This window comes from Simochromis diagramma, unplaced genomic scaffold, assembly GCF_900408965.1.
Source record: "Simochromis diagramma unplaced genomic scaffold, fSimDia1.1 OVJJ01000107.1, whole genome shotgun sequence".
Lineage (NCBI taxonomy): Eukaryota > Metazoa > Chordata > Actinopteri > Cichliformes > Cichlidae > Simochromis > Simochromis diagramma.
The window spans coordinates 2791045-2855491 of record NW_024387209.1 but is presented as its reverse complement, the minus strand read 5'-3'; the positions used below and the strand labels follow the sequence as shown (position 1 = coordinate 2855491).

Genomic DNA, 64447 nt, shown 5'->3' with positions numbered 1-64447 from the left:
ATTGTTGAGTGAAACAGATGAACCAGAATTGGTTTGTAAAAATGGTGCAACTTCAGTGATGTGGAACTGGTTTGGTGTTTGTCCGTCAGATACACAAGAAAGCACATTTTTTTGCAGAACACGCAAGCGGCCGTCGTTATTGTCGTATTTGTCGGACTAAGATGCTCTTAAATCTGGGAGTAATCTGGGTCCTAAACTCCGTATATTTCAGGTCAAACGAACACTGCAGCATCACTGAGAGTTAAAAACTGTTTAAATTCTTTCATCTTTAATAAAACGATCAGCATTGCTGCTTTACCAGGTGTAACTATGAAGTTTAACTTCCAGGCATCCATGAAAACAAAATGTATTACATGTAACGGAGTTAGAAATTAGCAGGAAGCTAGCGGAAGTTAGCTTGCTAGTTTCGCTAGTTACCTAAGCATGATATAGCATGTTCTGACAGAGATTTCTGGAAAAATTCAAACGTACAGCTCTGCTATCACGTCCAACATAAATGAAGACAGGAAACTAAACAGCAGTGACGTTTGTAGGGTTACTGAAGTTGGGCTAGCTGGTATATAATGATGTGCTACCTGATCGCTAGCGACACAGCTATGTTAGCGTAACATAAACAGTGAAGCTGGAGGACGAACACTAACACTTTTCCACTTATAAAAGTTAACGTGAAGGTTCCTGATGGTTAGAGACAAAAGCTATCGCATGGCAGGATGCTGTAAACGGACCAAACTTCAGTCAGGAGAACAACTGAGATAATCCATCCACAATACGAGGTTAGTCATTAATATACTGCAACAACATGGGAATAGAGCAGCTGCCAGAGAATTCAACATTAATGAATCAATGGTAGCAAGAAGAATGAGTTTAATAAAGTTTGATTTATCTGACTGCTGTGTTTCGCTTAATGTGCCTTATAATCCCGTGCACCTTATGGTCCGAAAAATGCGTACTGCACGCTGCAGTTTAATGTTGCAAAGCACCTCTTTTTAACTTCAGTGGATATTATACATGGTTATGCTCAGGATATGTCAGCCCATTTCTACTGGAAATGCCTTTTGGTTAAACTTTCAGCAAGGAATTTGCATTTGCACTGTTACATTTTTATAAAGCTTTAATGTACATAAAAAAAACAGCTTCTTGTTTAAGTGAAAATAAATGGAAGGTTGTCTTTTTGCGCTAGTAATGTTGTGGAGTTGTATTTTGTCTCGCATCAATTATATCGTCAGTTATATCGTTATCGCAAATTTTCAAATATATATCGTGATAAATATTTTTGGCCATATCGCCCTGCTCTACTATAACCTCACATTATCTTCTTCAACCAGACTATCACAAGGCAGAAACAGATCCAGGCATGCTAGGATAACACAAAGACAACTTTATTATCATTAAGTCCATTAACCACAGGTCCTCAAAGCCTCACCGGATGTACCAACAACCACTCTTTTATAGAGATCCTCATTCAGCAATCGTTTCTAATGGATGTGCTTCTAGATGTATCACAACACACATTACATTATGAGCACATATTTTCCAGATTTAGGTGGTAACAATATTTCAGTCCATAACAAAATCACAAACCATTCAACCATCAGAACTTTGTCCTTGTGCTACTGTCAGGTTTCCTGGGTCCAGCGTTTTCAGTTTTCTCATGTTCAATTTATTTCCCACATTCAGTTTTCTCGTTTTCTGTGCCAGCATACCGCCTGTATATTGTGTTCCAGTTATTTCCATGTATCATTAGTCAGACTAAGTTCAGCTGTGTACTCACCGGTTTCTAAACATTCATCACCCAGCCTGTATTTAAGTCCTCAGTTCCATCCGTTCATCTTCGCGTCATTGATGTTGTCCTTCCCGTCTGCATTCCGTTGTTCAGCCAGCCGTTCAGTTAGTCAGTCCTGCCGTCCCTGCTCTGTTCACTCACTCGCTCTAATAAATCATCATCATTCTGCACCGTGAGTCCTGCGTTTGGGTCGTCTCTTCCTCGCCTCCGTACACGACAACCCCTGACAGAATGACACGACCCGTGCCACGAAGACACGCGTATGACCCAGCGGACTCGGACCTTTTCTTCGAGCGGCAGGACGCAGCCCTCTCCATTTGAGCGGAGAAGCTCAGGTGGAAACAGCGGCTCTGCTCAGAGAGGGAGCACGTCTTTGAGGGGACTCGTCTGGCTCTGGGCGGGCCTCGGAGACCCCGCGGTCCTCCACCTGCTGCCTCACCTACATCGGAGCATTCGCCGCGGAGAGTGGGCGTCAAAGGCCAAGCTTCGCCCGCTCGCTCTCCCGCCACCCCGCTCCTCGCTCGCAAGCCAGCTGTTTTATTCTCCGGCTCTTCCACTTCACCATGCCCAGCGACTCCACCTCCCACCTCGGCTCAGCGGAGGCTCTCCCGCTCGGCGGCTCAGCTGTGTCCGCTAGGGAGCAGCTAGGCTCACGCTGCCGTCGCTCTTCCCGTTTGGAGCAGCAGTATCCGTCCATGAGCGAAATGGACTTTTTTTCTTTTACCTCACCCAGAGACTGTTCACCATCCACCCAATCAAAAGACTGTAAATGCTGACACAAATATCCATTGTCAATTTTTTTTTTTTACTCAGTCTTCTTACTTTCTACGGATTTTTTTTTTTTTTTTTTTTTTTTTGGCAACCTTCAGTATCTTTTATTATTTCTATAATAGTTGTCATCCTCATGTATTTGTTTATTAATTTACTTTGAACCTAATTCACAATTGTGTGTATCTTTTTCCTCTTCATTTATTCATGAACACATTTTCAGACAGGTTTTTCACCCATGTTTGGCGACCACCGCCGCCCTCTGGTGGTCAAAGTGCGAAACCACATACTTTTCCCTTTAATTTTTTTTAACTGTTGCCAGAAACAGATGGATGTTTGTTTGTTTGTTTGTTTTTTTTGTTTTTTTAATTACAAAACAAATAAACAGAAAAGCATTTTTAATTTTTTTTTTATTTTCAGCTTGTACCCAATAGTTGGCATGAAGCCTACTTTATTTGATGCTAACATAAATGAGCTGTGTTTATCTGGATATCAGCTGTTTAAACTTCACTGACCTGCTACAACGAATAACCAGATTGAGAGGCAAGCTAAAGCAAATTACTTCTGTTAATATACTTTATTGATGATGGTGATGAAGTTTTATTTGTCACTTGCAGTTGCCTGCAGCAAAACTGGACCCATTCCAACCACACATACATTTGTGCTGTCTGTCTTTGCATTGTCTCCTTATAGTCTTCTGTTAGCTTACCAGAAAGGTTCCAGGTCATCTGTGACTCCACTGAGCGCATTTAGAATCAGGTGGTTTGATCTTTTTAATCACATCTTCATTTGACATTACAAATAAACGGACAGGAGTGGAGAAATGTCTGACTCTTCCAACATGAGCTCTGAAATCTCTGCAGCATGCTGCAGGTGCTTTTTTTCAGTGAGAAATATTAGCACAATTGGCAGTGAAGTAAATCAGTCTGAGCACTTGATTTTAATATTCCAATTCCTTTAATTTAACACACCATCAGTTGTGTTTGAGGGATCAGAACAATAAACCCTGAAAGACAGCCTCTCCAGATGACACTTTCAGCTCAATTAGCTGCAGACTAGGAATTTGTAGACTTAAAGATAAGAAGCACTTTAAGCTTTTCTAAGAAGGTGTCCAAACATGTCAAACATAATGTAGCTGGAAGTGAAAAGTTAAAAAAAAAAATGCCCATGAGAAAAGTGATCTGGAAAGAGTGTGTCTTAAAAAATAGATATTAAGGTCAACTTTTGATATCTTTTCACATGAAAAATTAAACAACACAGAAAAATTAATTCAGTCACATCAGCGATTATGTAGGATATTAGTATTATATAAATTAAATTAATTAAAAAATAATTTACCCCAGGGATCAATAAAGTATTCTGATTCTGATATATATATCCTGTAGACAGTACCTGTTATTGGTTTATAAATGTATTTTTATCCATAATTGAATAATTGTGTGTCTTTTGTCTTTCCTTTAAACATTTAACAAACATTTTTTAAGACTTTACAGTAAGTTTTATAATCAGTATGTTTGATATATGCCGCCCTCTGGTGGTCACAACGCGTAACCACATTGGGGCCTTTTATTTTGAAGTGTCAGACCGGATGTTATTTCCATATGTAATTTCTCTAGATGGATTATAGAGATTGACAGACCACGTGACTTTCGCGCATTGCATGCCGGGAACTCGTGGCAAAACAATCCAAGTACCTGCATCAAATGCAAGCATTTGCAGCACTGCAAAACGTTCATTCTTCGATTCCAATAAATTCTTGCTTTTTCTTTGCCCCCCAAAAAGGTATGTACAAAACGAAGAGAACAATGCCGGTCCGTACAAAGACAGACTTGATGAAAAGTCAAAGAAAAGATACGAGGAAAAAAATCAAACCAGTGAAAGGGTCAGACCCTTAGGAGCACACAGAGGGACAAAATACGTTAGCGTGCTGCCCAACTTTCACCACGCTCATATTTATAATTATACGCTTCTTGGAGTGAGTGCATACACTCATGAAGTTTAGTAACTTCAGGTCACTGCAACAAGCCCAGGTACAGTTTACCGACGGATGGGTACAGGACCTTGAAATGCACCGTGTAGAAAGTAAAGACCATCGTACGAACAGAGGTAAGTTTACCAGCCTCACAAATCGTCTTCATAAATACACATTCGTTAACCGTTTATTAATATAACCTTTGAGCTCAATGGTAATTAATTAGTAGTGGAAATAATTTCTGGTAGCATTACAGAAATGTAGCAGTGACAATAATATTGTATGCTGTAATCGTACTGGGCAATTAGTGATACAGAACAACTGTTTTATCCTGTGAATAAAAGTATATATTTTTGTCAATGTACCATGGTAATAACAGAAGCGAAACACAATATTGTGTCAGGACAATTTACTATTTATGCACAATAAACAAAGGAGCATAGCGTGACAATTTCTGTTCAGCGCCAGACTTGCTTGTAACCTATATCACCAATTATGTTAAGAAAAATGACGTATTAACTACTACAGCAGACTGACCTTTGTGGAAATGCTTGGAGCAGACTAACATGTGAGCTGGAGTGTTCTGGGACGTTATATTTTGTCTTTGAATGGCTGCAATCCAGTCGCCTCTTTGTTACTTCGGAAACATGGCTCGAACAATTTCTCTTCAACGACGTAATCCGATAACAACCGATCTCTTTACCCGTCGGCTTCCCGTGGCTGTCATGCGACCGGCTATTGCAGTTAATAATACAACAGCTTCTTGCCATTTTTTGTGTTTCTTTTTATCGCTGTATAACTGATTTCAATTGAAAGCCTGCGTGCGCTAGTACCTCTTGCCACGAGTTCCCAGAATTCTTTGCGGTTTTACCCCTGAGTGACGTCACATTTTCAATCTCTATACACATGCAGTTGTCCATTAGAGCAGCGGTCCCCAACCCCGGCCCTGGGCCTCGGGCCGGTATTGGTCCGTGAGTCGTTTGGTACCGGGCCGCGAGAGTTGAGGCTCAGGTGTGAAATGTATAGTTTTCAGGGTTTTTAATCGGTTTTCAGCGTTATTTTGTTATCGTTTACTCGGTTTTCCTGGGTCTTTTCACGTGTGTTATGAATAAATTTTCTTTTTTTCGGTACCAGTACTAGTTTTATTTTGTTGTATTTATCCGCGACACCTTAAAGGCCAGTCCATGAAAATATTGTCGGGCATAAACGGGTCCGTGGCGCAAAAAAGGGTTGGGGACCGCTGCACTAGAGGGCAGGGAAAATCCTGTAGTTTATGATCCACGGACATAAAGTCAAAGAGGATACAGCGGTGTAATTCATGTGATCAGCGGCTGTTTTACTCTTTAAACTTTACTAACACTTCTACAGAAAGTAATCTGAGGTAGCAGTGAAGCTAGCTAGTGGTAGTTACAACTAAGCTTCAACTGTCATCCTACTGTCTTCGGGTTAGCTTGTGCCAGTTAGCGAGAGCTAGCTTAGACGGCTGAAAGAAAATTTTTTCACACATTAACATCTTCAGCCCATTGTCACACATTAATGTTTTAAACAGTATCAGATAAAGCCAAGCTGTAGTACTTTGGTCGAAAACAATAACCTTCACTAAAATCGCTAACAGGAAGTAGTGTTTGTGTTGTTTTTCTAAACCTTTACTGTTTTTGTAGTTCCTACTTCTCCCGCACGAGGGCCGTTGTTCTCATAATGATCTTATTACCAGATCCGATGAAGTAACAATGAGTTTCTTTCTGTTTTTTAATAGCAGTATATTTTTTATGTTGTTAAACAGGCTGTATACAACATTTATTTATTTTATATTTAACCTCATCATAAATAATGTTCTCACAAACCTGAATAAAGTGATGTGTCACATTCACACAGATCAAACTTGTCTTAAAAAGCAGGTGACCCCTCAGCTGTCCTATAAAAACACCTGCACCTCCTGCAGCATGAGCCAAACAGCGTTCACCAAAGAGCAGACAGATCTTTGTTGCCATGAAAACCTCTCAGACATAAAGGTTTCTTCATCCTGTTTTAACAGAAGACATGAATACTGAAACACCGAATAGAGTGTCGATGGTACTACATACGGTGTGTATGTGAGCGAGTGCTGACAAATGTGCATTATTCTACCAAGTCCAGCAGTAAATATTTGTAGGGAAAACAAATTTAACAGTAAAGAAAAATATTTAAAAAATAAACTACAAAATTGAGCCACCCTAACAGGAAAAAGGATTTCCTTCATGCATTAACATAATTTAATGCATGCAGGTCACCTCTGGCTCTATAACAGCTGCTGATGTTCAGAACTGTCCTGGGTGCCCTTTAGAGGAACCAGAGGAGACCTCAGTACACACCACTCACACCTCTTTGTCCCATAAAAATATTCATAAGAGAACTCTGTCCCCTCAGAGGAAGCTGCCTCTGATCGCTGAACAGGTTGCGTCTTTTAGTCCACAGACTTTCACGTGCTGACGTGTCATCAGCTGAGACGCCAAATCCAAATTTCATCAAATTTTGATGCCGGGCGAGCAGCTCACGTGGCTGTGTGTGAGAGGGTGAACCATGAAGTGATTTCATAGCTGTTGAGGTACAAGGTGTCACACAGAGAGGAAGGCTGTGCTCTGCTTTGTGATCTTTGAGTTCTGGTCCTGGTTCTTGCTGATGCGGTAGAAGTGCTGGATGCACCCGGACCGAACCAGCAGCTGCACAAAGTCCTCGTCATGAGTGATGATCAGCAGCTGGAAGTGATGCTGCTGAGAGCGAGTCCTTATGATCCTGGAGAGGACAGAGGAGACAGAGAAGTGGAGAGGATTCAAGAAGCAGCCTGAATAATGCAACAGATGAAGCTACGACTCTGTAAGGTCTGGAGTGTGTTTAATGTTTGTCTTGTCAGGCTATCTTTGAGATCTTTCATCCATTTATTATAAGTTTGTACTTTGAAGCTGTGAGCTTTTATTTACACCGTCTGCTTTAGGGAAAGTCACAAAGTCAGAGGTTCAGCTTTAGGCTGAACAAACATCAGGTTTCTCTGGGTAACACATCGTTTGCATGCACTGACTCTACGAGAGCGTCTGCCAGGGACTCGATGTTCTCCCGGTCCAGGTTGGTGGTGGGCTCATCCAGGGCCAGGATTCCACAGTCAAGACAGAAGGCCTCTGCCAGAGCGAGCCGGATGATCAGGGATGCCAGCACCTAAACACACACAGGATCAATCCATCCAACTAAACAAGAGTTTAAGTGACGGAGGCGCTGACACAGAAAATCTTTTAAATACCTTCTGACCGGCACTGCAGCGCCCTCTCATATTCACGTCTGCGTCTCCTCTCATCATCACTACTCTGTAGTTGTAGCTCCTCCGCCTCTCCGACCTCTCCTCCACCTCAGACCTGATCTCGATGTACTCGATATCTGCAGAGGAGACACGAGGTGAAGACCAAACACTCACATTTACCCACTGAGCAGTTTTCTGGTGATCAGACGTGTAAAATGTGTCTGAGACGTCTGGATCACACTCTGCTGTAGTTTCATAGATACAAGCACGTCTTCGATCACTGAGCTGATTTTTGTCTGAGGGGGTCAGTGAGATGCACCTTGACCCCTATAGGTGCTGCGCCACAGGTCTCTGATGTTCTGGTTGATCTCATCCATCTTCATGCTGTGGAACTTCACGATGGCTCTGTGGAAGCAACAGAGAAACAGAAACTCTGGTGACCTTCACATGGTTTCTGTCCCACACTGATGATCAAGCGATGACCTGCGGTAAACTTACTGATCTAGAGCCTCTTCGTAGAGTTTCAGGTCTTTGCTGAGCAGCTGTGTGGTTCTCATCTCAATCATCTTGTTTCTGTGGAGCTCCTCGGCTTTGCCATACTGATCTTCCTCCAGCTGTTTGCTGCAATCAAAGGTTCAGATCAGAGATGAGTGAAAGTGAGTGAAGGGCTCTTGTTTCATGTGCTCATGTGAACTTTCAGGGAGAATCAGGGAATTTCTCAGCTCTGTCAAGGCTCCACACTCAGCGTGGAAGGAAGAGTTTTTCTAGTGTTTTGCACGTTTCACATGTGATGTTGAATACTGAAAATTGTCGCCTTTATTGTGTGAATCATGTCGTATAACCCTGAGATACCCGAAGTACTCTGGGTTACAGCGATGAATTATGGGAAATGTGTTTAACCTTCCTGTCGTGTTTACAAATAAAAAAACTCATAAATATTGTGTTTTACATCTGATTGCCTGGAGGCCTTATGACATCCTCCACACTATGCACTTGAACATATAAAAGTGATGAGCACCTCTTTCGTTGGTGTTTTAATCAACTTTGTTACATCTGTGGTGTTCCCGGTCAAAAGCCCACCATAGAAAATGAATGGGAATCTACCCCCCCTGTTGGCCTCTGACCCCCTGAATGGGCCACTGAATGACAAAATGAACGACCCATTGACCCACCCACTGAACTGAATTTGGTGGTGAAAAATGTTTCTTATGTCAATTTAAGAGCTGTTAAAACTGACCAGTCAATTTTGACTGGCAACACTAAAGTAAGGGGGTGGGGGTGAACACAACCAGAGGGTTAAGTCATGAGCACAAAGTCAAAGGAATTTTATTGATTTCATTGTTGTTTTAACATTGATCACTGAAATGATCTTATTTTAGGTACAGGGCTGTGAAAAGGTTTGAGCCACTGTCCAAAGAAACACTCTGAAAGACCTTAAGAAAGGTCACTGTTGCTCCAGAGCACGTTAACACATTACACAAGCTTTGCTCCTTAGAAGTAAAATATAAAGAAATGACAGGTGGCTCAAGACTTTTGCACAGTGCTGTATATCTGTGTCAAAGTAGAAGTGATTGCTTAGCAGAAAATGTGACTGGGTATGAAAATAAGTTAGCAGACAGAGTAAATGTGGAGCAGAAGGTGGTGGATCGCAGCCAGTACACAACCTCACAGTACTGTAGAGGCAAAGCCAGCGATTCCCTTTGTGCAGCATTTGGTGACAGCAAGGAAAAAAGCCCTTAAGAGGAAGAAAAGTCCAGCAGAAGCAGGCTGAGGGTGTGCAGCAATCTGCTTTAACCTGATATGGTGAGAGCCGAAGAAAGAGCAGCGTAACAAACCTGTATTCCAGTATCTGCTCCTCCAGGGGTTTCTGTGCGCCCTGCTCCCGACTGCGCTCGCTCTTCAGTTCGGCCAGCTTGCTTTCCTCTTCCTCATGTTGTCTGGACACCCACAGAAAGACACATGAGGGTAAAAAACTGAGTCTGACTTGGCCCTGAGTAATCTTTACCACCTGAGGTGTGACACTGCTGCTTTAGCAGAGGCTGGGGCTGACAGTGCAGCAGTCTCACCGCTGAAGCAGCGAGACTTGCATGTAGCTTAGATCTTCCTGCAGAGCCTCACGTTTGGCCGCCATGTTCTTCAGCTTATTAACGTGCTTTCTCAAGGTCAGGTTGTCCCATAAGCAGCGCTCTTTGACCTAAGGAACATTTCAATAATGGCAGCATTGAAGTCAGTGAGCACACAAAGTGTCAGTGTGATAATAAAATAGACTTTTTTATGCTACATTCTTCACAAGAATTTGGATGTTGAAGAAGTTTTTCTGCAATTAAAGGACAACGAGCCCAGAGTTTCCTCATAGACTGTATATAAAAGATGAATGTAGCCACTGTGACGTCACGATTTAGTAAAGAAATCAAAGTTTTAAAGGCTTCAGTAGAGTTATTAAACTCCTGGCATCTCCCTTTTTTAGCAACAAGCAAGAGTGACGAGCAAGCTGTGGATCTGGCTGAGAAACAGGGCGATCGTGGCTCAAGAGTTGGGAGTTCGCCTTGTAATCGGAAGGTTGCTGGTTCGAGCCCCGGCTTGGACAGTCTCGGTCGTTGTGTCCACCAGTAGGCACTTGACCCGTTGCCTACTGGTGGTGGTCAGAGGGCCCGGTGGCGCCAGTGTCCGGCAGCCTCGCCTCTGTCAGTGTGCCCCAGGGTGGCTGTGGCTACAATGTAGCTTGCCATCACCAGTGTGTGAATGGGTGAATGACTGGATGTGTAAAGGGACTAGTTGTTAGGGACGAGTAAAGCGCTGAGAAACAGCAGCGACCTGTCAATCAAAAGGTAGACCCGCCCTAATGCATTCCCTGCTTTATCAGCCTAATGAAGACCATAATTTACAAAAATATTTAAAATAAGATTCTATTCAATAAGCTTTAAACTATAAACTCAATCAGGAAAGAGTCGCCCCCTGCTGTTCATTAGAAGCAATGCAGGTTTAAGTCACTTCTGGACTGATTTCATGGGGCTAAAACCATCTTGTATATCCAGTTTGTGGTTTAACTTTTAAATAGATGCAAAGGTGGGTGTGACATCAGCAATGAGAGTAAATAACCCTAAGTTTGAATCAAAACACCGACTCTGATACCTTTTGAGTGTCTATGTCCTGCTGGATGTTTCCCATCTCTGTGCTGATCCTCTCTTTATTCCTCTCAGCCTCTTGGAGCTGAGTCATTGCTGCTCGATACTCTGACTCTTTGTCCTGCAACATTGGCAGACAGATAGTATAAAAAAATAATAAATCAACATGATTACAGTCCACATTTAAAATAAATGGATACAGTTGTGGTGAGATAGTCCTAACTGAAGTGCATATTAGTTAGGAAACTGGTGAAATCCTCTAAACACTCAGGAAAGGTGCTTCAGTGCTTCCTTTGTTTAAACAGAAGCATCAAATCCAGTTTATCCAGCAGCGATCATCACGTTACCTCTTTGTATTTGTCTCTTCCCTCATCAACATATTTAGTGACGTCTCTTTGCAAAGCAGTGATTTCCTTCACTCTCTCCTCAGTGTTACGAATCTGTCAGTAACAGTTACAGCAGTTACTTCATAAACATTCACAACTCTGTTTGATAGAAATGCTCTAAGAACATTGCACACATGATGTTATGTTTTCGTCTTAACCACGGTTCTACGTGCAAATGTATTTTATAACTGTGTGTTATTTGAACTGTGTTGATTCATTGGTTTTGGTTACGAGCAAAGGAACCTGACAATGTGCAGCAGATAGAAAGAAGGACACGTTCCCACTAAAAGAGCATGTATGCATCCACCTTCTTCTGCTCTTCTTCCTCTCTCTGCTTCTTCTGCTCCACCAGCTTTTGCTTTTCTTGCTGCAGCTTCTCCAGAGCAGCTGATAGAGGGCACAGTTCTTCATTTCCCTCCTGTTCGACCACAAAGTCAGAGGAAAAAATGCAACGTTAAATATTTGTTTCCACTTACAGAGAAATAAAAATAGGTAAATGAATAATAATAATAAATAAATAAACAGCACCCTGATCTCTGTGGTTAAGGCCTCCATCCTAGCAGCGATCTCTGCACTCAGCTCCTCCAGGTGCTGCTGCTTCTGTTTGTCTCTGATCAGCTGAAGCTGCTCGTCTCTCATCTCTATCGCTGCACTTTTCAGCCTCTGAATCTGCTCCTGCTGGTCCTGGATCTGTTTATGTTTACGCACAATTGTGCTGTAAGCTGCAAGGACACAAAAGGCCAAAGGAAAGGAAATCATGCTGCAATGCAGAGACGCAGATATAAAAGATATGAAGTAAGTCCAGTTTTTACACAGTTTGTAAAAACTGTCGTGGGTTTCATGGGAGAAATCAAGGGTCGGAGTTAAAATCAGGGCTGAAAACAGAGCTGGTTGTCTTACTGGTGTCGAGCTGGTCCTGAGTTTCATGTTTGTCCTGACTGAGCTGCTGAAATGTGTTGTCCAGGTTTACTTCCTGGAGTTTGGATGCCTGCTGATCAATTTTCCTTTCCACCTCTTCAAGGTTTCTCTACAGAGAAGGAAATCCAGATCTCATCACTTTTTATGTACTTTCTAAACTTGATTCTTTGTCATGAAAAAAGCACAGATGTGTGCAGGTCCTGGCTGTGTCTGGCACATGTGGTGAGAAAGAATGAGACAGACAAATGTTTGGTACCAGGTATGAGTCCATGAGGGAAATGCCCTGCAGGCAGTCTTTGGCTTTTTCCTCCTCAGACCTCAGGACGGCGAGCAGAGCCTCCTGCTCCTCCACATCACCCTTCAGCCTCTCAGCTTCTCTGTCCACAGTCTGCAGCCGCTTCCTCAATGCTGGCAGCTCATTTTCCTGAAACTGCACAATGGCCTCCCTGACATGAGACATAAAAGAGAAAAATCAATGAATCGACAGTGGATTCTTCGTTTTTATCTCTTACAAAGAAATGAGGACAGACTGGACTGTTGGTTTGACACAAACGTCTCTGACACTGTACCTCACAGGCCTGAGAGCCACTATCTCCTCTCTCCTCCTCTCTGTCCTCTCCAGGTCCTGCTCAGTGATCTTCAGTTTCTCTGGCACCAGGTGTAGTTTAGACTGCAAGACTCTGACGACTTCCTGCACCTCAGACTCTGAGGGAAACGATCGTCGGCACACGGGGCAGCAGGGCTCCCTGTGCTCGCTCAGCTCGCTGATGAACTGGGTGTACACCACTTTAGTTCCAGCTAGTAGAGCTAAACCAGGACAGAAGCAGAAAGAAGGACACAGGAATCATGTTTATTCATATGGATACTACATTAGGAGGCTTAAAGAAACAGTTCTCTTCTAAATGGTGCTTGTCCTGTGGTGCTTAGAGCTTCATATAAATAATAATAATTTAGAAGCAGTGTCTCATGACAAAAAACCAAACATTTTTGTGAGCAAGTAGAAACTACAGGGAGTGCAGAATTATTAGGCAAGTTGTATTTTTGAGGAATCATTTTATTATTGAACAACAACCATGTTCTCAATGAACCCAAAAAACTCATTAATATCAAAGCTGAATGTTTTTGGAAGTAGTTTTTAGTTTGTTTTTAGTTTTAGCTATTTTAGGGGGATATCTGTGTGTGCAGGTGACTATTACTGTGCATAATTATTAGGCAACTTAACAAAAAACAAATATATACCCATTTCAATTATTTATTTTTACCAGTGAAACCAATATAACATCTCCACATTCATAAATATACATTTCTGACATTCAAAAACAAAACAAAAACAAATCAGCGACCAATATAGCCACCTTTCTTTGCAAGGACACTCAAAAGCCTGCCATCCATGGATTCTGTCAGTGTTTTGATCTGTTCACCATCAACATTGCGTGCAGCAGCAACCACAGCCTCCCAGACACTGTTCAGAGAGGTGTACTGTTTTCCCTCCTTGTAAATCTCACATTTGATGATGGACCACAGGTTCTCAATGGGGTTCAGATCAGGTGAACAAGGAGGCCATGTCATTAGTTTTTCTTCTTTTATACCCTTTCTTGCCAGCCACGCTGTGGAGTACTTGGACGCGTGTGATGGAGCATTGTCCTGCATGAAAATCATGTTTTTCTTGAAGGATGCAGACTTCTTCCTGTACCACTGCTTGAAGAAGGTGTCTTCCAGAAACTGGCAGTAGGACTGGGAGTTGAGCTTGACTCCATCCTCAACCCGAAAAGGCCCCACAAGCTCATCTTTGATGATACCAGCCCAAACCAGTACTCCACCTCCACCTTGCTGGCGTCTGAGTCGGACTGGAGCTCTCTGCCCTTTACCAATCCAGCCACGGGCCCATCCATCTGGCCCATCGAGACTCACTCTCATTTCATCAGTCCATAAAACCTTAGAAAAACCAGTCTTGAGATATTTCTTGGCCCAGTCTTGACGTTTCAGCTTGTGTGTCTTGTTCAGTGGTGGTCGTCTTTCAGCCTTTCTTACCTTGGCCATGTCTCTGAGTATTGCACACCTTGTGCTTTTGGGCACTCCAGTGATGTTGCAGCTCTGAAATATGGCCAAACTGGTGGCAAGTGGCATCTTGGCAGCTGCACGCTTGACTTTTCTCAGTTCATGGGCAGTTATTTTGCGCCTTGGTTTTTCCACATGCTTCTTGCGACCCTGTTGACTATTTTGAATGAAACGCTTGATTGTTCGATGATCACGCTTCAGAAGCTTTGCAATTTTGAGACTGCTGCATCCCTCTGCAAGATATCTCACTATTTTTGACTTTTCTGAGCCTGTCAAGTCCTTCTTTTGACCCATTTTGCCAAAGGAAAGGAAGTTGCCTAATAATTATGCACACCTGATATAGGGTGTTGATGTCATTAGACCACACCCCTTCTCATTACAGAGATGCACATCACCTAATATGCTTAATTGGTAGTAGGCTTTCGAGCCTATACAGCTTGGAGTAAGACAACATGCATGAAGAGGATGATGTGGACAAAATACTCATTTGCCTAATAATTCTGCACTCCCTGTATTTTCTTTCAACTCTCTGACTACCTCTGCAGAAGGAAGCGTGCATCAACTGTGACGAGAGCTTCTGACAGCGTGACAGGATGTAAACGTTCATTCTGCACCTCCCAGACGACCTAATGTCACATAGCTGCAGTATTCTTTTGGTTGGTGGATGAAGACAGTAGTAAGAAAATAGATCCCACGTAAAACTGATCGCAAGGTCCAAAGAAGCTACCACTCTTCCTGTTTGAGACCATTTACCTTTTGTCTTGAATATCTCGTCCAGCTCTCTCTGCAGGTTGCTCAGGTCCTGCTCCAGATCTCGACTGCTGCAAACATTCAAGAACTTCTCTTCATCTGTGGCTAACTGCAGCTCCTTCTTCAGCAGCTCAGCAGTAATGTGGCTTTTATTCTGCTCATTTGATGCCAAGTCCATTCTGAGATGAAAACCACAATGTAACAGTGGTGAGTGTCGGGAAAAGATCCATCTTAAAAGCATTGTTTTCTACTTAAATGTTACTAACTTGAGCTTTGTAAGTCTGTCCCCGGTGCTGCTGATTTCCTTTGACTTGGAAGAGACCCAGTCCTCCAGCTCTTTCTTGTTTGGAAAGTGGCCCAATAGAGACACCAGATCCTCACAGTGACGAGACCGGATCTGAAGAATCTGCTCCTCCATCTCGGCCTGGAGGACAGAAAGAGGAAAGATGAGAGGGGAGAAGGGAAAGAAGGGAGATGATCAGTAAGAGAAGTAGAAAAGCAGCAGCAAGTGAGTTTAGGTTCCTCATTACTTTGCCCTTTTTCAGTATGTCCATCTGTGTGAGTGCAGCTGTGTGCATGTTGAGTGTCTCCATCTCTTCGTCGAGCTGCCTCTGTGTGCAGTCGAGTTCAGCCTTTTCTTCCTGGAGCTCCTCGACCTCGGCCTTCAGCTCCTCCACGCTGGAGCTCTGAACTGCATCCTCACGCTCCTGAAGAGAAACACACACAAAACACAATCTATGATATAAGAACATGAAAGAGGCTCAAGAGGAGACAAGTGTCAGACAAAGAAGGACGCTTTTGAACTGTGATTCATACAAAGCAGCTGTAACAGAGTCAGTGGTTAAATACATCAAGCTGTAAAAGAGTAGGATCAATGTAGTGTAAGAGACACGCATGATATATCCAGTCTCTGATCCAGAAAAAGAGAATATCAAAGAAATCAACCTGTGACAATTTCACAACCTCAAAAACATCATGATCCGTGTGTGTGTGCATTCTCACCACTTCAGCCAGTTTATTTTCCAGCTCTTGCAGTCGACTACATGAATCCTGCAGTCGTTGCAGCTCTTCTGTGATGTTTTTCAGCTCTTGCTGCTTCTTTTGCCGCTCGTCTCTTTTCATCTCTACCGTTCTCTCCATGTACGTCTTCCTGTCCCTCATTTCATCAACAGACTGCTGCTTCTGCTGCTCCAGTTTCTGCAGCTCTGCCTGATCGAACCAAATATTAAGAGGAGGAAGAAGAGAAGTGAAGAGCACAAATATCTCATATATGATTGTTCAGATGACTTTTTTGCAGGCATCTCTAGCTAACGTGTATTTTATCTTGGAATTCTGTTTTCAGTTAAATTTAATTTTTATCACACCAGATCACAAAAACAGTTATCTCAAGGCAGTTTATAATGTAAGGTAAAGACCTTACAATAATACCGAGAACCAGAGAAAACTCCGACAGATCGGATGATCCCCCTATGAGCAAACACATTGGTGACAGCGGGAAGGAAAAACTCCTTTATAACAGGAAGAAATCTGCTGAAGAACCAGGCTCAGGGAGGGGCAGCAATATGCCATGACTGGTTGGACATTATTTTATCTGTGAAAAATTACACACAAATACTGACAAAAACTGAGAGTGACAGAGCACTTCTTACCAAGAGCTGACTGACTCTCTCCTTTTCCTGCTCCAGCCTGTGTGTGACTTGATGGTAAAAGCTCTCGAGTTGAGAAACAGTAAACGGCAGCTGGTCGTAACCCTCCATCTCCAGACAGGATGACAAAGAGTGGACCTGTGACACAGATGACATGTGAATAAATAAAAGAGTCATTGTGTACTTGTATTAATCCACATGCATATTTAATGTCACTGCTGGCTCTGAGTGATTAAGTCCACCTTAGTGTATTTACAGACTCCACAGAAACAGCTCGATGTCTGCTTTATCCTGACAGAAACAAACAAGTTAAGAAAGAAGAGGTTTTCTTTCTTCTTACCAGGCTGTCGCGGTCCTCAGTGTTCTTAGTGTGACGTTCAGCTTCATGTTGTAGACGAACTGTGGGAAAAAAATGTTGCTAATTCTGTACTGAGGAAACACAGCATCCACCCTGTGCATTATTCCACTTCTAGTATTTTGTATTCTGTCAGTGTACTGAGCGATATATTTACTGTGAAAACATGTCACAACAACAAGACACGACTTAACGAATGACTCGTTACACATATGGTAAAAAGTACATGATCTGATAGGACTGTGCTGATGTTGTTTCTTATCAGTGTTGTTCCAGGACCATCATTACTGACCAATCACATGTTTGTGATGTAAGTGTTGGGAGATGTTTGCTGTCAGGGCTCTTCACCAGTTCATGATTAGTTCATGGTTAACATCGTAAAGGCTCAATTTCAGTGGAAACCTTTTGCTTAAACTGACCCACTACAGAGTTTTTCATGCAGTATGGTAAATATTGTACACAGACAAGAATCAGCAGCTATGAGACCAGAAAACAGAGATTTTTAGATGGGAAACTATACCTGAGAGAGAGAGAGAGCTGTGCATGAAGTGTCATTTTACCGTGATGGAAGCAAAACAGCAAGAGGGAATTCATGATGATGTTTATGTAAAGCGAAATGTGAAGCATAGTTTGGATCTTTTGCTGCTGGTTCAGTCAAATTTGGTTGGAGAGAGACAAAACCTGCAGCTTCATAATCAAGCGCAAAAAAAAAAGACGGAAACACAAAGCGTGGACCCGCCAACGCATCAGAATCTGTGAGATGTCAGCTTTCTCATCCAATGGCGTGTCCGTGTACGTGCCGTCAGTGAGAAAGCCGACATCTCACAGATTCTGAAGCGTCGGCGGGTCCACGCTTTGTGTTTACATCTTTGTGCAGAATCCGTGTATCTGCTCTCATTTACTGTTTTAGCGTTTCGGGCAAAATAAATGTATATATAAAAATTGATTCAGGATTTTAATGAATCGACATCGCGTTATTCAAGCTAGAATTGATTTTAATCGGAAAATTGATAATCAAAACCCACTCCTACTTTTCATACTCAGGTGTGGAGGAAAATGTCAGGAGCTACTCTGGTATATGCAGGTGAGTGAACCTTTTTCTACCAGCAGATCATTCGTTTCTCTGGTCAGTCTCTGGTATTCTTGGTCAAAGGTCTGCAGCTCCTCCTGGTGCTGTTGCAGCTTCTGCTCCTTCTCCATCACTGTCCTCTGGTGGTTATCGTAAGTATGCTGTAGCTGCTCGTCTGAACCCTGAAACACCTGAAACACACAGACAAAGGTCAATGGATTGGAATTGTTCTACAGTTAAATGAATAGGTCTTGAGGTCTGACTCCAGTGGAAACTGCAGTGATGAAAATGTCAAAGAAGTGATCAAGAACTTCCAGAAATGACCCTAGGAGCCTCAGAAACCTAACTTAATTTAAATTTGGTCATTCTTGTTTAAGATTGATCCCACAAAGGAGCACAAAAACCAAACTAAAATAAGCATGACTGCTTTTTAGGTTGATCCCTGGAAATCTTGTTATCCTCTATGGCTCTGTCATGTATTTTGGATCTCTTCCGTTGTGTCATCTTATTTTCCCTTTCAGGAGGTGGAGGAAGTCACAGGGAAGAAAAACCAACGAGTACATCAGGTACTGAGCAAAGATTTTGGACCTGACAGAAAATCACAAAGATCTCCCACTCATGAATCTTTGATCGATTAGTTTCTCTTTCAAGATCATGAAACTTCATCCAAAGTGCAGTATCTTTCAAAGTTTTGTAACTAAAAAGTAAAACATCTCATATTTGTTCAGACATTTTTCACACATTGTGTTACCTCTTCCATAGTTTCCTCCAGCTCCTTGTTGTGCTCCTCCTTCTGTTTCCTCGAGCTGTCCAGAGCTTTGATTTCATTTTCTAGCTTCGTCACATTTTCAAGTTTCATTTTTATGTCGCTCAGCAGTGTCTGCAAAAAATTATAAAACATTAAATAATAAAATACATTTCTTTAACCCCCATTGTTTTTATATTTGTGCTCTCCTGGTATCACTTGCTTACAACATACATATTAATAAGCTCTGCTGCAACTTTTAGATCAGCATGACCCTCAAACTTGTGCCAAGAACAAACATGAACGTTGCTCTGCTGTAATTATCTAAAGGCATTTGAATGAGAACATTCAGCAGAAACCACCTAATCTGTGCCACTGTGCACTTTCAGCTCATTTAAGCTTCCTGTCACGTTCGGGTCAAATCTGACTGATTTACAACTTAAAACACTCATAAATATTGTGTTTTACATCTGATTGCCTCAAGGTCTTAGCATGTCCTCCACACTATGCACTTGAACATATAAAAGTGATGAATTTGTTGAATTTTGAGTGTTTTAATCAACCTTGTGACGTGTTTGGTGTTCCTGTTCAAAAGTGTCCGCCATAGGAAATGAATGGGAACCCACTCACTCACTGAACAACCGACTGAACTGAATTTGGTGGTGAAAAATGTTTGTTATGCTAATTTAAGAGCTGTTAAAACAGACCCCAGGTACACTAAAGTAAGGGGGCGGGAGGTAAACGCAACAGGAGGGATAGGATAAGAGTTATTGTTTGCTCTCAGCTCTGTTCTCCAGATTTGGTTCCCTGAAAATTCAACTTCTTCCCCAAAATAAAACCATTATTTTGATGGGAGTAATTTAAAGGTAGAACCAGTGTGGAAGTGTCCAGAAGTGCAGAAGGAGATGACCGTGAAATGCATAGTGGCCACATTAATCAGGTATTGTTTTTGCTGTCTGTGGGCAGAGTTGGATAACCTTTCACGAATCAAGAGGAGCATCAGTTTTCATCAACATTTGTCCGGGAGGGAGACAGGCCGAGGACGAGCCCCTCAACCCCGGACCTCGGCCCGCTGAAGGTTGAAAGGGATTAGTAGATGCAAGTGGACTTGGATCAGAGGCTAATTTTTCCGACAGAGAATGTAACAACTACTCTGCAACCAGACCTCGTCCTTTGGTCTAACTCCACAAAACTTGCGTACGTCATTGAGCTGACGGTACCATGTGAGGAAGCAATTGAGGAGGGATTTGAGCGTAAGAAGCTGCGGTATGCCAACTTGGCAGCTGAGGCAGAGGACAGAGGCTGGAAGATCAAGGTACGCCCGGTGGAAGTGGGGTGCAGGGGCTTTGTTGTCCTGCTCTAAGTAGTTTTACAACAGCAAAACTGCTGAGAGAGATTGGGGTCAGAGGACAGGCACAACAGCAGGCTAAAAGAGAATTGGCTAACACTGCTGAGAGGACCAGTCACTGGCTATGGATAAAAAGGGCTGACATCACTTGGGCAGCTAAGGCAGTCAGCTAACCGCAATACACATGCCCAGGGCCTGCCTCAACAGGGAGCGTCAAAAGGGTAAAACATAACATTAGAAGTTTTGCTGGTTGACTGATACAGCTGTCTCAGGGCCTCCTGGAGACTGTGCAGTTAATCTCATGGTAGTGAAACTAAAAGGAGGAATGACAGAATAGGAAAGAAAAATGTTCCGCTCTTCTCCCCTCTGCTCTTCTTCCCTTTTCTGGGAGGCAGTGGGGAGGTAGAGCGTACAGCCCGATCCGGCAGGGAGGTGTGGAAGCCAGATCGGGCGCCCCCCTTCCTGCTCTCTTCTCTGCTCTCTCCTATCTTATCTTACTTACTTGCCTTACTTCTCTCTATCACCTTTTCTGTTCCTTTGAAGAAATTAGGCTCCATAAATGTTAAAGAGGTAAGTATTTCTTAGTTGCAGTGAATAGATAGAATAAACTGTAGAAAACTAAAAGAAGAAGAGAAAAACTATTTTAACATAAACCAGTGACACGCTCCGGGGCCTGATCAACCCTGGCAGGGCCTCCTTGGATGAGGGCGTCTAGTGATAATAGCCAAAACACCCGATGAATCCAAGGTCCACTACTGATGATCAATGTTACCTCTAAGCTGCACGCGTGCGCAATTGCGCACTGCTGGCACGGTCTCTGCACACAAAAAAATCTAACCTGAATTGAAATTAAAATTAAAACTTTAACAATTCTGTTTTGCAGTGTTAGTCAGTGAGTGACTGGCTGCTCCCGTATGGGTTTAGAACGATGCCACCTTATCCCATAGTCCAGCCAATGATGCGATTGACATTCGTATATACGCAGCTAATCAACGTCGTTGACAGGCTATGACAGCGTCCTTATGTGCCGACACCGGTGTTTTAGCGAGCAAAGCGGCTGATGTGGAGTGAAGCCACGTTAATGACAACGTGTACAACCATTGGAGATGTGAGCAGGACAGATGGAACAATTGACGGAAAAGTGTGGACTTTATACCAGTTTTTAAATCGTGTTGATAGGCCACGTAAAACCAGAGTTATGATAAAATTTGATGCAATGTTTGGTTTTCTTCCTGAATACTATCATAGTTTATATCTTATATAAAAACTGTGTTTTGTAAGGAAAAGCGCTCTCTGCCTGTGAGAAAAGCCAAAACCAAAAACACCCAGCCTTTTCTATTGGTCGAAAAATGTACCATGTCGACCAATCAAAAAATGATATGGCAACATGGCATTTAGTTTTGTTTAGGAAGGGGGAAGTTTTAGGAGTGACAGCGTGTTTTGAGATGTGAGAGATTTGCGACATAGCGCAAATCTTGTGTAGTTAGTGTGTAGTGTAGTCAATAGTTTTGTTGTGTGTGTCAGAAGAATGAGGCGACTGCTGAATGTTACAGGTGTTACAGGAGTGATACATCTCCTGTTGTCAGGCCTGCAGGTATCAGGCTGTTGTTCTCCTTTATCTCATAGTGGACAGAAATTATTTTTGGAGTGGCACAAATGATTTGTGTGGCATCAAATTTGATGCAGAACAGCTGAATGTTCTGTAAATATTGTGAAATGTTTGTTTAGAAAACGCCTTGGCTGCATTTTAAGTAAACAGCTGCAAAAACCTTTGTTCACAAAACTCAGTAACTTTTTTGAAAAAGTAACTATAAAATGAATTGCCCAGCATTGGTCATTATATACTGTATTTTGCAGACAGAGAGTTAAAGGACTGTCTCCCAGACCACAGACTCAGACTCATAGTACAAGTCAGAGCTTTATATTTTTTCATATATATATGTAAAAGAAAGTTGTGTTTTCAAAATTGGAGTTCAAGTTATTTTTACTTCCAATAGTGCTAACATACTACACAGGTCATGAACAAGACTTTTTAAAATTTTCATTGTAAGTGGGCTAAAGCACTTAATTAAAAGTAGTCTAACATAAATGTAAATGCTGTAATTTGATTATTTTAATTAACCATGTAACTTGGATGGATTTGATGCTGGCGTGACCACAGTGCACACGTCTGCTGTTGCTCACAGTGGTCCAAGGGACCGCTCAGGGGGTTTGTGCGTTCGCTCAGACACATGAAAAATTAGAGGGAACATTGCTGACGATGTGTTCCAAATTTTAATATGAGAATTTAAATCAGATCTCTAATCCCTAAACCTAACCAAGGAAAAATGGCAGATTAGCTTGGGTAAAACAACAAAAGTTGAGGCACACAACGATGTGTGCCGCTGGTAAAGTTTCGGGGGTACTTTTCCTCATAAGAGCCATCCCCCAAGATTTTCTCCATTTAAAGCAATGCATTGTCAGGAACTGTAACATCTAGTCCTTTACTGAATCAGAATTGATTACACTTCATGTGAACAGTTTACAGAAAAGTACCAGAACTTTCTTGCCTGTTTCATGAACCCACCTCAAGTGGATCGATCTGGTTCTTTATGTGCAGGATCAGATCTTGTGAGGCCCTCAGATCAGCCTGTTTTTGGGCTACATTGTCTCTAAGCTGCTGGGCCTTCTCCTTGTTTTTCTCCAGGTAGAACAGCTCTGCCTGACACTGTTCGACTCTCTGACTTTGCTTCAAACGCAGCTCATGCATCTTTGACCTCGCTTTGTTATACCTGTAAGAAAGACAGGACATTCTTTACTTTGTAATATAGGAGCGTACTGGTCAATATTTTTTTAAATCTTTAGTTGGGTTTGAAGTGATTTAATGTGAAAAAAGACACAAATAAGTGTTGGATTTACTTGGTTACATTGAAGATGGAGTCAAACTTTTCTTTGAGAACTCTGTCTTCACTAAGTGGCCAGTTAGACTCTTCCTGGTGACAGAAGATGACGTCGTTCAACACTGACTTTGATACACCCAGCGCAGAAGTTATCTCCTGGTGCAGGTCGCCACACTTAACAGACCTGCTCACCCTCCTTCCATCCCTACAAGAACATGAAGACAGGCACCATATCACCTCAATCCAAATTATACATTTTTAAACATCAGTTAAAACAACTCAGGTTCTTACTTTGTTCTTTTAATGTTCTGCTCTTCACTTTTAAAGGAGTATTTATTTTCTATCAGAGAGCAGGACACGAAGCGTTGGATCTCGATTTGCTCTCCCTTGATGTCTGAGAGTGAGAGCTCAATCTGGGCTCGTACAACTGTCCTCTGGGCGTCCTGCAACATTTATAAAAATGATAAGATTTGTAACTACAGAGGGTGGAGTTTTACTGACATCAGTGACAATAGATGAAAAACAGAATCTAGGGTGAGGGTGGGTTGCAAATCGGCTTGCAGACTCAGCAACTGTAGACAGGCTACAATAAGTCAAGTACAACACCAAATCTCAGATTTTCCGATATGATGTGCCCACACTACAAAATCTACATTCATTATATTGATAAAGATTTTGCCTACAGGTACAAAAGAGGCAGGAGTCTCATGTTCTCAGTCTAACATTTGATTATAGTTTTTTAGATGAACACATTTCTGACAAGACTTTTGTGCTCTTTGGATCTAGTATGAACAACTGAAGCCATAAGGCCGGTAGCTTTGGGAATACATTCAACTTAAGTCAGCATTTTAAAAATAAATATATCTTTTCTATGGTGTCAATATATATAAACCACGTGTTAATTCTGTTGTATTCAAATAATAAAATGTGGTCAACACTTGGAGGTTTGCCTTTCAGTACACAATTTAGGAACCAATGTGTTAAAACAAATAAGTAAGTCATGATGTAAACTGGCCCATCCAACCTCATAATTGCTGTAAAAAAATTCTTTGTACTCTTTGTTTAAGGACATTTTTAAATTCAGAGTCTAATCAGCTAAAAGGAGAGAACTGAAGACAAACCTTTGGATCATGAACAAAAGCACTTCCTTTAGATCCAGGTGGAAGTTCTCCTGATGTCGCAAACTTGAGACATTCAATAATCGTCTAAAAAAATGTAACAGGAAACACAAGTCCCGGTGCACATGGATAAAAACACAAACAACACTAATCATTTAAAAAAAATTAAATATTAAAATCTAAATGATGTATTGTTTGACTTCACAGTCAACTTTTGATCTCATCTGAATGTCCTCATACTGTTTTTCCTGCTCCGTTGGGTCCAACCAGCACAGTCACAGGAGTGAAGAAAGAGATGACCTGTTTGTCTTTGTCTTCAATCCCGAAGCTCCTCACCCCCAGAATGCTCATCTCATTTATCTTTGACATTTTGGCTTTCTGAAAAGAGGAAAACAAACTAAAAGCTGAAGGATTTTGATCAGCAGTGAGACTTTAAATATCAGTGATTTATGAGCATGATTGCTCTTGCTGTATGTTGCCTCTGATGATGTCAGGGTTCCTGGGTCGGTGACCCAGTGTTTTCAGTTCACATTCACTGTTTATCTACTGCCTGTTCCACTTCCTGTTTTATTGTGTTAGCCTTGGTCTGTGTGTATTATGTTCAGTCCTCTTCCCATTATCATTAGTTCATTATGTTCAGCTGTGTACTCACCGGTCTCTCATTATCATCATTATCACCAGTCTGTGTATTTAAGCCCTCGGTTCTACCCATTCAGTGTCGGGTCATTGATGATGTCGTTCAGTTCAGTCGTCCAGCCAGCCAGTTTCTACTTCTGTTCATCCACTCCTTCACCAGTCTTCACCTACCTGCGAGTCCTGCGTTTGGGTTCCTTCCTCCTCGCCTCCACACAACGCCTGACAGAATGACCCGACCCCGCGTTGTGGACCCAGCGGACTCTGAACTTTTCGAGCGGCAGGAGGCAGCGCTCCTTCGCTGGACAGAGGGGCTTCGGGGAAAACAGCGGCTCTTCGCGGAGAGAGAGCACGTCTTCGAGGGGACTCGCCTGGCTCTGGGCGGGCCTCGGAGACGCCGCGTTCCCCCACCTGCTGCCTCAGCTGCACCGGAGCATTCGCCGCGGAGAGTGGGCGTCACAGCCCAAGCTTCGGCCGCTCGCTCTCCCGCCGCTCCGCTCCTCGCTCGCCCGCCAGCCGCTTCACTCTCCAGCCTTTCCGCCTCGCCACGGCACAGCGGCTACGCCTCCCACCTCGGCTCAGCGGAGGCTACCGCGCCAGAGGCTCAGCCGTTTATCCGGCCCGCTTCCTCTTCCCGGGGAAAGCGGCGCACACGCCGCCATAAAACGGACTCTGTTCAGCAACTCCCGGTGGTGAGTTCCAGTGACTGTTTAAATACGACCCGATAGACCTGTCAGTGTCACTCACCCAGTCGTTATTTCCACTCCTGTCAGCCAACCTACGCCCACTCCTGTGCCAGCTCCCAGGAGGAGGGCAGCTGCGACCCAGTCTACCTCCACAGCCGTTCCTGTTTCTCGGGTGGGGGTGACTGGTGTCCAGCTGCCTTCTGTGCCTGTCCCAGTGCCCAGGCTGAGGGCAGCCAGAACCCAGCCTGACCTCCCTGGAGGCTTGAAAGAGCTAACCGGTCCACCTACTACTTCACCCCTTCATCCACCTCCTGATCCAGCTTTTCACGCCCTCGCAGTATCACTGGTTAGGCTAGCTGAGGTGTCCCCAGCTCAGGCACCAGCTTTATTAGCCCAGGCTGCACTGTTGTCCCCTTCACTAGCTCCCTCTTTAGCTCAGCCATTAGCCTCACCGACCTCTGTTTCTCCATTGGTCTCCTCAGTCCAATCTGTCCTGTCACCTCCTGTAGCTCAGTCTGCTCCTGTCCCCCAGTCACCACCTGTAGCTCAGTCTGCTCCTGTCCCCCAGTCACCTCCTGTAGCTCAGTCTGCTCCTGTCCCCCAGTCACCTCCTGTAGCTCAGTCTGCTCCTGTCCCCCAGTCACCTCCTGTAGCTCAGTCTGCTCCTGTCCCCCAGTCACCTCCTGTAGCTCAGTCTGCTCCTGTCCCCCAGTCACCTCCTGTAGCTCAGTCTGCTCCTGTCCCCCAGTCACCTCCTGTAGCTCAGTCTGCTCCTGTCCCCCAGTCACCTCCTGTAGCTCAGTCTGCTCCTGTCCCCCAGTCACCTCCTGTAGCTCAGTCTGCTCCTGTCCCCCAGTCACCCTCCTGTAGCTCAGTCTGCTCCTGTCCCCGTCACCTCCTGTAGCTCAGTTGCACTGTCCCCCGTCAGCTCCTGTAGCTCATCTGCTCCTTCCCCCAGTCAACCTCCTGTAGCCTCAGTCTGCTCCTCGTCCCCCCTCCCCCTCCCCCAGTCACCTCCTGTAGCTCAGTCTGCTCCTGTCCCCCAGTCACCTCCTGTAGCTCAGTCTGCTCCTGTCCCCCAGTCACCTCCTGTAGCTCAGTCTGCTCCTGTCCCCCAGTCACCTCCTGTAGCTCAGTCTGCTCCTGTCCACCATCCTGTTCGGTTCCCAGACCTGCAGCCACAGCACCCAGAGCCAGCTGTGAGCTCTCCTGCTCCTCAGCCAGGGGTTTCCGCACCCGCTGGCCCGGCCTGTCTCCAGCGGAGGCTTCAGCTTCGACCGGTCCGGCCTCGGCCTCTGCAGCGACGCCTGGTCCGGCCCCCGCATCGCCATCGTCTGGTCCTGCCTCGTCTGGTCCTGCACCCACCGGGCCATGGCCGGCACGCCTAACACCGGAGAGCCGCCGTTGCCTTCCGCGCGGCCGGCCCCCTGAACTGCTCCGTCGTCTCCTTCGCCGCCGTTGCCTTCCGCGCGGCCGGCCCCCGGACCGCCTTCGCCTGAGTGGCCGCCGTTGCCTTCCGCGCAGCCGGCCTCCCGAACTGTGTCCACGTGGCCGCCCACCTGACCTGTCTCGGCCTCGGGCCGCGTGGCCGCCCTCCTGGACTGTCTCTGTGTGGGCTCCGTCCTGGGCCCCCTCCGCCCGCCCTGTTCTGGTTCTTTTTCTTTTGGCCGTCGGGTGCCGGCCTTTGAGGGGGGGGTACTGTCAGGGTTCCTGGGTCGGTGACCCAGTGTTTTCAGTTCACATTCACTGTTTATCTACTGCCTGTTCCACTTCCTGTTTTATTGTGTTAGCCTTGGTCTGTGTGTATTATGTTCAGTCCTCTTCCCATTATCATTAGTTCATTATGTTCAGTTGTGTACTCACCGGTCTCTCATTATCACCAATCTGTGTATTTAAGCCCTCGGTTCTACCCATTCAGTGTCGGGTCATTGATGATGTCGTTCAGTTCAGTTAAGTCAGCCAGCCATTCAGTCGTCCAGCCAGCCATTTTCTACCTCTGTTCTGTTCATCCACTCGTTATAATAAACCTTCACCAGTCTTCACCTACCTGCGAGTCCTGCGTTTGGGTTCCTTCCTCCTCGCCTCCACACAACGCCTGACAGATGAGCAGCTATTATTGCAGTAAACAGCGTCAGATGCTCTGATGAATGTAGCATTTACTTTTCTTGATTTCCATACCAATCTGTTACCAAATCTCTTAGTGTATAATAGCATGTATCAAACAGCTGTGTGCTAAAAAGTGAACAAAACTTTCAGCTGTAGTGGCATCAAAAGACTGCAGCAGGAACAGAAAACTCATTTTTGGGAATGCCCACTAAGTAACATAGAAAACAATCAGTTTGTACACAGAGCAGCTCTTTTCCCCACTGTGTCAGAATTTTCTGTTGTCTCTGATGCTCTCTCTGTTCTGTCTCAAAATGGGGCTTTTGTTGTTTAACCCTGCCTTGGACTTGTCATGTGATCACATAGAAATTTCAACACACAGGATACCGACACATGACACCGCAGACAGAAATAGAGATTTTTTTAACCCTTTCATGCAGGAATTATGACAACCTCAATCAGGATTTTTTTTTTCTTAAGTATTTTTATTCATCTTTAGGCATGACAAAAAGATTTTTGAACTATGTGCATGCAGCATGTGCATTTTGAACTTTATTTTTTTTTTAAACATGTACTTTTTTTTTTAAACGTGTGTGTGTGTGTGGTTTTTTTTGGGTTTTTTTTTTTTGTTTTTTTTTAAATGGCAGGGTATGGAGTGACACATCAGTGTCCAATGTAGTGGTTTAAGTGCAAGTATACCATCAACACTGACACAAATACAAGAAAACAGCCTTTGAATAGCTGTCAACTGTAGTGACCACTATGCGTAAAAGGGTTAATCTAGCTAAATGTTTCTTAGCTGAAAGTTGGACATCCTGTCATTTAAAGTTAACAAATTTAAGGAAAATCTGATGAGTGGTAATACAGACTATGCTGAAAATGGTGACACTTATTTACATGCAGTAGCATTGTGATTAAAATATGCAGTCAGCATTTTGTAGCCCTGATTTGCAGTTATTACACAGAAAATATCACAAATGTATCCAGTTACCTTTTTTTTTTTTTTTTTTTTTTCTTTTAGTATTGCTGTAACTTTAAAAGAAATGCTGCGTTGTGCTTTTACTTTGGTAATCATGTGCTAATCAGTAATACCTCTTCTGCTGTTGTTAAACTGAGTGGAGCGGTAGTAAATCTAAAGGTCATAGGGGATGATTCATACAGTGCTTAACAAATTTACCACTCAGTGTAAAGTTTATGCCTTGGTTGCCCTAAATTAACAGCTCTGGTAATTAATTACCTAAATATTTTCTTATGTTTCTTATGGTTAATCCACCAGCATGCATAAGCTCTTGATCTAAATGTTATTTTTAACTCTAACATATAATTATTGTAAGCCATGAATTTTCAAATATATTGTTTTGACAAAATTCTGAAATCATTAATAAAACACATTATCATGATTTTTTTGATTAAGACGTCAGATCACAGATATGTACTTAGATTCCTGAACAGAAAAAATAGTTTTACTGGTTTAATTATATATTTGATTCATTTCTGACTTTACCTTCTCATCAAAACGTTAATATGCCACACACTGTCACATTTGTGGAGAACATATAGACTAACTTTTTCCCCTCACATCTGTAGTTAAGAGCTTATGTTTTTGTTTGTTTGCACCACTGATCTCAACCATTCATAAATTCACGAAATAAAAGCAAAGATGTTTTAGCAGCAAAGGGAAGTTAAAGTATAGAAAGTAAAAGCACAGGTGAAACTTAAATATGCAACGGAATAGTTATTATTCTTGCATTCATGTATATTTTAATGTCCTTCTTCATCTTTAAGTGATTGAGTTGGAAACAGGATATCTTAAACTATTTGGGAAAATGTTTTTAGAAGTGCCTTCAGCTTTGAGATGAATAGGAACTCAGAGATGAGTGCCATGAATGCAAATACCAGACAGTGTCGGACATAACAGGAGAACTTAAACACTGAAATAAATAGATAAGTTTAGATTAGGCGTCGTTATTGTTTAGCAATAAATCAATAAACTGAAAAAGAAAACAAACAACAGCAAGTTTGATCCAAACACAGCAGAGCTCAGAGGATGGCAGATGTTCCAGTGGAAATAATGACACTGGGGGTTGCTTTGTGCAGCTCTTTCAGACTCTGGCAGCTTGCAGGCTGCAGGTTTTCTGGTGTCATGGTTGGGATTTGAAGTGTTGGTGAAGCAGGTTTGTGTGAGTTACAGCTGTATACAGTGCTGATAGTGATTCAAAGGTAATCATTTGACTTTAGGTCCCAGTCTTTGTGACTGAAGCCATCACTGATTCATAGAAACTGTGCACTATTATCAGCTCCCTTCTATTTGGTTTCACTTTTGGTTTGTAACACAGAGAAAAAAAACCCTCATGCTCCCTTAATGCAAAAGTAAACTGGAGAAAAATAATCACCTGGTGAGCAGTTATGGAAAAGTCTTCAACCCTCAGGATGATAACAAAAACACATATACCTTAACATATCGTATATATTATGGTGTACCTCCATAAAGCAATCGAGTTTACATAAGCAAATCTGAAATCTGAAACTTTGCCCTACAGTCACACAGGAAAAAACATTTTTCTGGTCCTTAGTTTCTGTGTAGTTAACAGTCTCATGCATCACTTACCGTCTATATAAACTGTCTACACAATCCTACTGACTTCTATAAAACAGTCAGTTGAAATAATCCGATTAATCAAAAAATCATGGTCCTCCGGTCTCCTAGCTCATATTCTCCTCTCTCGCTCTTTCTCTCTCTGTGTTTCTCTACCCCTCTGTATCTGTTGTCACTAGCCACACCTTGCTTTGTAAAGGCGTGTCTCAGCCTATTTGCACCTGGGTCGATTACCACACCTATGAGAGATTTGGTCATCAGACTGTTGCTTTGCTGTGTGATCATGTGTCACTGTAAATAAACACACTGTACTGAAATCTGCATTTTGAGTACCACTAGCCATGACAAAAATCATCGGGATTTGACAGAAGAATAAAAGAAAGAATTCAAACTCAGAGGTCAAAGTTCAACCACTGCTAATGGATTTTATTTACCGCCACGGATCCTCCTTATGCTCTCAGGGGCTGACCCAGCTTCTCTCTAATCCAGCCACAATTTGTGTCCAAATCATGGAAAAACATGTTATTTTTAATGTTCAACTTTCTATGAATCAAGTTCACACAGACGTGATTATCCTCTTTTTCAGCAAAACGTCCTCAGTTTGTTGAAATAGTCGACACCATGTGAGAACAATAAATGTATCACTTTATGTTGTAACCCACAAGTTGAACGGTAATGAAACGACTCTCAAAGTAAAACGTCACTGCTTCCACGTCCAGTTGGTTGGACTGTGAAGGCGGAGTCAACTGGACCCACTCTCACTGCCCAGTGCGCGCTCCCGAGCAAAGGGGTCAGGTGCCGCTTCTTCTGCACTAAATGACAGCTGCACATCAGAATCAGAAACTTTAAACTGCATACATTTAAACATTTAAGGCCACTGTGCCAGTCTAATAAAAGATCTCTTAGCTTGTATGCAGATCAAACTGAAATTAATTTGACTGATTGAAGAACTATTCTGCAGTTCCTGCAGCTACCAGAGTTTTCCTAGTTTTACAGCTTCCTGACTGTTTAAACAGGGGCGGATCTAGAGAAATTAGGGTGGCAACGGAATCAAATGGGGTGGAAAAATCAAAGGCTTTTTTTTTTCAAACACATATACAGGTGGTTACATATGGTTAAAATTATTCAAATTCAGTAAGTATACACGCTTTTCATATAAATATAATCTTAATTATTAATAAACTTAATTATTTTCTGTAGCCCACATAATTAAACACTTTAGTTACATAAAACATGCGAATTTTGATACTATGTACTGTAGCCTGTATAATAAATAAATATGTAGCCCACTAAGTATACAATCCAGAAAGCTACACAACGTGGGGCGGTTCATTTACAAACACAAGTCTAACTTAAGTGTCACACTTTTTTGTTAGAAAAAAAAATCTAATTGTTACACGCTTAAATTACACAAAATGTCAGAAATCTGCACTGTCATGAACAAAAATTTAAACCAAATTTTTCATGATTTGTTGGATTAACCCACTGAGGTCTAAAATATAACCGTCCATTTTTGACTCCTTTTGATTACACATTTGTATTTCACCTTTAAATTTTTTCATTTTATTTTTTTGTCTTGCCTTGCTTGGTATCATTCTTTTCAGCTCAACCTCACGAGTTTACAGTTGTTTTTTCACTGACATACTGTATTAACACAACTCATCTGAAATCACACAAAAAGCATAAAATCCTAGTCATAGCTTTTTTTTCACTGTATAAATCGCAGACATGTTGAGTAAATTATTTTATAATTTGAAATGCAAATATAAATGTACATTTTGAAAACGTATGCACACATTTTGTAAACATGTAAAACTATTTATCTAAAAATGCAGCCAGTACACCTGGCGTTTTTTAATTTTGTGCAACCAATTAAAAAAACTACTATAACTAAAATGAGAGAACAATCAAGTGTTGCAATAAGATGCCCCACAAATTATTTGTTCCAGTAAAAAAAAAAAATGTTTGTCCGCCACAAAACAGAGGAGAACACCACAGGGATAAACCTGCAGGCCTAACAACAGGAGGTGTATCACTCCTCTTTTCCACCTAGAGACAGTGTTTACATTGCAATCTGCATTTGTGACAGTCATTAGTGCCCTCATTGACACACAAAACTACACAACAGACTAACTACACACAAACTGCACACTATGCACTCCAAGCTAAACGTTACAAATCTCCCCCATCTCAAAACTCGCTATCTCTCTCTCTGTCACTCGCTTGCTCTGTCTCTCTGCCCCCTCTTCCTAAACAACCAAATCCCACGTGTTGACTTTTTAAAAATTGGTCGACATGGTACATTTTACTTTACTGTTTTTGCGCTGACCTTAGAAAATGCTTTTAAAACAAACAACAACAACAACAAAAAAACTGTGACAATAGTATTTAGAAAAAAGCATGGCTTATATATATTCTTTATCATAACTCTGGATTTAGTGGCCTGTCATCAAAATGTAAAAACCAGTGTATACTTTGAAGTCCAAACCTTCAACACTGACTGAGACTGCAGCAGTTGCAGCTTAAATCAGTCATGTGATTTGGAGGTGGTGTCTGTGGACCCCAGAGGGTTAATAACACCCACCTTCATTCCATTTGCAGAGTGCAACAACCAGCCACCTGTGTGAACTCTGAAATTCCCATGGTGTTGTTCAAAATGTGCTCTGGCACAATCATAGGCATTGCTTGCTCCAAAGAAGCCGGTCTGCACTATGGTCTCACCCATTTGTTATTGGTGGACTGGGGGAACACTATGCAATATATTCAGTTTTAGCATTTATATTCACTGTTAACTGTAACTACGCTAAAAGTGTTAATGCTATCTTATTTTAATAAACAACACTGTCATATGCAAAATTAGGGTGGCACTTGGGGTGGCAAGAGATGATTTTAGGGTGGCACATGCCCCTCTATGCCACCCTTCTAGATGCGTCCCTGTGTTTAAACAGCAATTTTTACATAATTTAAATAACCAGACGGGTTTGAAACGTGGTGATTTATGGCCTAGTTTTTCATACAATGGCGGCATCTAGTGAATCCTACAAGTACTTCCTACTTCCCAATCAAGCAAAGTGAAAGGAAAAACAGCAGCCGGCATTTTTTTGTTTCTTTTTTAACTATCCACGGCTTATGGATGCAGACAAAGAGGAACGATCCTAAAAGATGTGGTCTCTGTGATGTTTGGACACACTGAACTAGTACCATACTGGTAAGATTCATGACGAAGAGGCAGACAGTTTTTAAACTGTAAAAACTTTACTTTTAGGCTGTTTCTGTTATTCATGAGTAAAGAAAGCACACAGCCCTACCCTCTGGTTCCCATAAACTGCCTCCCCTCTATGGACTAAAACTCTAATGTTATATAACTCAGTGAAGTATTCAGAATCTAGACTTTTAATCTCCAGTGTTTCACCTTCCTGTTATTTTTGCACTTATACAGTAGCTATCTGAAGGAACAGAAATTAACTGTAAGTACATTGTGGTAAAGTGGGTCACTGTCACTGTACATTTTGCATTCATGATTCCTTTTGCTGCATTTTGAAGATGTTTAAGTTTAAGTTTTTGCAGTTAATACTGAGTTTAGTCCTTTTCATGTCTCAGAGTTTATTTGCAATTTCTGGTTTATGTTCTCTTGTCTGCTAGTTTCCCTTTGTGCCTGTGTGTGTGTGTGTGTGTGTGTGTGTGTGTGTGTGTGTGTGTGTGTGTGTGTGTGTGTGTGTGTGTGTGTGTGTGTGTGTGTGTGTGTGTGTGTGTGCATCACTGGGTCCTAGTCCTATGTCCTTGTGTTTAGTATCTCTTTTCTGTCATGTGCCTCCATGTTTGTTTCTTTCCTCGTTTTGAGGGTGAAGTGTTTTCACTTCTCTCGTCGCCCTTCTCTGTATATATTCTGTCTGGTTTCCCTTTGTCCCTTGTCAGACTGTCTGTTCTTCTCATGTCACGTTCCAGGTTGTTCAGGTTTTAAGATCTATGTCTCTACTGCTTAGTATTTTAGTTCTCCCAGTTTAGTTCTAGTTAGTTTTGTCTGAGTTTCCTTCTGCCATTTGTTTTGTATTCTTCACCGGCTTTAAACAAACAGCTGGCTCTTGGTTAAGATGTAGTTTGGTTCCATGCATCTGCTTCTGGGTTCACATCACAAACTCCACAAAGTCTGTAGCTGCAGAATCTGACACCTACATAGGCTGGTTGGCATTTGTGTTAAAATTAAGAAGTATGAGAGGTGAAGGAGGTTTTTCTCATATTTTGAAGACAAAAAAAGGGAAAAAAGAATTTTATGTAACTCACGTATTTCTAAAATATATTTTAAATAGGAATTTATTGTTTTTAACTTGGTGATATTATAGTAAAGCAGCTTTATTAGCACGTGAGGCAAATCTCCTGCCGGAGAGAAAAGTTAGAAGGACATGTGTTATCTGTCTGGCTCAGATCGTTTCATGCCTCCATTCGGATAGTTGGAAAGTTACTCTTCACTTATGAGCTACTGATTCAAGTTGAAATATCTTTCTACCTTTATCCTCCTCTGTACATTTTGCTCTAGTAATCTTGGCTTCGTATTTTCTGCATCTTTAACAGAAGGAACCTAAAGAATTTAAGGTCAGCTGGAGTTACTTTAAACAGAAAAAAAGTAGGCTGCCCATTGTTTTGATTTTTTGAGGGTTTTGGAGAGCTCTATAGATTCTGATTAAACTTCAGTACAGCAGAGCCATATTAAATAATAAAGTACAGCTTAATAACTTGTACATGTGTAAACTTGAAAATGCTCTAAATAAAAGAACCAGTTACCATTGTGACTTAGCCAGGTAAACAAGTCTGTTTTACCGGCCTGTCTCATTATGGCACCAATGAAGATCATTCATGTGAGTGTCACGGCTGGGGCAGCAGTCGTGTGATATAGTGAAGGAGGACCCAAGTTGCAGACAGCAGCGGTGATGCGAGTGAATTTTATTTACAGTGTGGCAAAGTGCCAAATAGGAAATGAGGAACAAGCTAGACATAAACTAAACTGGGAAAACTAGAAACCAAACCTGAAATCATAATATACGGAGACATGCGGGACAAGGCGCAGGGAGACGCTGAGAACACAAGATTACACAGATGGAGCGATGAGGAACACAGGCAGGCACACACTATGGCTGTGTCCCAATTCAGGGTCTGCACGCTTGAAGTACGCATTTCAAGTGCGGTTACGTCACCGCCACGCGACGACGGCTGTCCCAATTCGAAGTGTACTTCAAATGCATACTCCAAATGCAGCGTAGATTTCCCCAAATATCCCACCCCCCCAAGAGCACCTGGCTGCAGCCACTGGCTGTGTCCCAATTAAGAGACTGCACGCTTGAAGTACGCGCACTACGCGTACTACGTACGGTGCGTACTATAAGTACGAGAAGTGCGGAAGTGAGAGGCTTGTAAAATGGGACGGTCTACGCTTCGTCGCGCTGTTCAGGTTGCCTAGCAACCATGATACTAACCGCGAGACACATTTCATACAGCACTGTTTGACAGAAATGAAGGAGAAAAATGTTTTGTTGGTCATTCATTTTTGTCATGACATCACTTTGATTAGTTGTGTATCTGAGGCTGAGACCACGGGACTGTAAAACGTGATTGTTGGGCTTCATTTCTGTGCTGAACAGTCATTTAAGATCAGTTAGTAAATAACAATTAGTTAATGTTGTTCATGAGACTAAAGTCAACTCACTGTGGTAATGTAAATATAATATGGCCAATATTATAGTATTGTCAGATTATTATGATATATATATATATATACACACACACATATACATATATCACTGACTTTCAGCTTGTTGTGTTTGTGGATATATGACTGACTTTAATTATTAAACATTCGCACATAAATAAGTGACGTCATATTCAGTACTTTTGACAGTTCACTCTTCGGCTGCTCCATCTTATTAGGGAAATTCCATATACATAAATGTACATTTCAAAACTCAACCCCATCATTTAATTTGTTTTTGATTGAAATTGAATATTACTTAAACTCTCTTAAATTAACTCCCAATAAAAAAGGTTTATCATTGATTGAAATTCATTCAGAAATTTTAAGGAATGAGCTGTCACAACTTTCAAGTACAAAATTGTTATGAAGTCTGTCACATCCCCCCCTTTTTTTCTTTTTTTTATCCTTTATTTATTTATCCTTCTTATTTCATTGTACTGTATATTGTTACTCTTATTTGCCTTGTATGTCTACTGTACAAACTGAACTGGAATGACTGACTGTTCGCTTTATAAGCTCAATAAAGTTTGGAAAAAAAAGAAAACCTCTTCGGCCGCTCCCTTCTGCCGTATTTTGCGGCAAAATTATCCACACCCACCGCCGCGCTATGAATTGTGGGATATATGGGACCACGAAGCGTGCACCAGACCACGCTTGATATTTGGGGAAAGCGACGGCGCATTTGGAGTATGCATTTGAAGTACACTTCGAATTGGGACAGCCGTCGGCGCGTGGCGGTGACGTAACTGCACTTAAAAAAATTTTTTTTTTTAACTTTATTTACAAACAACAGTATAACATACAAGGCACCGTCATTAATCCGATTATGTTACATCCTCGGTTGAGCATTATAGCAAGAAAAAAACAAACAAACAAAACGAACAAAAAAAACAACAACAAAAAAGCAATAAGCACAAAGCTAAAAGAGTTAGTACAAAAAGAAAGAACAGTCACTGAAGGATTTGAACCAAAGGCAAAAAATAACATGAGCAAAAAGGGCAGTCATGATTATAAAATAGGGAGTTTGTTTTTTGTTTTTTTAACATAGATTAAACTCTTTAAATAAAACAAGTTTATGGGCTTTCTTAGTATTCACAAGTTTCAGCGATTTAGCCCAGAGTTTAAAGTCATTCAGCCATCTGTTTATACACGGTTTAGCTTTAAAGTATCTGCATTTGTGAATAAAACATTTTCCCATTAACAAAAACGTCCTAATCAACAGGTCAAAATCTGCATTCTCAGCAAGTATTCCAAACTTTATTACTGTCACCGTCAAATGTGGTAACTGAATTCTCCTGGACTGTAGCCAGCTCCACATGTCAGTCTAGAAGGAGTGCACTGATTCACAGTTGAAAAACAAGTGATCCAGACTTTCAATATCATTTTCACAAAATGTGCAGGCGTTCACATCCAAGTTAAATTTCCGTCTTAAGAATTCATTGGTTGGATAAACCTCATTAATGATTTTAAAGTGAACCTCTTTTACTTTAGGGGAAAGAGGAAGTGAGATATACTTTTTTCTTATCGCCTTAACCTCCATGGTCTCAAATTCTTTAAGGATATAATTTCTTTTAACCGGATTAGGGCAAATTTCGTTTATCAAAATATTCCTGATCAACTCCAGCTATGCAGAGCTGCCTCAGTCCAGGAGAAATTTTAGAGTGCACAATATCTTCTTTTATCATTGATCTCAAAGGGACTGGGATGGTTTTCACTAGGGATTTATATCTCTTAACAGTACATTTTACATCAAATTTCTCACAAAACGTCTCATGTTTTAATAAGACCCCATTATCATCCATAAAATGAGCTACAGCCCAAATCCCTTTAGATCTCCATTCATCCACGTACACAGATTTCCTACACAAACGGATATACCTGTTGTTCCATATAGGGGTATTGTGAGGAGTAAAGTTATGTTTATAGATTAATTTCCAGTAGAGAAGGACCTGCTGATGGAAAGCTGAGAGTTTAACAGGTAACGAACTGCAATCAAAGTCACAACGTAACAAAAAGTCTATTCCACCCATTTTGCCAAAAATCACACTGGGAATAATGTTCCAAAAGGAATTTTTGTTCCTAATGAAAGATCTTAACCATTTCAATTTTAGTACACCATTCATAACATCAAAGTCAATGGCATTAGCCCCACCCTCTTCATAATTCTTAATCATATCATTTTTCTTTATATAATGACATTTGTTCCTCCATATGAACCTAAAATTAAGATTATTTATAGATTTAATTAGTTTTGGAGATATGGGCAGAGAAAAGGCTGGATAGATTAGTCTGGATAGACTGTCCATTTTGGTTAGCAAGATTCTCCCAAACAGAGTTATGTCCCTTTGCAGCCACCTGTTTAAAATTGACTTACACTTTTCTATATTGGTACAGATATTTTTATTTTCTGTTGATGTCTTATCCTTGCAAATCACAATGCCTAGATACTTAACCTCTTTTTTGATCTGTATATTATTTATTGCTTGCAGGGGACACTCATGCAGAGATAGAATTTCGCATTTATTAATATTCAGCTGTAGGCCAGAAGCTTTGGAGAAGTGGTTGATTGCCTGTAAGGCTAAAGGAATCTGGTCCTCATTTCTTAGAAACAGGGTGGTATCATCTGTGAGCTGACTGATTATTATCTGTTCACCCATCACAGTTAACCCCTCAATGTGACTGTTTTTAATCAAAATAGACAACAGCTCAGCAACCATGATGAACAGAAGTGGTGAGCTGCTACATCCCTGCCTTATCCCTCTATTAACCTCAAACCTTGAACACGTACCATGTTCTAGCAAAACAGAGCTGTTAATGTCATTATATAGCATCTCTATAACATTGATAAATTCCTCTCCAAAACCAAAAGACTGCAGAGTTTTTAATATGAACGTATGTTCAACTGAGTCAAATGCTTTGTAAAAATCCAAGAACAGGATGTATCCTCTCTCTTGGATTAATTCACTGTATTCAAGGAGATCCAAAACCAGCCTAATATTGTTATGAATTAGTCTTCCTTTCAAAAAACCTGATTGTGTTTCACTGATAATGTTTGAGATGCCTTTCTTTAGCCTCTCAGCTACAGCTCTAGACAGGATCTTATAGTCAGTGTTTAGTAAGGTGATGGGTCTTAAATTGTCTAAAATTCTTTTATCCTTACCCGATTTAGGGATCAGGGTTATCAACCCTTGTTTCATGCTCGGCATCAGTTCTTTTTTCTCTATCGATTCCTTTAATGCATCAAACAATAAAGTTCTTAGGTCCTTCCAGAAGAATTGATAAAAATTAGTAGTGAGTCCATCTGTCCCTGGGGACTTGTTTAATGCCATTTTCATGACCACCAAATCCAGTTCCTCAATTTTAAACTCTGAATCACACAGATCTTTGAACGGCTTGTCAATACATGGGATGAGATTATGAATCTTATCAAAGAAACTATCAGAATCAGCTGCTGAATATTCTGAGGAGTACAATTTGGAATAAAAAGTGAAGACTTCCTTTTCAATCTTCCTGAAATCTTTACATTCAGTCCCATTTATCAACAAGCTTGAGATTAGATTTCCCTGCTGTCTACACTTTTCCAGCTTACTAAAATATGATGAGTTCTTTTCACCTGCCTCAATCCACTTGGCTCTCGATCTTATAAAGGCACCCTGGGCTTTCTCTAGGTAAAGATCGTCTAATTTAGTTTGTAACTCCATCAATTTATTCTTCTCTTGCACGTTTAGTTTTTCTTTACTACAGCACTGAGTTATTTCACGAAGTAAATTACTTTCATATTCCCGTTTTCCCCTGTTCAGTTCTTTGCAGAATTTTATAGTGAATTCTCTGATTTTGAATTTAATAAATTCCCACTTATGTATATTACCCACTACTGAGTCATCATTTTTATATCTGTAATTATATGTCTAATTTTATCACAATACTTGTCCTTATTTAAAAGGCTGGCATTAAATTTCCAATATCCCCTGCTACTACGTTTCATCCTTGTTGGTTCTAAGACAAGATCAATGAAACAGTGATCAGATAGGGGTGCTTTGGAGATTTTAGATTGTGAAGTACACCTCAAAATGTCATCGCTCACTAACCAATAATCAATTCTTGACCTGCTTTCTCCATTAGGTTTAAACCATGAATAATTCTTAACTCCAGGATTCAAACTTCTCCAAATGTCTGTAAAATTATTATCACTAGAAAAGTTCTCAATAATGTTATTCTGTTGCCTCCTTCCTAAGCGAGGAGGCCATCTGTCCATCCATTCATCTGGTGTCATGTTCCAGTCTCCTCCTACTAGGATGTAATCTGTGGGGTACATAACTTTAAACTCTGAAATAACATTTGTTAGGTTTTCCAATAGACTTTTATTTTGACCTTCGTTATTATGTCCATAAAGATTTGTAACAATTAGAAATATACCTTAGCTCTTCAAGACTGCAGTTAACCAATGACCCTCACTATCAGCTTTATATGTTATAATCTCCCCTGGGAACTTATTAAAACAAATCGCCACATCTCCAGATCTGTTAGATCCATGACTGAAAAGAATCTTGTCTCCCCACTGATTAGCCCAAAAGGTAACATCGGCATCCACAGAGTTTCTTGTAAAAACAGACAGTGACATTTTTGCCCCTTGCAAAATAAAAAAAGTGCCTTTCTCTTAACAATTTCCTTCAAACCCCGAACGTTTAATGAACCAAAAGAAAATTTTGAGTGAACCATAACAAGAATATGCTAAGAAAATAACTTTTTTTTTAAAAAAAAGAAAAGAAAAAAAATATAAATATGAGTTTAAATTGTAACACTTGTCACCAACTCAGTGACTAATAACCTTTAACTTTAAGTAGAACTCTTTTGTCCCATTAATAATATTCCACTGTATACAGTCTTACATCAAGTCTTTCATTCAACGTCAATGATCCTCCGTCCTTCGATGTATCCATGAGGACCCCGGAAAAAGGCCCGTTTCCCAGCCCGTCTGGCTTGTTCAATTTGCGGCCACAGCCGCCTCCTCTCTTCCCAGTCCTCCCGCAGCAGTACCTCAGCGAAGTGGAAACCCCCGTTCTTACAGACAGCCAAATCTTTGGTGCGACGCCAAATCTCCTCTTTCACGTGTCTCAGAGCAAACAGAATGATGATATGTCGGACCTTGTTCTCAATCTTCATCCCAACTCTATGCACCACATCCACAGATTCTTCAAGCTTTGATATTGTATCAGGTGCGATCTTGCCAAGAATTCCAATAACCAGCGATCTGACATCTTCATCTCTTTTCTCTTCTAATCCTCTAATCCGGAGGCACCACCTCATTTTGTACCTTTCGTGCTCTCTCACTCTCTCCTTGAGGTCGTAGTTATCTTTGGTCAACTGCTCGTTTCGTCTCTCCAACTCTTTAACCTTTTGTTTACATTCTTTCACTTCCTCCGAGTTGAACTGAACCGCTTTGGCTAGGCTGGCTAGCATCGTACTAGCTTGCTTGCATTGCACACTCAGGTCAGCTAGCTGCTCGTCCACTCTTTTTTCAAGGTTTAGAATCACTTTTAATATAGTAGCATTGGAGACTTCGTCACTTTCACTTATCTCTGCTGACTTAGCTTTCTTTTCTGCAGGCTTCTTACAAGGTGTAGATGGAACCGAATCGTTGCCCCATTCCCTTTTGCTCATCACTGCTACGTCCATTGCTACGTAGTCATGATCCATTCCTTCTCTGCTGTCTTCCCTTCCATCACATGGCGATGTTGTTTCGTGTTTTTTGAGGTCGAGTTTGAATTTAGCAGGTTTAACTATACTTGGGGCATTCATTTTACTACTTTCGAGTGGAAACAATAACGAACACAAAGTAAATTCTGGGACAAGTTCAACGAGCTCCTAATTCGTGTGAGTGCTCAACACGCCATCTTGCGCCACCCCCCAACCGCACTTGAAATGCGTACTTCAAGCGTGCAGACCCTGAATTGGGACAGAGCCACTGTGGAGCTCCACAGTAACCGGATACACGTGACCTCCACACTAACCGGAAACACGTGACCTCCACAGTAACCGGAAACACGTAACTTCAGTTAAATTGACTTTGAAAACTAAATTGCGTTTTTGTTATTCTGCTGAGAAATAAAAATGGTTTTAAGTGGGGGGTTTTTAACACTCTGGGTTTGTTCAAAAAAATTCACCATCCCCTAAATTGTTCGTGGCCAAAAGTGTACAGTGGTCCCTCGCTATAACGCGGCGCACCTTCCGCGACACTTGCTGTTTCGCTGATTTATTTTTTTTTTTTACAGTACATCGTGTTGTGCGTTCTGATTGCTGTAGACCATTGTCAATCAATCTAGTCCAGTGTCTCCTGTACAGGAGCGGTCCCTAATAGGCCCACGGACCGGTACCGGTCCGTGAGTCCTTTGGTACCGTTCCGCGACAGTTGATCCTCCGGTGTGAAATGTATGGTTGTAGTTGTGTGTCTTATTTTGAAAGAACTATTTATGCGTTACCATAGCGACCAGAGAGCATTAAGAAGCAGAGAGGAGGATGTCACTGTCATTGTTGTTGGCGCACAGCTCAAGTCACGTTTATTATTATATTTACAAAATACCACAGTTCCTTTTTTTTATTCTTTTGTTGTATTTATCCGCGACACCTTAAAGGTCGTTCCCTGAAAATATTGTCTGACATTAAAGTGGTCTGTGGTGCAAAAAAGGTTGGGGACTCCTGCTGTACAGTACATAATGCGTTTAGCTTGTCGAATTTACATAAATCTTCGATCGTTAGCAGTGTAACTCTGAAGTGCTGTACTGTATGTTTGTAAGTTTTCTCCCAAACAAACACAACAATGCCGACGAAACGTTTTGCACCCTCAAATGCACCTTTTGGTTTCATTCCATAATACTGGACTTATGTTTCTACGAAGGTTTGAACTCTAAGAGTGTTTAAACAAAAGAGAAAAGTGTGAAAATGTTCATGCCTGTCTGAGAAAAGTGTATAAAGCATGTAGTGAGGGGTTTTACAGTCTTAACATCTATAATAATTGTAAAAAAATAAAGTTGGCTACTTCATGGATTTCACCTACCGCGGGTTATTTTTAGAACGTAACACCGGCGATAAACGAGGGACTGCTGTATTATTAATAGTAGTGTCTGGGACATCTAATTGATTAACATCAACATTGATTATTATGCACTATTATTTTTGTTCAAGGAGAGCAAAAAGTATAAAACTCTCTCTCAGCTTGTTTGTTGCCAAAAATGGCCACTTTTTGTGTATGTTCACAAAATGCTATAAAATGTATATTTCTTAAAACAATATATCTACTTTTACCGACGTGACTCTTTAAAATAGCACCAGTCCTTTTCATCAAAATCAAAATTGTATGTAAATTTTTTACTCTTTATAGCCAGTTAGGTTATATATTACCATTAACTTTTCAGATAAAACGGTGATAAAGTCCTAATGTTTTCATGAAACTTCCTTTTTTTCCCCCCTATCTGAGCATCGGGGAAAAGGCTGTCTTGCAATTGTTGAGGTCACTAGTGTGTGCCCCATTTCTTCCAGGATCACTCTCTTTATAGGTTTTAGTGGACTCCTAGTACTGCGAAGTGGTTTCATGGTACAAAGGGATTGTATTCCAAGAGCTGGGAGACTGTAGAAATGAGCAGTGATGCCCTTCCTACCATCTTTCCAGAAAAATAAGTGATCTGGAAGCTGTTAGGCTTACTTACAGCAGCAGCACTTTCTGCACCTGCATAAACTCCAGGACACATTTACTAACGGTGTTTGTTGCTGTATGTGCTGCAGCTTTGAATTTTTTAATAATATATATTTTGTTAATATTTTGGCTATGGTGTCTTGTTATGAAATGTACAAGAGTAAAAGTGTTTTTAGCATGTGCTTCAAAGCTAAGTTTGACTGGGAAACTCAAAGCTCAATTGGCTGTATCAACAGAAATTCACTGCAGCCTATGTAATATTTCATGCGTCATAATTCATTCTACTCTATCTTGCAAATACATATTTGTGTGGCAATGTCATGCACAACACACACAACTATTAGATCCTTAAGATCAAACCCGTGTCATTCTTTTGGTCCACTGCAGTGCAGTAGTCAAAAAAAAAAAAGAATAAGTGAAGTGTCCACAAATGGCCAGGATAGAGCCCAGAGTGTTAATGTTTAAAATGTATAAAAATATTATTGATTACAATTCTTTACTATTAATATCAACAATAAGCTTTTTACTTTGAAATTACAAGTTTAAAAAAAATGCTGTTACATTTACATTTAATGCTGTTACACTGTAATCCTTTATTATAAGTATGGACATAGAATCAAGTGAACAACATTTTGAAATAAGTTTAATTGGAATTTTGTACTATGCAAAAACAAAACAAACAACAACAACAGCGACATATTAAACAAACAAACAAACAAACACAGCCAGTGCCTTCATTTGTCCATTACATGTCAAACATAGCACTGACCCTTAGTCCCTGCTCATCAGCACATGCTTTCAAAAAAGAGCTCCATGTCCTCTGCAAACTGAAAAACAAAGAGGAACAAGTCCCTTGCTCCAGTGTCTTCTTCCTCTGACATGTCTCTTAAGACCCTCTGCTGGTCCCCTTGATTTAAGGACAGATATTTTGGCATTGTTACGTGTCCACGGAAAAGTGCCTTATTTTGGACAACACACTGCACAGCAGGACGCAGATCTTCAACAACTGCTGGCTCCTGTGTCAGGCAAATGGGGATAAAAACATAGTTATTTCTCTGTTGCAGAACAGTTTTTTAACAGTTATTCAAATGTCACTAAACATGTAATTACACTACTGTTTAAAGTGAATACTGACCTGACTGACTTCCTGAAACTTGCGCTTTTTCAGTCTGAAAATGGGCACGTGTTGTCCTTCAAGCACAGCTTTGGCTTCCTCTCTCCAGTGTGCAAATAGCTTGCCAGAGCTTAACAGAAAATGTTGATATTGTTAAGGTGTGTAAACTTTGACACAACATAGAACAGAAGTCAAAATATAAATACCTCCTGAGATCAAAGTTCTCCATCAACAGCAAGCACCACCATTTACGCAAGTAGGGCATGTCTGACTGTAAAATATTAATATGAAACATATTTAACAACTTTCAAAAGATTCAAGACTGTCACGGTCTGGCTGGCAGACCGTGGGGATGTGTGGGGAAGGAGGACCCAGGCGCGGTGCTCTATGTATAGGCAGTGTTTATTTACAAGGTGAAAAACAACGTAACAATAAATCCCCGTGTTCTCCCAGACTCCCGTGTCGCGTCTCCCATGAATAGTCCGTGTGCTCTCTGCTCCCGTGTCGGCACCCCCCGGTGCTCGCTGCTCTCCGTGGCCTCCACACTCTTCCTGCGGGAAACAATAGCGGCAGCTGTCAGGACACTCAGAAATGGCAGGCATACACTTTCTGACTAAACTTAGACAGGGTGACTAACGTGGAGTCTCATGCAATGATCCCGCATCGGTGGGAGCTCCAAGACTCTCCTAAGTAGCTCCCCCGACGAGCCCTGATCAGCGGCAGGTGTGTGGCTTTGGGTGTGGCCAGTCCCTCTGCAGGGCCACACCCCTCAGGCCTGCAGGTGGCCGAGCTCCATCCTCCAGGCACACCCGCAGACATACACACCCATACCTCGCCTAAACATATGAGTGGGACACAGACTAACACAGCACAGAGAAACACACATATGTACACGCACAGAGAAGGGGAAACGACACCAAAAATACATAATAATACACAGGTCCATGACTGCCCAGGGATCCTGGGTCGCCCAGTCCCAGGACCCTGACAGTACCCCCCCTCTAAGGGTCGGCTCCCGACGACCCAAAAACACAAACCAAAAACAGCACAACCAACCCAGGGCAGGCGGCGGGGGTCCAGGACGGAGGGCAGAACCAAAACAAGCAAAAAACCACCAAAGAAAACAACCCCCCCCAAGGTCACAGTCCCAGAGTCCGACCGCGCATCCCGCAGCGGAGCAACAAAAAGAAAAAACGCCACAAAACAGTCTCAGGCGGCCCATCAACATAACAAAAGAGTTCAGGGGGCCTACCTCGAGTCCAATGGTGGCGACATTGCAGCTCCGGCGGACGGCCACGGGTCCGGCAACAGCAGAAAAACAGTTCTGGGGGCCTGCCACTGCTCCAGTGGCGGCGGCACTGCTGCCCCTCCGGTGGCGAGCCCCGGGCCCAGTAGCGGCGGCGCTGCTCCCCAGGCGGCCTGCCCGGGATCCAGTGGCGGTAGCGGCGCTGCTGCTCCTCCGGCGGCCTGCCCCGGGTCCGACGGCGGCGGCGCTGCTCCCCAGGCGGCCTGCCCGGGATCCAGTGGCGGTAGCGGCGCTGCTGCTCCTCCGGTGGCCTGCCCCGGGTCCGACGGCGACGGCGCTGCTGCCCAGGCAGCCTGCCACGGGTCCGGTGGCGGCGCTGCTCCTCCGGTGAGCAACAGCGAGGTGTGGCACACGGTTCATGACGCGCTGGTCGCTGACGTGGATGCAGAGGTCGTGGATGGCGTGGCGGCCGCGCCAGACGTGGAGGTCCCTCCGGTTCGCTGACCTCCGGCCCCGGCTGAGCGGGTTCCTCCTCGGCTGCTGGCAGCGAGAGCTCCTCCTCGGCTGCTGGCAGCGAGAGCTCCTCCTCGGCTGCTGGCAGCGCCGGTTGTTCCTTCCGCTCGCCGAGCTCCTCTGCTGGTGGTTCGCTGAGCTGCTCCTGCTCGTTGAGCTGCTCGCTGAGCCGCTCCGGCTCGCAGGGCTCCTGCTCCGGCTCGCCGAGCCCCTCAGCTGGCGGTGCGGGCTCCTCCGGCTCGCCGAGCCCCTCAGCTGGCGGTGCGGGCTCCTCCGGCTCGCCGAGCTCCTCAGCCGGCGGTGCGGGCTCCTCCGGCTCGCCGAGCCCCTGCCCGGGCTCGCCGAGCCGCTGCTGCTGGACGAAGTCTGTGGTTTCCCGAGCTTGCACTACCCCCCGGGCTTCACGCAGGGTGCAAAGGAAGGCGGAACCTCCCTTAAGCCGGCCGAGGTAGGGATTACCCTCCAGGATTGCCTCGATGGCATTTAACCCCACCACTCTTGCCCTTGTGTTGGTGGTGTGGGTTACCCAGTCCATCAGGCGTTGGATGCGTGTTAGGCCGCTCTCTCCGGACAAGGCCGCTGGAGTGGGAAGTGAAATGGAGGCTGCTGCCGGTGGAGAAGATGGCTGAGGGGTGACTGCATGCGGATGAGATGACGACGGTGTTACAGCTGCAGATGGTGAAGCAGCGAGGGGTGTGGAGACCTCTGACCGAGGCGATGTTACCTGCGCCGTCAGCTCGTCCACTGCAGACACAAACACAGATTGTGAGGGAAATGGAAAATTGTCCGTACTACTCACCACAGCCGGCTCTTGAGATGTCTGTGGCTTGGGCTGCGGTGAGGAACGCCGGCGGTGCGAACGTCGTTTCCGTGTAGATGTCGGGGCCGGCGTCTCAGGCTGTGAATCCACCAGCTGTCCGGGCCGGTGAGCAGCCTGAGGAGGAGAGTGGAGGTGGAGGGTGGAAAGCAGGAAGTCCAGGACTACTGAATTAAGGGAGTCCACCAGCCAGGGGAATTTAAACAGCATCCCCTGCAGCCGCCTCTCCACGGCGCGACGCAACCCCTCCGCGGGCTTCTCCCACCACAACTCACACATGCGGTAAACCTTGTCCATAACCTCCCTCCTGAGCCTCTCCTCAGAGACCGCTGGGTCCATACGTGGCGGGATCATTCTGTCACGGTCTGGCTGGCAGACCGTGGGGATGTGTGGGGAAGGAGGACCCAGGCGCGGTGCTCTATGTATAGGCAGTGTTTATTTACAAGGTGAAAAACAACGTAACAATAAATCCCCGTGTTCTCCCAGACTCCCGTGTCGTGTCTCCCGTGAATAGTCCATGTGCTCTCTGCTCCCGTGTCGGCACCCCCCGGTGCTCGCTGCTCTCCGTGGCCTCCACACTCTTCCTGCGGGAAACAATAGCGGCAGCTGTCAGGACACTCAGAAATGGCAGGCATACACTTTCTGACTAAACTTAGATAGGGTGACTAACGTGGAGTCTCATGCAATGATCCCGCGTCGGTGGGAGCTCCAAGACTCTCCTAAGTAGCTCCCCCGACGAGCCCTGATCAGCGGCAGGTGTGTGGCTTTGGGTGTGGCCAGTCCCTCTGCAGGGCCACACCCCTCAGGCCTGCAGGTGGCCGAGCTCCATCCTCCAGGCACACCCGCAGACATACACACCCATACCTCGCCTAAACATATGAGTGGGACACAGACTAACACAGCACAGAGAAACACACATATGTACACGCACAGAGAAGGGGAAACGACACCAAAAATACATAATAATACACAGGTCCATGACTGCCCAGGGATCCTGGGTCGCCCAGTCCCAGGACCCTGACAAAGACTCCATTGCTGTGAAAGTAAATAGAATACTTACTATAGTATAGTCAAATGAAGCATCCAGTGCCACGTACAGAGCAGACTATTTGGAAGAAAAAATACAAATGTCATTTTTTTAGAAGCTTAAATTAGCTTCTGTATGAATCTCAAGAAGAGAAGAGAAAAATTACCATCAGCATGAAGATCCCACAGTCAACTCCATAGTCTTGGCTTGGAAAACCCTGTATTACATTGAACATAAAGGCTCGTTAATAAAATCCCTTAAAAGAAGACTAGTGTAATTCATATTATTCACCATACACTTAAACTAGCACATACCTTCAAGTCAAAGCTCTTTTTTTCTGACCACTGCCCGGGAATGATCTTCACTGCAAGATACCTTTTTTTTTTAAAGACAGTTACATTCACAAGTTAACAGATGTCATCATGATGGGTGTGAAATGTTTATTGCTAATAACTGTAACTACAGGCCTTAGGAACACGACCTCAACAAAACAGCATAACAAAATGAAAAAGTACAGTCACATGCTCCCAGTTGGTCAAAATAAAGCATTTACAGCTTTAAGTTAAGGTTGGCATATTTTATAAACTAATTTTTAATGGTGTTTTATGTTAAACTAGAACATTTGAAGACCCTATTTATGTCTGAAACTCATCTAAAGACAGCATCACTGACTTGATCATAATGTGAAGATTTACACAGTTACACCTAGTGGCAATTTGGATTATCCAATTAACCTATCCCCACAAGCTGCATGTCTTTGGATGGTGGGAGGAAGCCGGAGTACCCAGAGGGAACCCACGCAAACACGGGGAGAACATGGTAACTCCACACAGAAACTTGCTGATATAGTTTATAAAAAAAGCATGTGAGTGTACTGTATGTGTGAACATTCAAGATCAGCAGAACATGATCTGGGATGCACTTAACCTGGAACACTGAACAGGTTCCTGAAAACTCCGGAACAAACCAAAAATGCTTATAAAAATGTGACCTCAAAAGTGAAACATATTGTTGGCCACCAAATCCTGCCTTGGTGTATAATGGGTCAAGAAAGGGGATTTCTCTTTTAGGTGGCTTCAGTACCTAAAAGACAGTTAGCCATGACTTCAAACCTGAAAACAATGTCATTGCAAGCGATCACAATCAAAGACTTTTGAAACTGCGTCATAAAAGCTTGAATACATCTCAGACACATAGCAAAATTCTAACAGTTTGTATGTGTCAAAAAACAAGACTTACACACAACTGGAAATGACCAGGTGTCCAGAGAGGGAGAACTATGATGTGCATCCTCTGAGCATCAGTCTGAAACAGAATTGTATTCTTAAGTATCCTGTATATGAACTCTAATCAAAGTTATAAAAAAAATCATTTTGATTACTTGCTTGTTTCTTTAAAGGACGGTACACTTACAGGAAAGGACTGCAATGGATCACAGCCATAGGGTGCAAGCCAAGTCCGGGTGACGTACAGATTTTCTATGTAAATGCTTATCCCCTAGAATGTAAAAAAACAAACATTTAAAACAACAACTCTTTAAATTAAAGCTTGATAATCATCATATACAACATACAGTACCTTTGACTGAACAATTTTAGTGATAAGCTCAAAACAGCCATTTCCAATCTGAAACAGAAAAAATCATGAAAAAAATAAATGTACACTTTATTATTTCATATTCATAGAAAAAAAAATACTTACAGTCGATTCCATTTGTTTGTTTAAACCCAGTGTCCAAAAATCTGCCCGCGTGAGGCATCCAGAAGACGTTTCAACAATCAACAATCATCTTTGGGTCTGCTGATGTCCAGAACATAGTTGAGCTAAAAAAACAAAACAAAACAGATAGGTGTCATAGACTGTGGATGACAAAATCAGATAAGCACTAAAAGTTGCACTTTGCGACATCTGAAAACTTTAACATACAAGCTGTTGTTGGCCAGGGTGCGGTACAAAACACCATGATGAACGGCTGGCCAAAATGTTCTCAGGCTTTGTCAGAGCTTCGCACGGTGATCCACACAGGTCAGGAAAAGTTGCATCTGTTGACCTTCTATTGGCTTTCTTGTTGTCAACTCTTTCCTGAGGTTCTATAGGGATTTTAACAGGTTTCAGACAAAACACTACATAGAATGCATATTAAATGCATACAAATGCAAGAAAAATAAGCACTATTTATAGAAGGAAATTCATTTGAAACAGCATGTAACAAATTCATTTATGAGCCATCAACTACAACAAGATAATGAATGCAATATTATTATTTCACCTATATATGACAATCACTATTCAAAATAAGAAATTTTACCAGTGTCACCAGACATTGAAGGTGCTGGGTTCAACACCGTTTCTGTGATTTCTCTGGGTTTATTGCACACCTGTGGGGCTAGGTACACAAAGAAAAGAATATACACACACAGATAGGAACAAATCTAACATGTAAACAATGGTAGCGTTCTGGTCATGAGACAATGCATGTACTTACCTACGACAGCTTGACCCAGTGCCGACAATGAGATATTGATCTGTGTGTTTCTCTGCCATGGAGCACGATGAAAAAACATTAAAATAAGAAGGAATGTTGTTGTAACGCAAAAAAAGCGGCAACATGATCATTGTAAGAAAACTAGACGATTCCTAGAATTATGAAATCACTAACGGCAAATTTATTTAAGAAAGACTCTGTCCCAACCTTTGCGATCAACTTGCAAGACTTCCACGGTATCCATGCGTATTAACGGCTACTGTGGAGGTCACGTGCTTCCGGTTACTGTGGAGGTCACGTGTATCCGGTTACTGTGGAGCTCCACAGTGGCTGCAGCCAGACCCTTCTCCAAATATCAAGCGTGGTCTGGTGCACGCTTCGTGGTCCCATATATCCCACAATTCATAGCGCGGCGGTGGATGTGGATAATTTTGCTGCAAAATACGGCAGAAGGGAGCGGCCGAAGAGGTGGTTATTTTTTTCCCAAACTTTATTGAAATCATAAAGCGAACAGTCAGTCATTCAAGTTCAGTTTGTACAGTAGACATACAAGGCAAATAAGAGTAACAATATACAGTACAATGAAATAAGAAGGATAAATAAATAAAGGATAAAAAAAGAAAAAAGATAAAAAAAAGGGGGTAATGTGACAGACTTCATAACAACTTTGTACTTGAAAGTAGTGACAGCTCATTCGTTAAACATTTCTGAATGAATTTCAATCAATGATAAACCTTTTTTATTGGGAGTTAATTTAAGAGAGTTTAAGTAATATTCAATTTCAATCAAAAACAAATTAAATGATGGGGTTGAGTTTTGAAATTTACATTTATGTATATGGAATTTCCCTAATAAGATGGAGCGGCCGAAGAGTGAACTGTCAAAAGTACTGAATATGACGTCACTTATTTATGTGCGAATGTTTAATAATTAAAGTCAATGATATATATATATATATATATATATATATATATATATATATAATCTGACAATACTATAATATTGGCCATATTATATTTACATTACCACAGTGAGATGACTGTAGTCTCATGAACAACATTAACTAATTGTTATTTACTAACTAATCTTAAATGACTGTTCAGTACAGAAATGAAGCCCAACAATCATGTTTTACAGTCCTGTGGTCTCAGCCTCAGATACTCAACTAATCAAAGTGATTATGGTTGCTAGGCAACCTGAACAGCGCGATGAAGCGTATACCGTCCCATTTCACAAGCCTCTCACTTCCGCACTTCTCGTACTTATAGTACGCACCGTACGTAGTGCGCGTAGTGCGCGTACTTCAAGCGTGCAGACCCTGAATTGGGACACAGCCTATAAATACACACAAGGTAATGAGGGAATGACACACCTGAGAAGAACACAGCTGAAACCAATTAGGGACCGTGGTGGAGGGGGAGGGTGTGCAACGTTTGTCAAACAAGACATTCCATATAGACTCCTGGGTAAAGGCGATGATTTGGAGTATATTGCTATTGAGGTTTGGGACAGGAATGAACCAAATGTTATTGTGAATTTCTACAATCCTTGCACCAGACTGGAGCTGCCACGTCTTCGTTCAATTGAAGGCAGAGACTGTTGTAGAGTTATTTGGTGTGGGGATTTTAATGCCCATAGCAGAGTGTGGGGAGGCACACACACAGATAAAAATGGTAAGGTAATTGAGGAATTGATGGGTACATGCAATTTGGTGTGCCTGAACGATGGTAGGGGGACCAGATGTAATGTTGTTAATGGAACAGAGTCAGTTTTGGATTTAACTCTAGTCTCAACTGTCCTTGCAGGCATAAGTCAGTGGACCATCAGAACAGACACTACTATAGGCAGTGACCATTATCCTGTTTTCTGTGATGTTGGAGGGAAGATACAGGTATCTCTAAGAGAGGTGCATAGGAAGTGGAGTTTTCATAGGGCTGACTGGACAAAATTCCAAAAGTTATGTGAGGAAACGATTGACAAGGTTGATGAGTCTGGTAGCGTTGATCAAATGAATAATCAGTTTGTTGATGTCATGGTCCTGGGTCGTGCGACCCAGTGTTTTGTGTTTAGTCTATTTTGATGTTTATTGTTTGTTTAGGTTCATTACGTTATTCCAGCTCATTTGTAATTATATTACCCTTGTATTAAGCCTCCCTTGCCCTTCATGTGTTTGTCTGTGTGTCTTGTGTTGTCAAGTTCATGCTGTTGCTTCTGTCATCTTTCCCTGTACTCCGTCTCCCTGGTTCGTGCGTCTACCTGTCATGAGTCATGTCTGCGTGGTTATGTTTAGTTCATGTCATGTCTAATCTCCATGTTTCCTGTTTTACTTTGAAAGTCTGTATTCAGTGTCAGTGTATTTAGTTTCACCTCTCCTGTCCTGTCGTTAGGTTCATGTGTGTCAGCTGTGCTCCCATGTGTGGCCGCTTCCCCTGATCATCCCTCATGTGTATTTAGTCTCGGTGTTTCATGCAGTCTGTGTCGCGTCGTCTGTGTTCCCACCCTCCGTGTTTCCATGCCCAGTCTTTTGTATTCCAAGCCATAGCCTTACCATAGTTTGTTCCCAGTTTAGGTTTCTGTTTAGTTACTGCTCTTGTGCTGCCCTCATTCTTGTTTGTTTCTTTTGTGTTCATCAGCCACAATAAAAAGCTCGCTTTTGTTTAAGTTCACTTCCGTATCCTCACTTGTGTCTGCACCTGAGTCCTCCGCACACTCTCCACACGGTCTGCCACAGCGGACCGCGACAGTACGACGTGACCATGTCGGACTCAGCGGACACTTCAGAGGAGGTAGGAGAGGAGCTGAACAGGCTCTGCCGCATTATGGATCGCATCATCGGATGCGCGGATCCAAGAGTGGTTTCCACGGGATTGGCGGCCGTAGACACCATTTTGTTACGGGAGCCACGGTTGCGACAGCTCCCCCACCTCATCGAGGCGTTTGACTCCCTGGGCCCCCTTAAGGAGGAGCTTCGTGCCCGTGCGCTGGCCCAGAGGGTCCTGAATGCCGCCTCAGCACCCACACCTCCACCCCGTAAACGGGTGTCGTCGCCGCTGCCTCATGAGCCAGAGGCTGTGAGAGGTGGAACGCTGAGGCCCACTTCCACTCAGCCATCGCCTCACCGTGGATTGGCTTCCTCGTTTCCGCCACAGTCAAGCTGCACTGACCAGCACACGGAGGCGATGGAGGCCATAGATTTCGGTGACGATGAGCGTCAGCAGGTGTTACGGGCTTATCGGGAGGAGGAGCTCCGTTGGAAGCCTTGGCTCATTACCGAGGAGGAGCTCCCACCTGTCGACCTGCTTCAGACCGGCCGCTCACCGTCACCCCCTCGCGAGGACTTCACGTCTCCGGCCGCTTGTCTGGTGAGGATGTGGGCAGAGGAAGAAGACCCGATCCCAACATTTAACGCTGCCGCGCTCGCGGCCGCTCCCAGGCGGAAGCGGCTCGGAGGGACAGCAAATGTCTCGGAGATGGAGACTCAGTTTACCTGTACTGTTAACTCTGTCACCCCCCCATGCACCTCGTCACAGTCTGTTTTCTCAGGGGCCAGTGAAGAAGCTGCCTTTTCCATGCCTCTGACTGCTAATGTTGAAGGTGTTAATCTCGTGCCCACGTTTTGTATTGACAATAAAGCTAAGATTTCTGGTGTTGGGCATGCTGTTTTTGGGGACGCCACACTGCCATCACAGAACAGTGAACCTGACACTGCCAAACCGGCCATAGGCTCTTCGGTTTTGGGAATCAAACCGAGTGATGTACTTTTAAACCCTGATATTATGAGTGTGCAGGCTGAGGGGGAGGTTAGGGAGACAGAAGGTAGAGATGATGCTGCACACCCAGGATATGCGTCTTTCGCTAAGGAGGCTTCTTTTAAGACTGTTACGGCATCTGGAGCCTTTTTGAAGACTGTGTCTCAGCCCCTGCTGTCCATTGACTACAAATCAAGTGAAAAAGCTTCTGATCTGACCAGTAGTAAGACTGTATTCCCTTTGGCTAGCACCCACCTTTTGGAGTCTGTTTCCCCTGTTCCCAAGCCGAATAATGAATGTTCTGTTTATGTAACTAGACCAGCGAAAGAAGGAACGTCTGGTGTTGATCAGGAAAATGTATGTTATGTTCCGGCGCTAATCGGTCCCCAGGTTCCTCACTCTGCTGATGGTTTGACCAGAGTGAGTGCTTTGGAGCCTGACATCAGCAACTGCTCTTCTGCACCAGTCCACCGGGGCTGGACGAGTATTAAGGGTCTGCCGGGTTTTCCTATGTCTGAGAATGGCATTATGATTTCTGTTAATACTAAAGTGAAGGTCTGTTTATGTCATGCTTTCCCCTTATCTAATGACAAGGCTGAATTTTGTGTTTCCAAGACTGTCGGGGGGGAGCGCCATGCTAGTCATTACAAACCAGCTAGCCCTTTAACTGCACCCCTGGGCCAGGACCTTTTGACTGCAGTTAATGAACTGGCCGATCTAAAGACAATTCAGCCGGATTGCTCAGAGCCAGTCCACTATGTTTTCTGTGCAAAGCCAAGTCCATGTGCATTCCACTCACTAGCCTTCTACAGCCGATTAGTGTGTGTGGCTGAACCCCTCCTTAACTCAGTCTCGCCAACGGGGGACTTAGACTCCAATAAGCGTAGTTATTTCCCATGTGACTGCCAAATTATTGTGTTAAAACCATCTGCACATAGTCCTGGTTGTTTTATGTGGGTTCATGAATCAAGTCTTGGCCTTAAGAATCATGCTTCCTGGGACAATATAACTATCACTTGTGTCACTGAGCCAACTTGTTTCAGGTCTGAAATGTTGTTTGAATCGTGCTCCAAGACAGAAGGTGTGTTTAGCTCCCCAAGAAGGGCAACTAAGGACAATTTGGACTGTGTTAAGGACTTAGAGACTTTAAGGTCTTTGTCTGTCGTTGCTCCTCTGCTTACACCTGACAAGGTCAATGTCCGGAACTTTGTGCTCACTCCCAGGGTGGCTGTGGCGTTGCCTGACCTCTCATCTGCGTCTGATCTCCAGGTAGAGGCAGTGGTCACCCAGCCAGCACCTGAGCTAGTTCCCACCACTAGGGTCAGGGCAGCCGTAGGTCAGCCATATCCTGCACCTGCATCTACACCTCAGGTGGGAATGGCTGCCGTCCGGTTTGTTCCTACACCCAGGTTGGTTCCCAAGGTTATGCCAGTCAGTACACAGCTGAGCTCCGCACCCAGCCTAGGCACTCGGGTGGGAGCGGTTGTCACTCTGCAGGCGCCTGCACCAGCTCATGTTTCCATTGGAGGCTCAAGAGAATCATTGCCGCCACGACAGCCTCCTACTCAGCTCCCTGTCCAGGTGGCAGCCCTGCTCCCGGTCCAGCCAGTGACAGTTGAAGTACTTGTGGTAGCCGCCAAGGCCTCAATCCTGACCAGTAAAGGCAATGTAAGTAGGACTTTGGTGCCGTGGTGGACAGAGGGATGTCGAATTGCTGTAAAGGAAAGAAACAAGGCGTTTAAGTTTCTCCAAAGAACCCTTACTGTACAAGCTCTGATTGCATACAGAAAAGCAGTGGCAGTGGTCAGGAGGACAGTGAGACAAGCAAAGCGGAGCAGTTGGAGGTTGTTCTGTTCTAAAATGGGAAGAACCACTCCAGTGGGGGAGGTCTGGGGCATGGTCAGAAGAATGGGAGGTGACCGGCGGGAATGGGATTACCCAGTTCTATCTTCAGGCCAACAGAACTTTGTAACAGCTCAGGAAAAAGTGGAGGTTATGGTGAAAACTTTTGCTAAGATTCATAGCTCTGATAACGTATCAGTGTTGGGAAAAGACAGAATGTGCCAAACTAAAACACAGTATTCGGAGGCTCTAGTAAGAAAGGCGCACATAAGTAGTAGTTTGGATGTGGTGTTTTCTCAGGAGGAAATGGTGAGAGCACTTCAAAAAACCAAAGCCCACAGCCCCGGGAAAGGATCAAATTTGTTATTTAATGTTGAAGAACCTTGGTACGAAAGCGCTTAATAAACTGCTGTGTTTGGTTAACACAGTTTGGATTAAGGGTGAGCTCCCAAGTACTTGGAAGGAGGCTGTTATTGTGTCAATAAGAAAACCCGGGAAGGATCCATCTAAACCAGATAGCTACAGACCAATTGCTCTTACATCAAATGTGTGCAAGTTAATGGAACGTATGATAATGGCAAGACTGTCTTTTGAGCTGGAAAGAAAAGGGGCTTTAGCCGATTACCAAAGTGGTTTCAGGACAGCTTGGAACACAACTGATGCTATTATTAGACTTGAGAATGTTGTTAGGAAAGCGCAGGCCACTAAAGAGTCTGTTTTGGCAGTGTTTTTTGACATAGAAAAGGCATATGATATGTTGTGGAGGGATTGGCTTTTAATCAAGTTGCATAAGTTGGGTATTGGTGGCAGGACATTCAATTGGGTCCAAGACTTTTTATCTGGTAGGAAGATCCAAGTGCGAATTGGGTCTACAATTTCTAGTCAGTGCATAGTTGAGAATGGAACGCCACAGGGCAGTGCGATTAGTCCCCTGCTTTTTGTTATAATGATCAATGATCTTTTTTCTGATGTTCCTGAGGGAATTGGGAGGTCTTTGTTCGCTGATGATGGTGTGTTATGGAAAAAAGGAAGAAATATTGAGCACCTAGTGGGCAAGGTTCAGGAGGCTGTAAATATGGTGGTTGAGTGGGGATTTGACTGGGGATTCAGGTTTTCGGTGGAAAAAACAAAAATGATGTTCTTTACCAAAAGAAAAGTGAGTGAGACTTTGACATTGAAACTGTATGACAAGGTAATTGGGAAAGTGAGCTCTTTTAAGTACTTAGGTGTTGTGTTTGATTCGAGACTGACATGGAGGGAGCATATTGACCGGATTGTAACCAAATGCAAAAAAGTTATTAATGTTATGAGGTGTGTAGCTGGGAGGGATTGGGGAGCGAGCTCTTCTGCTTTGAAAAGACTTTACCAGGCATTAATTAGGTCGGTCTTTGATTATGGGTGTGTGGCATATGGTTCAGCAGCTCCTTCTGCGTTGAGACGTTTGGATGTTCTGCAATCAGAAGCCCTTAGAGTGTGCTGTGGAGCTTTTAAAACGTCTCCAGTCAGTGCCCTACAGGTGGAGATGGGAAAAATGCCCCTAGATCTTAGGAGGAAGCAAGTGTCAGTGAATTACTGGGTTCATCTTGGTGGTCATGGTGATGCACATCCCACAAAGGAGGTACTTTTGGAATGCTGGGAGTATGGAAGAAGTCAGAAGGATCATTTTGGAAAGGTGGGGAATCAGTGGGCTAAGGAATGTCAGGTGTATGAACTTAAAATATGTCCTGCAGGGGACTTCCGGTGTGGCGGTAGAGCAGTATGGTCGCATAAGTACAGAGCTCCCGTAAGCCAAGTAGATAAACTCCGCTAAAACACGAATTGAAGCGTGAGACAAAACAACTTTGGAAGATGAGCGGAGGGACAACAAAAGCAAAGAATAAAAAAACTACGGACACCCAAGGTAAAGACATAAAACATCTGAACAACGAGGACAAGCTAGCACCTGAAGCTAATATGGCCGCGTTTCAAAACGGACTGGATTGTATTAGCAAACAAATTCAATCACTCCAAAATGAATTGAAATCAGACTTCACGACGTTCAAAGAAGAAATTACTGGCCAAATGAGACACGAACTGTCTAAATTCAAAGAAGACATCGACCAGAAGTTTAAGAGCATGACTACAGAACTTAAAGAACAAGAAGGGAAATTAGAAGCTGCGCTGACGCGCATGGAAGAAATAGAGACGTGGAGCCACGAGGCCAATCAAACCCTGACAGAACTAATGAGAGAACAAAAAACGATGATGACCAAATTGGATGACTTGGAACTGCGATCCAGACGTAACAATCTGCGGATCTACGGAATACAAGAGGGAGCCGAATCCAAGGCAGAATCACTGGCCCAGTTTCTGGAAGCCTGGCTCAGAGAGGAGCTTAATATTAACATCAACCTCCAGATTCAACGCGCACACCGAGCATTAACCCCGAAATCGGCAGCGGGTCTCCCCCCAAGGTCAGTCGTTGTCAATTTCCAACAATTCACAACTAAAGAGATGATACTTAAAAAGGCATGGGAAAAGAAAATAGTCACTCTGGACGGAAGCAGGGTTTATTTTGACCACGACTACTCGGCGAGAATGGTGCAAGAACGTAAAGCGTACGTGAATATCAAAAAGATACTAAAGAAAGAAGGCATCCGCTTCCAGACTCCTCTGAGCAAGATGCGAATCCACTGGCCAAATGGAGTGAAAACTTATGGCAATGCGGAGGAGGCTGCTAACGACCTGCAAGCGAGAGGATACAACGTGGAAAAAGGGATAAACAGCCGGGAGAGAGAGAACACCGAGGGACGTCTGTCAATCGGGGCAGCGACATGGAAACCGGTCCGGCCCACGTATGCTGGGGTGGCTAGCAGGCGAGATCGAGAGAGACTTCAAGAATTTCAGCATAACGATAACCATGCATGAGAGGCGTATAAGGAGACGTATAACAACAAGATGGATTCACGGTGTGTCTGGTAGGATTATATGGAAACACAAAGTTGGCTAGGGATGGACAGTACACAATAATGACTAGTATGAGTGTGACAATCTTTCGTGAGTCGTATCTCATTACTGGAGGGGGGCCCTTTCAATATGAGAGACATACCCCCCAAAAACAAAGAGAGGAACAACAGGTGGGGAAGGTGGCTGGTACCTCTTTATTGAAGTCCTCTTATCTGTACATAGTTAAACTAAGTTGTAACTTGTTGATGAAAATGTTTTGTTTTAAACAAGGGTTCAATGGAGTGCCTGTGGGGGTCTCAAAAGATAGCCGGTAGATCACAAAAGGATAATGCTCACTGCACATGAAGAAATAAAGTGTATGTCCTTAAATGTTAATGGAATCTGTAACCCAGTTAAAAGAGCCAAGATTATGACTAAACTGAAAAAGGAGAAGACACAGATAACTTTCCTACAAGAAACTCATTTATCAAAAATAGAACACGAAAAATTGAGGAAATTTGGGTTCAAAAACACCTTTTACAGCTCTCATACAAACTCTAGGAAAAGAGGGGTTGCAATTCTCATAACTAATTCCCTTAAGTTTCAATCTCACAAAGAAATAAAGGATAAGGAAGGTAGATATGTCATTGTCAAGGGTGTGATCAATCAAACAATGGTCACATTGATGAATGTGTATGCCCCCCCTGAAAGTAATAAGGAATTATTTAAATTGATTTTTGATATTCTTGTGCTAGAAGCAGAAGGTATATGCATATGTGGAGGAGATTTTAATGTGATATTAGATAGTGACTTGGACACAACCAGCCTGAAGAAAAATAAAAATTCAATTCCAAAATTAGTAAGATATACACTGGAAGACACTAACTATTTTGATGTCTGGAGAGCTTTGCATCCGCTACAGAGGAATTATAGTCATTATTCAGCAACACATTATGTATATTCAAGAATAGACTACTTCTTTATGCAAAAAGGGAATAGAGATATAATAACAGATTGTTGGATTGGAGTGGCAGATGTGTCGGACCATAGTGCTATCTACTTAAAAATCTATCTTAAAGGTAGACCAAAAAACACAATTAATAATATATACATATATATATATATATATAAATATATATATATATATATATATATATATATATATATATATATATATATATATATATATATATATATATATATATATATATATCTCCATAGGTCCGTCATCTATTCATGTAGCCCCTTCCGCCGGGGTTACTTGCGTAGTAGCATTCCAACAACGCCCTGTTTTCGTCTCTTGCCCACCGATGCCTTCTTGTTCCAGTAGCCCACTTTTCGTCAGGGTGCCCTGGTTCCTCAACACCTGACGCGGACCTTGTTGATCCGGGCGATGTCCGAGCCGGCATGCCTTCATATTTATCTGTCTCGCTCGCACTGCCTGGATTGATTACAAGAAGGCCTATGACTCAATGCCCCACAGCTGGATACTGGAATGCCTAGAATTGTACAAGATCAATGGGACCCTAAGAGCCTTCATCAGGAACTCAATGGGGATGTGGTGTACAACACTAGAGGCCAACTCCAAGCCCATAGCACAAGTCACCATCAAGTGCGGGATCTACCAAGGAGATGCTCTGTCCCCACTGCTGTTCTGCATAGGCCTGAACCCCCTCAGTGAGATCATTAACAAGACTGGCTACGGATACCGACTACGGAACGGAGCAGTTGTCAGCCACCTCCTGTACATGGATGACATCAAGCTGTATGCCAAGAGTGAACGAGACATCGATTCACTGATCCACACTACCAGGCTATACAGCAATGACATTGGAATGTCGTTCGGACTGGAGAAGTGTAGTCGGATGGTAACAAAGAGAGGGAAGGTAGTCAGAACTGAGGGGATTGAACTACCAGAAGGCAACATTGCAGACATAGAGGACAGTTACAAGTACCTGGGGATCCCGCAGGCGAATGGGAACCATGAAGAGGCCGCTAGAAAAGCTGCAACCACCAAGTACCTGCAGAGGGTCAGGCAAGTCCTGAGGAGTCAGCTGAATGGTAAGAACAAGATCCGGGCCATCAACACGTACGCCCTGCCCGTGATCAGGTACCCTGCTGGGGTAATAGGCTGGCCAAAGGAGGAGATAGAAGCCACTGACATAAAGACAAGAAAGCTCCTTACCATGCATGGAGGGTTTCACCCCAAGTCCAGCACCCTGAGGCTGTACGCTAAGCGGAAGGAAGGGGGCCGGGGACTGGTGAGTGTCAGCACCACAGTCCAGGATGAGACAACGAACATCCAAGAATACATTGGGAAGATGGCCCCAACTGACCGAGTGCTCAGTGAATACCTCAGGCAGCAGAAACCCAAGAAAGAGGAGGTAGACGAGGAACCATCATGGAAGGACAGGGCCCTGCATGGTATGTACCACCGGCAGATAGAGGAGGTGGCTGATATCCAGAAATCCTACCAGTGGCTGGACAAAGCTGGACTGAAAGACAGCACAGAGGCACTAATCATGGAAGCACAAGAACAAGCTCTGAGTACAAGATCCATAGAGGCTGGGGTCTATCACACCAGGCAAGACCCCAGGTGCAGGCTGTGTAAAGATGCCCCAGAGACAATCCAGCACATAACAGCAGGGTGCAAGATGCTAGCAGGCAAGGCATACATGGAACGCCATAACCAAGTGGCCGGCATAGTGTACAGGAACATCTGTGCCGAGTATAACCTGGAAGTCCCGAGGTCAAAATGGGAGATGCCCCCAAGGGTGGTGGAGAATGACCGAGCTAAGATCCTGTGGGACTTCCAGATACAGACGGACAAAATGGTGGTGGCTAACCAACCGGACATAGTGGTGGTAGACAAACAGAAGAAGACGGCCGTAGTGATCGATGTAGCAATTCCGAATGACAGCAATATCAGGAAGAAGGAACACGAGAAGCTGGAGAAATACCAAGGTCTCAGAGAAGAGCTCGAGAGGATGTGGAGGGTGAAGGTAACGGTGGTCCCCGTGGTAATCGGAGCACTAGGTGCGGTGACTCTCAAGCTAGGCGAGTGGCTCCAGCAGATCCCGGGAATAACATCGGAGATCTCTGTCCAGAAGAGCGCAGTCCTGGGAACAGCTAAGATACTGCGCAGGACCCTCAAGCTCCCAGGCCTCTGGTAGAGGACCCGAGCTTGAAGGATAAACCGCCCGCAGGGGCGTGCTGGGTGTTTGTGTTCATATATACACATACATACACACACACTAGGGGTGCAACGATATTCGTATTGATATTGAACCGTTCGATACAGTGCTTTCGGTTCGGTACGCATATGTATCGAACAATACAACATTTGTAATTTATTTTATCAACTTTCCTTCTGACGATGCTGTCTGTGTGGAGCGCTCAGTGAATCTGCGTTCGACTACTCCGCCTAGGCTGCACTGTCGAGCGCAGATCCACTGAGCGCTCCACACAGACAGCATAGTCAGAAGGAAGAGTGCAGGGCAAGCTAGCCAGACAGAAGTTAAGCTCTCCTTGCAACATGGCAAACTGAACCTCCCCCACCCTCATTCAGATCTGGCGTTTGGAATTATTTTGGTTTTCATGTCACGTATGACCCTGAAGGTAAGCGCGTCATGGACTAAAGTAAAACAGTATGTTGGATGTGCCACGCAATGCTCAATTACATGGGTGGGAGCTAGTGTGTTAGCGCAGTTAGCTCGTTAACGTGTTGGCCGTCTAGCCCCATGCACGGGGCTATCAGGGGTAGCTCGTTAATGGAGATTTGCCATGTTGTGGCGTTAAGGTCATTTTAACGAGGTTAACCTGAAAGCACTAGTGGGAACACAACGAATATGACTGCACATCGACCTCCCAGGGCTAGCGATTTTTCCAGTCGGGCTACCAAAATCTATCTCTGCCCTGCCCGTCGGGCTATTGTAGGAAGGAAAAAATATATGTCAATGCTTTTGCATTCTTTCGGAAATGTAGCTGGGTAATTATGTCATTGGCATCGGTGAGCCACTGTCAATATGTGACATATTGAAATCGCGTTTGAATTTGCGCTTGTTTTTTTGCTTTCACTTTGCAATCACGTGAACTGTGTATAGAGAGCGACAGTACTGATTGGTGAGTGATGATAATTTGTGCACCAATTCCTCTGACATTGTCTTATTAATCGTTAGCTTACTACGCAAACATGACAAGTGAAATCTCCCGCAGCAAGCTTAAACATGTGAGAGGTTGATCGCGCAGAGAATCGCTGAGCTTATGTGAGTGCGTGTGTAAAAGCAGCAGGATATATATTTCAGTTCTGCTGAGCCAAATAAGACAGGTCAGGGTGAAGAAGTGACAGCCAAAGAAAAGCTTACCCCAAAACGGAAAAGTTATGACAAATCAGACTATAAGGCAAAAAGAAAGTGCAGCTTTATGGTTTCATGGACAAAATAATTTCTGTGGCTGCGATATGACGAGCTAAATAACCAGGGCTGCACATAAGTGGTCCGCAGGTGCGCATTCGCTGTCAAAATAAAAAACACGCACAAGGGTTAGGGTTAAATTTAAAAACTGTACCTTTGAGTTAAAATATATATTTATAATTTTAATAAATGACAAATTAAAAAGGCATGAACATTTTTTTTTGTATCGAAAAAATATCGAACCGTGACACCAAAGTATCGAACCGAACCGTGAATTTTGTGTATCGTTGCACCCCTAATATATATATATATATATATATATATATATATATATATACATATATATACACACACACACACACACACACACACACACACACACACACACACACACACACACATATATTTGTTTGTTCCTTTTTCTTTCTAATTTCTAATTGTGACTCTCTTTGTATTCTGTTATTCTGAAGAAACTGTATGCGTAATGGACAGGTGAGTTGTTCAAATAAATAAAATAAAAAGTAAAAAAAAAACAAAAAAAAAAAAACTGTCCTGCAGTGGTGTTCTCTGTGGTTCCCCCACGGTTATTGGAGACCCCTCCTGTGGACTGGTACTTGCTGGATCTGAAGAGAAAATTGAAAGGCAGAGTCAATCTTGTTTCAGCATTTCATTTTCACA

At 43.1% G+C, this 64447-nt stretch overlaps 1 protein-coding gene and 2 long non-coding RNA genes across 3 annotated transcripts; all 3 read right to left on the bottom strand.

Annotated features, from left to right (window-relative positions):
* Window positions 1-5668: 5668 nt before the first annotated feature.
* Window positions 5669-30592, bottom strand: LOC120746023 (DNA repair protein RAD50-like). The gene is made up of 28 exons (XM_040051242.1): window positions 30219-30592; window positions 24429-24566; window positions 24192-24275; window positions 23362-23513; window positions 23090-23275; window positions 22758-22962; window positions 18850-18978; window positions 18124-18289; window positions 17015-17073; window positions 16678-16812; window positions 16031-16237; window positions 15559-15735; window positions 15295-15452; window positions 15032-15207; window positions 12790-13027; window positions 12477-12666; window positions 12203-12329; window positions 11831-12024; window positions 11610-11720; window positions 11264-11356; window positions 10924-11037; window positions 9858-9985; window positions 9627-9728; window positions 8290-8412; window positions 8111-8196; window positions 7795-7928; window positions 7579-7712; window positions 5669-7295 (listed from the first exon to the last, which is right to left on the bottom strand). Exons 2-28 carry the CDS (start codon window positions 24555-24557, stop codon window positions 7118-7120), a joined length of 3915 nt encoding a protein of 1304 aa, XP_039907176.1. The 5' UTR covers window positions 24558-24566; window positions 30219-30592; the 3' UTR covers window positions 5669-7117.
* Window positions 30593-44134: 13542 nt separating this feature from the next.
* LOC120746029 lies at window positions 44135-44953 on the bottom strand. The gene is made up of 2 exons (XR_005698763.1): window positions 44775-44953; window positions 44135-44655 (listed from the first exon to the last, which is right to left on the bottom strand). It is a non-coding gene; the product is annotated as an uncharacterized LOC120746029 (long non-coding RNA).
* Window positions 44954-49187: 4234 nt separating this feature from the next.
* Window positions 49188-51116, bottom strand: LOC120746026. The gene is made up of 8 exons (XR_005698760.1): window positions 51049-51116; window positions 50842-50893; window positions 50665-50742; window positions 50283-50446; window positions 50058-50179; window positions 49935-49982; window positions 49770-49853; window positions 49188-49661 (listed from the first exon to the last, which is right to left on the bottom strand). It is a non-coding gene; the product is annotated as an uncharacterized LOC120746026 (long non-coding RNA).
* Between the last annotated feature and the right edge of the window lie 13331 nt (window positions 51117-64447).

Bases quoted from the DNA above. Each gene is read 5' to 3' on its own strand.
- LOC120746023 (XM_040051242.1), bottom strand. From the start codon at position 24,557: ATGTCAAAGATAAATGAGATGAGCATTCTGGGGGTGAGGAGCTTCGGG. The intron at 17,074-18,123 runs GTTCACTCACCT...TTTTTCCCACAG, and splicing joins TGATCTGCTGGTAGAAAAAG to TTCGTCTACAACATGAAGCT. The intron at 15,736-16,030 runs GTGAGAATGCAC...GTTTCTCTTCAG, and splicing joins AAAATAAACTGGCTGAAGTG to GAGCGTGAGGATGCAGTTCA.